Source organism: Talpa europaea, assembly GCF_964194135.1.
Source record: "Talpa europaea genome assembly, chromosome: 9".
Lineage (NCBI taxonomy): Eukaryota > Metazoa > Chordata > Mammalia > Eulipotyphla > Talpidae > Talpa > Talpa europaea.
In genome coordinates this window covers 18,392,897-18,464,245 of record NC_140076.1, presented here as the reverse complement: position 1 = coordinate 18,464,245, position 71,349 = coordinate 18,392,897, and the positions used below count along the sequence as shown (strand labels likewise).

At 50.5% G+C, this 71,349-nt stretch overlaps 1 protein-coding gene across 1 annotated transcript; it reads left to right on the top strand.

Moving 5' to 3' along the window:
* Positions 1-32,535: 32,535 nt before the first annotated feature.
* SPOCD1 (SPOC domain containing 1) lies at positions 32,536-68,468 on the top strand (the record flags this gene model as incomplete). The annotated part of the gene is made up of 13 exons (XM_084242255.1): positions 32,536-32,631; positions 33,186-33,237; positions 33,542-33,632; positions 34,339-34,498; positions 34,588-34,704; positions 36,394-36,519; positions 38,669-38,783; positions 39,011-39,161; positions 39,480-39,615; positions 40,163-40,252; positions 40,510-40,696; positions 41,592-42,191; positions 67,918-68,468. Exons 1-13 carry the CDS (start codon positions 32,548-32,550, stop codon positions 68,466-68,468), a joined length of 2,460 nt encoding a protein of 819 aa, XP_084098381.1. The 5' UTR covers positions 32,536-32,547.
* Positions 68,469-71,349: the final 2,881 nt, after the last annotated feature.

Here is a 71,349-nt window from a genome sequence, read left to right as displayed (position 1 = left end):
TGATATATTTACCTGTTTAATTATTGTCTGTCTTCCATTGCACTGTAACTCCACGTGGGCATATGGGCTTAATTCATTAGTGTGCCAGGCTGCTGCCAGCCCAGAGTGCTTTTGAAGGAATGAGAAGAAGGCCTCCTTTTGAGCAGACAGCCCTGTGAGCCCACAGCTGAGTGATTGATCTGGGAGCTAAATCTGGGCCCCCACTGGCCCTTCAGCTGGGTGCCCTTGTGCCGGGGTGACCTGTTCTGAAGTGTATACCTGGACCTCAACACAGGCCTGGTACATGGGATGTGCTCAGGAAATTTATTGAATAAATAGATGATTAGATGTGGGGGAGGGTTAGAGAGAAGATAAAGGAGCCCTTAGGGATTCTCATTTGTGCTGAAAAAGAAGTCTTCTGCAGAATAACATGGAATTTTTAAAATGCTTCATATCCTGTATTTCTGCAGAGGCTAGAGGAGTGTCCAGCTTGCACCCAGGCTAGGACCTCCCTTCAGAAGTGGGTCAGTCTGGGAACCTGGTGAGATGAACCCCAGAACTTTTTCACATGGACTCAAGGGAGCCTCCAAGAAGCATCCTTCCCAGAAGAGGTGGGAGTCTGACTCACTAAGAAAGCCTTGAGCCATCCCAGGGAAGTGGAGATGAAGAATAACTGGGGAGGCCCTCTGAGGAGGGAGCAGAAGAGGTGCTCTGAAGCATGGGGAGGAGCTAGACATGGACGAGCAGAGCTTTCTAGGCAACGGGATAGAATGTGCAAACATCCCCAGGCTGGAGAGAGGTTGCGTGGCTCCTTCAGGTTGTGGGATATTAGACAAAATCACTGGCCTTCTATGTATCATTTCATAGACTCTTCACTAATTAGGTATCCTTTGCAGTAACTACTGCAACTGTCTTCCTCCTTGTGATCTTTGTGAAATCCAGAAAACAGAGCCTCACTACACCACCATCTCCCAGCATATACTTCATCTCTTTGTTTAGGGCCAGTCTAGGTTGACAGACATCTATCCCATGCAGATAGATAAGAATCCCAGCTCCACTGTATATTGGCTGTAGACTTTGTCACCCACTACGGCCCTCATAGCCTCTTTCTCTATCTGTAAGAGGGGGATAAGAATGCCTATCTTACCAAGCTGTTGAGGAGATTCTCCTTCAATAATAAAGACAGTATAAGAACAAAGGAAAGATAATTAAAAAACTCCAGGAAAAAACATAAAGACAAAAGGAAGTAACTATAAAAGTATACTCCTTGACTCAGCAATGAATAATTCTAGATGGGTACAGTAATCCCTAAGTTTTCAATTTCTTTTTCTTGTCATTCTATGCTGGCTGAAATTTCCAATACAATGTTGAGTAAAAATAGGAATAATGAGTAATCCTGTCTTATTACTGACTTTAAAAGGAATGGTTCAAACATGTACCATTAAGGATGAATGCTAATTTAAGCAACTGTGGGAATGGTGAAGTCTGAAATCTACACAGAACTCCTGATCCTTTTTTCTTGCAACTTAGCAGTTGTTTTCATGCTTTAGCCATTCCAGGATGCCACATTGCCTATGGAATAAAGTGCATGCCTTTTAAAAGCCCAGTGTTCAAGGCCTCTCATTTTTTTCTAATCCCAAGTCTTCAGGATTCATCCATTTATCCCATTCCAAATGTCCGGCCATTTTAGAACATACCCTGATGCTATCGTGAATTCTATCTTGGAATATTGGTTCCATACCCTCAAGCCTACCTGCCTTTGCATAGGTTCTTCTCTTTGACTGGAATATGCTTCGTCTCATGAACTCCTACTCATTTTTCAAAGGCCAACTCATATCCTCATTCCTGCCACCCTGTCTAGCACTTGATATAAGACTCATTTACAGTCCGGCACCTACTGGGGTCTGAAGTGTCTGTTAAGTGTGCCTCTCACCATGAATGTTTGGAAATAAGTTCTGTTCTTCTGACATATTCAGACTGTGTGTTGCCTCTGCCTCTAAACTCCCATGTGTTGGAGCGTTGTCTGTTGCCTTTATACTTTGACCAAAAATCAAGTCAACTCACACTTTCTTTCTCTTGTTGACTTTTAGGTGGTACTCTGTTGAATTCTAACTCTGGGTACTGCCATCAAGAAGTCAGAGGTCAGGGCCTCCCTGGTGGCGCAGGCGGTTGAGCGCCGCACTGAGAAGCTGGCTGAGGAGAAACCCACATGGCACAGCAGACCTCTCCTGTCTCTCCCGCTGCTCCCCTCAGCAGTGTATTTCTGTCAATTTGCCTGTTCTGTTCCACGCTCTGTCTCTGGTGAATCCTCTCACCCTCCCGCACATCTGGCCTGTACCCTGGTTCTTGTATAAAAAAACAAATCTTTAAAAAAAAAAAAAAAGAGAAGTCAGAGGTCAGACCTCCCTGGTGGCACAAGGGGTTAAGTCTCAGTACTATGACTATGAAGCTATTGCCAGCCACTGCAGCACAAGTTCTATCCTGGCCAGGGAGTTGACCCACATGGCGCAGCAGACCTGTCCTGACTCACCCACTGCTCCCCTCGGCAGTGTATTTCCGTCAGTCTGCCTTTTCTTCTCCCCACTGTGTTTATGTTGAATCCTCTCACACACCCCCCCCAACCGCCAATCTCTGGCCTACACCCCAGCCCTTGTATGCATAAATAAATAAGATAAATCTTAAAAAAAAAAAAAAAAGGCAGAGGTCAGCGTGGCAGACCTCACCCCTTCTGAGCCACTAGTTCCCTTTTGTTGAGTTGTCAGAAGGATTCTTTCTTAATTTTGAAATTGAATAACTTGATTGAAATGTATTTGGTATTGATCATTCTAGGTCAAATTTCCTGAACCTCATTAAATTTTCAAAGTCTTATTTTTTTCTAAAACATTTTCTAGAATTGTATCTCAAACCATTTGTTTGGTATCTTTATTTTGGTTACTTCTGTTATTTAAATGGTGGGTTCTCTGGGTCATTTCTCCTCATCATTTACGCTTAAAAAAAAAAACTCTCCATTTGGTTTTTTTATTTTCAGCCCTCTCTGACCCCTGCTATGTTTCCACAGAGTCTGTTCCATTTTGTGCTACTTTCACTTTTACTTTTATTTATGTGGTTTTCTAGTTTTCCTTCTGCTCTTTCCTGAACCCTGACAGTTCATTTTATTTCCTTTCATCATCTTGCTATTATTTCCGCGAGCTCTTACATCTCTTCTCTGTACTCTTGTTTTGTTGGAATAAATGTTTTATTGAAGATTTTTATTCTTGTTAATGTTCTTTGAATTTTGTTCATTTGCTTTTATTTTTTGGGGAACAGAACAAGGCGGATTTATTGAACCACACTGCTAAGAGAAGCAGCAGGCGAGACAGGAGGGTCTGCTGTGTTTATTTGCTTCTTCTTTTTATTTTTAAATTCTTATCTTTTTTGTTTGTTTCTTGTGTCTGTGTGCAGCTCTTGAGACCATTCACTGTTGATGCAAATTTCCCTGGATCCACTGTAAGAAGTTCATGTTGGGGAGGGGCCAGTGCAGTGTCCAAAGTTATTCCTTTTTTTCTTTATTGTTTTAGAGGCATGTATTTTTATTTATTTGTTTGTTTGTTTGTTTATACAAGCACTGGGTACAGTCAGAAGCATGGGAGGGTGAGAGAATTCATCAGAGCCAGAGCGGGGAGCAGAACAGGCAGAAGGACCGAAGTACACTGCTGAGGGGAGCAGCGGGTGGCAGGAGAGGTCTGCGCACCATGTGGAACCCTCCTCTGGTGGCCGGGGAGTAGCTGGCGATCGAACCGGCGCTGCAGAGGCCGCGGGCAGCCTCGCAATCCAGCGCTCAACCGCCGCGCCACCAGGGAGGCCCCAAAGTTATTTCTTATGAATAGGATGTACATGAATTCTTTGAGCCTTTACTTTCCTATAGCTAATGTGATAGGGCTTTTCACAGGTCAGTCCCCCAACATCATTTGCCTATGTGTGATTATTGATTTAGCTTCAACTTTTTTTCCCCTAAATATTTATTTATTTATGCATACAAGAGCTGGGGTACAGGCCAGAGGTGCAGGGGTGAGAGGATTCACCAGAGACAGAGTGGGGAACAGAACAGGCAGAGTGAATGAAATACACTGCTGAGGGACACAGCGGGAGAGTCAGGAGAGGTCTGCTGCGCCATGTGGGCTGCTCCCTGGCCAGCCAGGGATCAAACTCGTGCTGCGGAGGCTGTGGATAGCTTCACAGTGCTGTGCTTAGCCCCTTGCACCACCAGGGAGGCCTTAACTTCAACTTCTTTGTTTTATGAAATTGAAAAATGCCCAGGGAAGTTCCTGCCACTGGCCTCTTCCCCATGTCTTCTATTTCCCTCGTGGGGTGCTCCTTAGCATTTCATTATAAGATAGGAATTTTCTACTTCCTTCTAAACTCCTCTTGGAAATTCTCTGCCTTTATTTGTCCTCCCATCCCTTTCAGATTTCTCCTGGACTCCTGTAAGATGGACTTTATATCTAATCTTCCCTCACACCTTCTTGTTGCTTTCTGAGAAGTGAGAAAGAAGTTCTGCTATGTCCATTATTCTCAAACAGGAAGTTCTACCTCTGTCATGAATGCATCTACTTCTCTCTTCTTCTGTGACTTCCCATTGGACATAAATTAAAGAACAAGAGCTTTAATGTTTGCGCAATAGCTCTGTGTGATCTGCCTCTGGCAACCTCTCTACCCTCAATTTCAATGCATTCCGCTCTGGCCACAGTGACCTCTTCCATTCCTTTTCTTTGAAAACTCCAGTTCTGTCCTGCCTCAGGGCTTGTACTCCTGCCTCTCCCTTAGCCTTCTGCTCTGTGCCTAACTTATACTTACTCCAGATTGCAGCTGAAAAAGTCACCTCCCCAAGAAGACCTCCCTGATTGCCCTGACAAATGCTCCAGGATTCTGCATCTTTCCTCTTGTTGGGACACCTTGTGATCTTTGCACCCTTGTTGCACTAAGTCCATCCAGGGAATGGCACTGGGGTCTTCATCAGCCCACGGAGCCTGATTCAGGGTGAAAGCACACTTTCCATTTGGCTTTTCGACAACAGTATCAGGATTCCCATTGCAGAGGTACCCAGAGTTTCTGGGGTACCCTGAAATGCCCCGAGGGGCTTAGTGAGGAGGTTGGAAGAAATATCAGGTGCCTCCCCAGGCATTTTTTAATGCAAGGAAAGGGACAGAAGATTCAGCAGGGTTGTTTCCTGGTATTGTTTGGATAAAGCCATGGGTGTGGGTCAATAGCAGGGTGGCGCTCTGGTCCATGAAGCTCTCTGGAGAGACAGCTTTGGTTGTTCTTTTAATTGTGTTTTGATTGCACAAATGACATTTAAACAGCACTAAAAGCAATATTTTAAAAGAAAGAAAAGCCACTGGACCCCATCCATCTTCCACAGCTGATGTGTTGGAAAGCAGACTAGACGTGGAGTCCAGGGTTGGCATCTGTCTCTGCCAATTACTGACTGTGCCACCTCGAGCAGTTTATTGCCCCTCTGTATGCTTCAGTTGCCTTACCTGTAAAGGGGGACAACTTCTACGTCTAGGGGATTGGGGATAATTGAGGAGTTAAGTGAGATGTGTATGCGCAAGCACTTGGTGGGTCTGGTGGACGGTGGGCACTCTGTAAAGTTTTTCTGTTTGGTTTTTTTTTTTTTTAATCAAGGCAACTGTTTTCATTTTCTTATATTTTCTGCCAAGTTTTTATCAGGTCCAGATGAACATTTTGCACACTGTGATCATGCTTTAAATTTAATTTTGCAGCCCTCTTTTAAACTTACGTATCATAAGTGCTTGTTTCAACATTTTCATAATTATTTAATGGTGGAAAAGCACCCCATTTAATCAGTGTATCATTATTTATGTAGCCTTTCTTCTGCTACTGGACATTTTTTAGTGTTATAAATAATTCTGTATTGAGTTCTGTAGTCTATATTATTGTTGCTTTCCTTTTTATATCATTTTTACTTCTATTGCAGGTTGAATATTATTCTGTGTTTACTTATCACTCTTGTTTCCTCATGTGAATTACCTGCTCATAACCTCCATCCAGATATCTCTTAGCAACTTAGATATATTTATTGGTGGGTATGAAATATTTATATAATATAGACATTAATCATTTGTGACTTTCCCACTCCCTGCAGTGGGGAGATTAATTTAATTTTCATTATTTTTATAATGTACAAACTTTAAAGTTGCATTTGTGATTTCTTTGATTGAGGTAATCATTTATCCAACAGAGTACGATGCACCTGGTCTGTATGACAGGTGTGTGGGGAGGTTTGGGGGGACATAATGGTCAACCCAGTTTCTAATTTCCAAAAAGTCTCAGTTACATTGGGGACACAGACATGAAAACAACCACAAGGTCATCCCATTAGTACTAAACCATGGGGATTGCAACTGCAGCCAGGGCAGGCAGACCAAGCAGTCTGCCTACATGCCAGACCCTGCTCTAAGACCTTATAAACAGTACCTCATTTAAATATCACAACAATTTTGAGTCAGATATTATTATCATCCCCATTTTATAAACAAGAATGGTCCTCAGAATGATTATATGATTTACCCAAACTCCAGCAGCTAGTAAGAGCTAAATTCAGCATTTGAAGACACTTAGACCTTAGAACCTGCTTCTAAACATCATACTAAGCCAGTGATAATGGTGGTGGTAGCAATGGAGTTGTACATCATGGAAGGCCTCCGGGAGGAGGAGAGTCAAAGCTGAGAACAGAAGGATAAAGGCCTCAATCCCAAGGCTGTTGCCCCACTCCTAAGATCTTGACCTCTTGGAGGGATCACCGTACTAGCTTTCTTCGTTGAGAACCATGCTGTGATGGGATTGTGTATTTAAAAAATTTTTTTAAAACATACTTTTTTTAAAAAAGATTTATTTTTTTATTTATGCATACAAGAGCTGGGGTATAGGCCAGGGTGTGGGGGGTGAGAGGATTCACCAGAGACAGAGTGGGGAGCAGAACAGGCAGACTGACTGAAATACACTGCTAAGGGGAGCAGTGGGCGAGACTGGAGAGGTCTGCTGCGCCATGTGGGTCAGCTCCCTGGCTGGAGATCGAACTTAGGCCATCGTGGTGATAGCGCTGAGACTTAACCCCTAGGCCACCAGGGAGGCCCGGACTGTATATTTTTATTAATGGTATTGTGCGTGCAAATCTTTATTTATCTCATGGTCAGAAATAACCAAGGGGCTGGAGTCTGACTGGATCTAGCCCAGGAGGTGAGGATGGGGAGGAGCAATCCAGGTGTGTGGCCTTGAGGTTGTGACCATCTGGAACTTGCCTGTCTATGTGAAGGAGGCTGGCTCGCTACCCCAGAAGCTGCGTTTATGCCCTTTGACTTCTCTGTTAACACTAGTTGCAGAAGTGAAAAAGGGGTCTCCTGACCATTCAGGATCTGCTTTAATTAAATCAGTGTCTTGTCCTGGGAGACAAAACAACTTGCCACGAGCGCTGAACTGATGGCAGGGGAAGTTGATCGCACAGAAGCGGCTTATCCACCGGCAGGATCAGCCTGTTACCAACTCAAGAGAAAAGGTGTTTTTCTATTTGATGCATTTCTTTGCATTTTCCAAGGTTGGTGGATCAATAGCTACAAACAACTAAAATAAATTTCTGTCTTTGCTCCCCACACTTTCAGGTTTCCACCAGGTGTTACTATTGTCCATGACTGCTGTCCGTGACCTCTCTAGATCCTTGCAACAGTCTTGTAAGGTCAGGGCTACTGTGCCTGTTTCAGAGATCTGGAAACTGAGGCATAGAGAGAGGATGTCATTACCCAGAGACCCAGAACTTGTTATTGGCTTCAATTTCCCATGCATGTATGCTGTTTGTTATGGCAAATCATGTGATTACAGTGTCAGTATCCCTGGGCTGGAGAGGAATAATGATCCTCAGAGAGGGAAAGTTGCTTGCCCAAGGTCACATAACCGGGAATGGCAGGGCTGGAGTTAGAAAGCAGCTTGTCTGCAGAGCTTGTTGCTAATCCCCCTGGGCCAGTTGGCCTCTGCAGTCCTGCCCTGGAAATCGATTGGAGAAAGGCCAGAGGCACCAAGATTTGTGTTTCTCTGAGAGGCCCCTGGAGGGAGAGGCAGGCTCCTTCCCCATCCACAGTACCAAGGGCATCAATTCCCAGCCCTGGAAGGACCTACTCCCCAAGGCTGCAGCTCTATTTTTAGCCTTGAATCCATCAATAAATGGAGCCTGGCAGAGCAGGCAACTTCTGGCTGCCTGATATTAATAAGAAGAGAGAAAGAAACCATTTATTAAGCACTTTCTGTGTGCTGGGCATTATGCAAAGTGCTTCACATGGATTATCTACTTAAATCTTTACAACATTCCTATGAAATGACTACTATTATGATCATCATTTTATAAATAAGGAAAATGAGACTAAAAGAGGTTAGGGAACTTGCTAGAGGCCACACAGTTGATAAGTTGCAGAGCCAGGATTCAAATACAAGTCACGCCCAGGTTGTGGGACTCTGAGTCCATGCCCTTTCCTCATTAGTGCTCTGTCTAATAAAACATGACCCTGACTATTGGGCAGCCAGGTCAGTGAAGAGGGTGGGGACCAGGCTAACACGTCAGCAGGAAGAAAAAAGCCAGTGCTAGGGAGGTGCCGTGAGGTGGGAAGGAGTTGCATGCTTGGCTGGCTGGTCAGTCTCTATCATGAGAACAGAAACTTGGACCTGAGAGTTGCCAGATGGAGAAAGGCTGGAAGAGCACCGCGGGTAGAGGAACAGCACAATCAAAGGCAAAGAGGTGTAGTGTACGAGGTCTGTCTGGGGAACAGTGGATAGTCTGGGATTTGGATTGAGAAGGAAGGTGAGGCCCAGGGCATAGAGTAAAGGAAGATTCCAAAGGATCTTGAATTCCAGGGGGTTTTCTGAATTCTGGATTCTGGAAGGATTGTGTAGGAGAGTGAAGTTTTCATGTCTGAGCTTTAGTGTAGAAGATGGGTTTGAGCCCGAGACAAGGTAGAGGAGGACAAATGTTTATTTCTGCAGTAAATAATGGGAATTACTTCCAATTTTTGAGCACCTACTATGTGCGTTGGGGAAAATGTTAGGTGCTTTTCCTAAGTTACCATTGAGTACATGTAGCAGGTGCTCAATCAGTGGCAGCTAATTGGAGGCTATCATTATTCCTCTCTCACTGACGAGGAAATTGGACTTTGAGGGATCAGGTGGTTGCCCAGAGCCACTAGGATGAGAACCCAAGTCCTACTGTCTCCAGTTACCTTGGCGCTACGCTGGCTAGGTGGGAAGACATGTAATAATTCTCAGGCAAGAGGACATTTATCTGAAGTCTAGGAATGGAAGAGGTCACATAGGTTTCAGAGACAATAGAAAGGCAGCGTTTTTGTCCTGGTTTTTTTTTTTTTCTTTAAAATATGTTTATGCTCAAATGGACAGTAGTGGTTATGTCACTATGGCTTACAAAGCCTTTCTGGGGCTGGAACTGGCAGACAGACTCAGTCAGCGGCAAGGGCATCATTTCCGCAGGGCAAGGGGACAGGCAGGAGGAGGAGAGGGCAGGGTTTAAAGTTCAGCCTGTCCAGCAGCTCTGAGATTCTCCCATGATTAGAGGCGCGGGGTTCAGAGGCCTAGTAGTAATGGTAGGGTTGAGGAAGAGGGACTGTATCTGACATATGACAGCAGTCAGGTCAAAAGTCTCCCAGGCATTAGGAAATACAACCCCTGCACACACACACACACACACACATACATACAGTGAGAGTATGTCAAAATGTCAAACAGATACAGGAGTCAACTAAAAGAGCTCATTTTAATGGCCTGAGATGGAACAGTGTGAGCAACAAAATAAAGTGGCATTCGATTACAACCCAAAGTTGTAATGAAATAAATATCCATGAGCTCTTACAGATATGAATAAATGATACAAATAAATGATTGAGACAAATCTCCAATGTGGAATTCTGAATAATTTATGTAGATATCTATGCTGCCTTCAAGGAAGCAGTGCCTAACTATGACTCCCCACTGCTTAAGCGGGGGCTGCTCATAGTGACCACTTTCTAAGAGTGGTGTGTGTGTGTGTTTGTGTGTGTAGGGGGAAGAGTGAACTTTTCTGTGGAGAAACCTGATAATACTGCCTGAGTTAGAGAGCCGGGTCAACCCCGACAGTGCTACGTGGTGTTGACCCGATGCCTGTCCATCAGCAGCCTCCGGCAGAGCACATCAGCCCCTGGTGGGTTTGGAGAATCTTCTCTATATCATGAGTGTGAGCAGATCCACCTGTGGCAGCCAAAGCTCTGGTTTGCCCCTGGAGGTGTCTGGCCCTGCATCTTGGGATGGGATTCAGGAGCTCTGGAGTTCCTGGCTGTCACCACAGTTGCTAGGAGCTCAGAGGCACTCTGGTCACTTCAGCTGCAGCCCACGGTGTAGAGGCACAGGCCCAGTGCGTCTGGAGGGCTCTGACAGAGGACCCGCAGTTCCCAGCAAATTTGACTGGGTTTGCCGTTACAGGCTTCACATGTCCAGAATAGCAGGTATGAATGTGGGCTCAGACAGTCAACAGGCCCTCAAGGAGGATTCAGGGCCTGGGGCAGGTGGGAGGGTGGCGCTGGCAGCCTCAGCACGGATGGCGGTGGCGCTGTGATGCAGCAGCGTCCATCGTTTACAGGGGCCAGGCCTATATCTGTGTTCTGGAACCTCCCGTTTGGGAGGGTCTGCTCCTGGCTTTCCAGTTCATGGGGAGATGGCAGATCTCCAGTGACCTTGGTTCTATGCTGGCTGGGCGGGAAGGCTGATAACCTGGAACATGCCCTTTAGCAAATCAGGGGGCCTGGGAGACAGAGTGACGCTGAACAGGGGCACGTCCAGGAGGGGCCTGAGCAGTGGTGGTGACCTCTGGCCTGGCAGCCTGTTGCCTTCTGCAGAAGGGCGCATGGTTTGGGTGCACAGTGTGTGGCTGGGATGCCTACTGCTGACTGGCAGAGGCTGAGCTGGGCATGGGGCTGGCAGCATAGGGGTGCCTCTGGGGCAGTGTGGTTCCCATGACTTTCTGTTCTCCCTCCTGTGCTTGCCTCCTGCTGCTCAGTGTGGTCCCTATCAGCCCCCTCTTTCCCTTGATTCCATGGCAAGTAAAACTAGGTTGAAGACTGTACACAAAACCCTCCATGGAGAACAAACTTTTGTCCTCCCTATCCCTCCCCAGCAGCTGGGGAAACCAGCTAACAAAAATCAATCCAAGACCGAGAGCTTCCCCCTCACTGAATTCTTTTTTTTTCTTCAAGATTTATTTCTTTATGCATACAAGAACTGGGGTACAGTCTAGAGATGTGGGGGGTGAGAGGATTCACCAGAGACAGAGCAGGGAACAGAACAGGCAGACTGATTGAAATACACTGCTGAGGGGAGCAGCGGGCGAGTCAGGAGAGGTCTGCTTCGCCATGTGGTTTCTCCCTGGCCAGCCAGGGATTGAACTCTTGCTGCAGAGGCTGCTGATTGTTTCATAGTGCGGTGCTTAACCCCTTGCACCACCAGGGAGGCCCTCGCTGAATTCTTGATGGAATCCAGTGTGGTAGCCAGAGGACTAGCACACTAAGGCCCAGTCTCCTGGGTAAGGACTGAAAGGATTCCTGAAGATGACAGATGCCTGGTGCCCCACACAGACCCCCAGCCCCAGGGACCACACAGACAGGGGTGGCACCCACAGACTTGAAGTTCTTTGAGAGAGGAGGTAGGCTGGCTCCCAGGTTTCTGGATGTGAGGATTCAGTGTATGAACCAGGGGGCAGGGGGTGCACATTGGGGTAGGCGTGCAGGTGGAGCAGGCCCTGGGCATGAGAATGCAGTTGACTCCTCTGGGGCATGGCAGCCAGGGGCTCTACACCTACTCACTGGGCTGGCCCCCAGCCAGGAAGGCCCGGCCCCAACCCCCTAGTCAGTAGCAGTTTCCCTGCCATGCGCGCAGGCACTGGGTCTCCTACTTCAATACCCTGGTCTCTCCCTGAGCCTCAGGATGCCCTTTGGTTCTCTCCATCTGGATCCCAACTCCGCTTCCCCTTCCACAGACTCACAGAATTTTGGGGGTACCACAGCCCACTCATCCTCGTATCATTCCCAGTCACCGAAGGCCTTGGTGCTCAGACTGGGGGAGGGAGGGAAGGAGAGAATGACAATGTTGACCACCTGCTGGCCCAGGTGCTCCTTGGCCCTCATGCCATCTGAAGAGACGTGTAGAAGGCAAAGATAGAAATCAGACCAAAAGCGTCAGTAGTTACCACATACGAATAGGTTAAACACACTGAGAGAGACGGAAATGCTGATTGGATTTCTAAAATCGAACTATATGCCATTTACAAGAAGCCTAGTGAAAAGCAAAACTACACAAAAAGGTTGAAAAGAAAAGGACATAAAAATTATTCCAGGTAAATACTGACCAAAAGGAAGCGGTGTGCTAATATTAACACCAGAAAAGTGGAATTAAAGCTGAAGGACAGGGCTTCCCTGGTGGCGCAGGGGTTGAAGTCTCAGCACTATCGAGCTGTCTCCAGCCCTGCAGCACGAGTTCAGTCCTGGGCCAGGGAGCAACCCACATGGCGCAGCAGACCTCTCCTGCCTCGCCCGCTGCTCCCCTCAGCAGTGTATTTCGGTCAGTTCACCTGTTCTGCTCCCTACTCTGTCTCTGGTGAATCCTCTCATCCCCATACCTTTGTCCTACACCCCTGTTCTTGTCTGCATAAATAAATAAAAATAAATCTTTTTTTTTTTTAAAAAGCTGACGGATACTAACAGGAAGAGAGGACCATCTGGCTCCCATGACGCAGAAATCTATGCATTTGTATGTACTTTAAAAAATACTTGGGGTGTATTAAGCAAGAACTTACTGAAATAAAGGAAAACTTTGACAACTCCACAATAATAGTGTGAGATTTTAAAGCACACCTCTCAGACATTGATAGATCAAGTGGGTGAAACATAAGTAAAAATATCCCAGAGGATAATGAACTGACTCACTCAGCATCTGTTCCCACCTCCTATACCGCAGAGGATGGAAAGCTAAAAGCGCTTTCTGGATTCCCTATGATGGTGCACCAGATGTGGGTTAGGTGCCACGTGGGGCTATATGTGTAAGGTCTGGAAGGTGGATGAGCCGGGGTCCCAATGGTCCTTTCCCTGGGGCATTACAAGCACATCTGTGGAGTGATGGAGCTTCCCAGCCTGGCCTCCATTTTTGGATGTAGTGGCAGTGATGGGGTGCTTGTGTCTGGGTTTCTGCCTTGTTAACGCAGTGGTGCATTTGTAAACTGGGTTCTAGTGCGGCATCTCAGAGACTTAGCTGGAGAGCACCCCCACAACCCTCCCCAGGACTTTGTAAATAAGGCCTCATTCTGCTTAAAAGACCCGGAGTGGCATCTGCTTTTGCTCTGGACACTGCTTTCTGTAGAGTCAAGTTACTTTAGGTTACTGTGGACTTGAACCACCTGATTAAAAAGCTTGCATTTTAGAAGAAAAATCTTACACCATTAAACTGAGAATTTCCATTATTTTAAGCACACAAGAAACTTTAACAATGACTGACAAATTACCAGATTACAAAGGGAGCCTTAAAGATCTTTCAAAAAAAAAAAATCAACATTATATTGACCATTTTATCTCAGCACAAGAAGCAAAATTCTATTTATTTTTAATAATAAGTAGCTTTAAATTTCTTCATTTATTTGAAAGCAAAGTGTGCAATACACCTCTAAATTATCCATGAATTAGAGTGTAAATTATAAAGGGAATTGCAGTATATTTATAGTTGATGGCAACAAAAACATCACCATAACCTATCAGGGCTTGTAGATCACAGCTAAAGAGGTACTTGGAGAAAAATGTATAACACTCAATGAATTAATTATCAGTGAAAAAGATTTTTTATAAATTAGCTGAGGGTTCAGGTTATAAGGAATTAGAAAAACAAGTGTAAACCAAAGAATGTTGAAGAAATTAGATAATTAAAGAGCAGAAGATAGAAAATAGGACAACCTCATAAGTAGAGCTAACAAAAAATTAAAAAATCTAATTCTTGAAAAAAACTAGAAAGGTTGATGGATTGAGAGTGAGAGCAGGCACAAATAAATAGCAGTAGGAATGAAGAAAATGAAATTAATAGGAATGAAATGGGGAGTATAACTTTGATACAGTAGGGATAGTTTGAATTATGAGAAAACTATGAACAACTTTATGCTATCAAATTTTAAAAACTTAGATGAAATGAACACATTCTAGAAAAATAAAATTATTAAAAATTGCTTTAAAAATAGAACAGAACAGAAATCTCTTGTTATTGTTGATTGTTTATTTCATGACCATAGACTTAACTCTGCAATCCAGTTAGACTTGGAAGAAGATGAGGTAAACATGGAACCCAAAGAACTGTAGGGAGAGCATAGTAATTATGGGAGATTTCGAGTAGCAGATGGCCTGGTGGTTAAGACAAAACACAAGTCGAATTGATTACATTTGTCCACACTCAGCAATGGTGATCTTCTTGCTGGTCTTGCCATTCCGGGACCAAAGTGCCCCATGGCTTCCACAGTATCCATGCTCTTCTCTTCCTGGCCAGTGGCCACACGCTTGCCATCTAACCATCATGGCTCAGCATTTGCCATGGACAAGATTCTAGGCCCTGTACGCTTCAGGATGAAAGTCTCATCATCAAAATCTCCCCATGGATGGACGTGTCACTGATGTCATCATGGTGTGTGAAGTCACCTCTCTGGCACGTAAATCCTGGAATAAGTGAGAAGTGAGAACAAGAAGCTCTATAACCACATCCTTTCTCCCCAGTGCTCAGGGCATGAAGGTCTTCTGCTGTTTTGGGAGTTTTGTCTATCAACAGCTGGAAGGAGATGCCACCCAAGGGCTCCCCACTGGTTGCATTGTCGAAGAACATGGTAGGGTTGACCACGACTGTACCAGGAGGGATGTCGGGCGGTGGTGGCCTCTGCAAGGTGGGACAATAGACTTTTAATGAGGTAGTAGTAAGAAAAGTCACTCATCAAAAAGCACCTGAGAGTTTTCCAAAGAATTTCATCAAACATTCAAGCAATAGAAAACACACATATACTATTCCAGAGAACAGAAACAGATGATATCTATCTAATTCATAGTATAAGAATAGCATAACCTTGACGTTAAAACTAGAAAAGGCCTAAATAATAAAATTACTAGCCGATCTTTCTACAGACATTGATGCTAAATTCTGACTAAAATACATCAGATCAGATATAGCAGTGTTTTAATAAAATACATCACAACTAAGCAGGGATTGTATTAAAAATGCAAAAAAAGACTCAATATTAGACAATTCTATCAATGTATTTCATCACGTTAACTGTTTTAAGTAGGAAACTATCAAAAGATATGGGGAAAGCATATTATAAAATTCAAGACCCATTAATGAAAAAAATTTAGTAACTTAGTAACAGGGAGCTCCCTTAATTTAATGTATACTAGCAAAAATTGTGAAATTTTAGAAATTTTTGCTTAGATAAAAAGCAAAACAGGATTCCTATGCATCTATTCAATGTTGTTATAGAAGTCCCAAACAATGCACTAAGATAAGAAAAAGAAATATGACATATAAGTAGTGGTATAATCTATCAATGGTTCAACCTATGAGAAAGACGTAAACGAGAGAAATAGAACTATGATACAAGGTGGAATTGCCTTTATTTTCAAGCCATATCATCATAAACTTATGCATACTTACAAAGTAATCAATATAAAAGTTATTAGAAAGTTCAGCAAAATGTCTAAATACACAGTATTCTTTTTCATTAGCAAAAAACAAGTGGAAAGATAATAAGTAAAAAAGCAACAAAATTATAAATTACAGAATCATTTAATTAAAATGTACATCAAAATGTGATTTTTTAAAAAGATTTATTTATTTATTTATTTATTTATTTATTTATTTATACAAGCACTGGGTACAGTCAGAAGTGGGAGGGTGAGAGAATTCACCAGAGCCAGAGCGGGGAGCAGAACAGGCAGAAGGACCAAAGTACACTGCTGAGGGGAGCAGCGGGCGGCAGGAGAGGTCTGCGCGGCCATGTGGGACCCTCCTCCGGTGGCCTGGGAGCAGCCGGGGATCAAACCAGTGCCGCAGAGGCTGAAGGCAGCTTCGCAACCCAGCGCTCAACCGCTGCGCCACCAGGGAGGCCCAAAATGTGATTTTGATGGGGGAAAAAAAATCACAAAAATGAAGACCTGGAAAAAATCACAAAAATGAAGACCTGAAAGAACGAGAGAAATATATCACATTTATGGATAAGAAAACTATTACTATAAATATTTAATAACTCTAATCTGTAAGTTCAATGAGATTTTTAAACCCCAACAGAATTCTTCAGGGGACTTGAAAAAAATAATTCTACAGTTCATATGGAAAACTGAAAGCAGATAGCTAAGACAACCATAAAGATGGGAACCAAGTTGGGTGAGTCAGGCTTCCTTACCCGATATCAAGATGTTATCACAAAAACATAGAATTGAAGCAATGATATTTTGGCCAGGAATAGACAAATTGATTAGTGGAACAGAATAGAGAGCGCAGAAGCTGATCCAGGTATTAAGGAGAAGCAGGTGTGCATCAGAGGTGTTGTTAATGAATCCCTGGAGGAAACTGAATTCAGTTTGGGCACTGGACCAAAACCCGAGAAAACCTTACTTCAATTATTTTTCTGTGACAATGAGACAGTTTAGAATATCAAGAGATAGAGACTGTTTGGGACCCTAAACCAACTCTACCCAATTACTGGCTTTGATTATGTTATTTAACCTCTCTGTGCCTATTTCATCTGTAAAATAATAGTGCTTACTCATAGTCTTGGTGTAAGGATTAGTATAGGAAAAGGAGAGCAGATAAATATAGAATGAACATAGGTAAAGTATTTAGACCAGTTGCTGGCTCAAAGTAACAGTATAGAAATGTTAATTTATAATGTCAGTTTATCCCTGATGCTATGTGGTACTGCTAGCATCTCTGCTCCCACTTTCTCTGCCCAAGGGTGGGAAACTTCCATTACCCAAAATGAACCAGAACAACAGCCCACTTGGTCTTAGGGGACGTGGTCAAGTCTCTGCCATCATGATCAGAGCATTCCCTAGTGGGAGGTATTCTTCTTCTTTTAAAATATTATTTCCAGGCCTCCCCGGCGGCTCAGCGGTTGAGTGCTGGGTTGGGAAGCTGCCAGCAGCCTCTGCAGAGCCGGTTCGATCCCTGGCCCCCAGCGAGGGTCCCACATTGCACGCAGACCTCTCCTGCCCCCCGCTGCTCCCCTCAGCAGTGTACTTCGTCACTCTGCCTGTTCTGCTCTCCACTCTGGCTCTGGTGAATTCTCACACCTTCCTGCACCTCTGGCAGTACCCAGTGCTTGTATAAATAAATAAATAAATAAATAAATAAATAAATCTTAATTTAAAAAAATCTTAAAAAAAAAATAAAATATTATTTCCTTAGAGGAGTAATTGTGGTCCTTGGTGACATCCAATATCAACTCGTACCTCCTTTTTGACCCTAACAGCCAGACCATGACAGCTTCAGTGTGGGTCACATGTAGATTCTTTTATTGTTTGTTGTTTTTTAATGGTAAAGTTTATCTTTGAGAAAAACTTTATAGAAAAAATAGAGAAGATTGGGAGAGAGGGTTCTCATATGCCCTGTACTGGGTCCAATTTTATTAACATTATCTTGCTTTTTTTTTTTTTTTAAAGATTTATTTATTTATTTATACAAGCACTGGGTACAGTCAGAAGCGCAGGAGGGTGAGAGAATTCACCAGAGCCAGAACAGGGAGCAGAACAGGCAGAAGGACAGAAATACACTGCTGAGGGGTAGCACCGGGGGATCTAACCGGCGCTGCAGAGGCTGCGGGCAGCTTTGCAACCCAGTGCTCAACCGCTGCGCCACTGGGGAGGCCCATTATCTTGCTTTTTAAATTCAACATGGTGTGGGCCTCCCTGGCGGTGCAAGGAGTTAAGCACAGCACTGTGAAGTGATCCACAGCCTCTGTATCACGAGTTCGATCCCCCGCCAGGGAGCTACCCATATGGCGCAGCAGACCTCTCCTTACTCGCCTGCTACTCCCCTCAGCAGTGTATTTCAGTACATCTGCCTGTTCTGTTCCCCAATCTATCTCTGGTGAATCCTCTCACCCCCTGCACCTCTGGCCTGCACCCAGTTCTTGTATGAATAAATAACTAATTAAAAAAAAAATAAACTCAACATGGTATCTTTAGGGTACACATCCATGCTGAGATGTAGATCCACTTTAACTATAATATTCCACTGGCCCGGAAGCTCCCTATGGCCTCACCGGGCCCAGGCTCAGTGGCAAGGAATTCCCTCTCCTCCCAGTGTGTTCTACAAATCCCTGGTTCTGCAGTGCAAGTATTTACATAGTGGTAATGTTGTAAATGTCATCCAGATTTCAGTGCTAAGAATCAATCTACAAGCAAAGGATGGCAAACTGAATTATCTTTACAGAAAAGATTGTACATGCCACAAACCTTGACAAAGCAAAAGCAAAAGTTTAGCTGATGCAGGAAGGCAACAGTGGGAGGGGAGATCAAGGGAAACTATTTGTTTCACACAGAGAAGAGTCAAACATTTCAATTCAAAGAAAAAACAGACAGTTAAGACTAACATTCAAAGTGCTACAGTAAGGAATAGAAAAACAACAAATATAAATATAAAAAAGAAAAATTGGGAGGAGGGGGGACAGGTAGTTAATGAAATTAAGATAACATAAAATTAAGAAATCAAGTAATAGAGTATGAGTGTGTTAGTCACCCTTATGAATGTAACATAAATACAGGCCTCTTGGTGGCACAAGGGGTTAAGTCACAGCACGATGGAGCTATCCACAGTCACTGCAGCACGAGTTCCAGCCCCAGCCAGGGAGCTACCCACACGGCGCAGCAGACCTCTCCTGTCTCGCCAGCTGCTCGCCTCAGCAGTGTATTTCAGTAGATCTGCCTGCTCTGCTCCCCACTCTGTCTCTGGTGAATCCTCTTACTCCCCACACCTCTGGTCTGCACCCCAGCTCTTGTATATATATATATATATATATATATATATATATATATATATATATATATAATAAATCTTAAAAAAAAAAAGTAGCAAACCACAAAGACATGGTTAAAAAAAGAAAAGTTTGCTTTTAAGAGTTGGAAAGTAACAGATGTTTTAAACTTCATTTAAAACCTTTCTTTTGGACTTGGATGTGTATTTTGATCTAGATGAGTTACAATTTTATATTTGCGATAATAAATAATAAGTAATTAGGCAAAAATCTAGACCTAATGCTGAGAATGAGAATCCCTTTTGGTTTTCGGGCGCTTTTAGTAACTCTTCATTACACTCCAATCAAAAGTTTGAATTCTCAGGTAGGCATTCAAAGTGCTTGGATAATTGGCCCCAGGCACCCACCAACTCCTGCTTAGGAGCAGGAGCTACAGGCACCTCCTCCAGGAAGCCCTCGGGAGCGAGAGGGCGCCCTCTGCCAGGGGCTGCGCGCCAGGACACCTGCGGTCCTTTGCACGCCGTCAAGACTCCGCCCACCTCCGCCCACCTCCGCCCACCCCTCTCAGGCGGCTAAGCGTGAAGCGGGACCCCAGGGGCGGCCTGTGGACCGGCGGGCGGCAGAGGCCGAGCTGCCTGAGCAGTGAGGTACTCTCTTGTCTGGTCTGGGAATATGATTGGGGTGTCTGTTAGAATGGGACCTATGTGAGGGGGCGCGTAGGGTGTGGGAATTACCCCCTTCGGTGTTTGGTCGGCGTGTGGCGTGTTCCAGAGCGCGGCTTTAGTTTGGGGAGAGCATCCCGGCTCTTCCGCGCATGTGTGGTGTCCTAGGCGAGTCTCTCACACCTCTGACTCTCAGGTTCTTCACCTGCGGCTGCCAGGATGAAATGAAATAACACACACAAGTCATGGTCATTGTTATTATACCCCATCCAAGGAAAGTGTGAATTCTCCGACATGGCATGACCTTAAGAGTAGTTGTAGCTCAGTCTTGTTTGTAGCTCCTTTACCTGGCCAGGAGGTGCCAGGGCCTGCTGGGGTGCTTACATCACTGGTTGCTGCCTCTCTGGGGCCCCTAGTCTGAGGAATGGGCAGGGCCTAAGGGTGCTACCTGGGACGGATGCTGCCGTCCAGGTCCTCACCAGCCTGGTTTGTGGCGTGGACTGGCCCGTGGGACACCCTGTGGTGACATTGCCTCTCTGCTTACTCACAGGCCCCGGTAGGTGGACAGGCATGTCTCAGGAGGGGACTGCAGAGGACGCCAGCACAGAGGACCCTGTTCTCATGTCCCGACAGAGCTGTGAACTTTTCCAGGGTGACGTGGGGAAAATCAGCTTGGTGTCAGGCCTGGCTCTTCCGGGCACAGGGTCTGGGGTCCCAGTTTGGGCTGGCAACAGGAAGAGGGTCCTTAGGGAAGAGGTCCATCAAGGCACGGCTGCAGCCAAACTGGAGCCCAAGCCCCAGGCCCACTTGGTATTGCAGGAGGTGCAAACTCTGGGACAGAGCCAGGATTCAGCACCTGACCCCAAGGGCCACATCCAGCTGCCCAAAGAGGTCACCCAGGGGAGGGCTCCAGCTTTCAGAAGGCTCCACATTGCCATGCACGACATTCTAGCTGAAGGTTGGCCCACGAATGAGTGTGGCATGCCTGTGAGTCTCCCAGAGAGAGCTTCGATGGGCAGGGAGGGTCTGGAAAGGGACAGGAAGGTGTACTGCCTGAGGCCCAGACAGGCCAGAGAAGGTGGGAGGAGTTCTCCAGGGTGTGATGGAAGAAGCCTCAGCAAAGAGGTCTCACAAAGGGGCCTGCCATCCTCACGGAGCCCAGCCCCTGTGGGGACAATAAAGAAAAAAAGGAAGTGTGTGGCCTGTTCAGAGAGTGAGGAGGGGGCTGGCAGCCTCTTGTGGCTTGGTCAGAACCCTGGGGGGGACAGCCCCTTGTTTGCAGGCCCCCCACTGGGGCCTGACCTGGAGTTCTTGGGAGGCCTGTGCAGGCCCCCCTCCCCTAAGGGCTCTGGGTTTGGGCCTGGAGAGCCAAGCGGAAGTTGTGTGGGATGTGCCTCTGAGGCTGAGAAGTTGGAATATTTGCCCAGTGCAGGCAACAGGGCTCAACCAGGCAGCCCCTGTGAGCCTGTTGAGCTCCCATTGCTTGAAGGAGGAGAGTTCATCATGCCAGCTGCCCAGGCTTCTCCTCACAGCCAGACACTGTGCCTTGAAGTGTCTGGAGAGGCTTCCACAGAGCAGCAAGAAGCTGGGCGCAGCATAGGGGCTGGCATTGACGACGGCCCTGTCCCCTCACAAAACCAGGACAAGCTGAAGGTGAAGGCTCAGCCAGTGTCCTCAGGGAGTCTGGGGCAAGGGCTTGTTGCTCCCATCAGCTCCCTGGAACCTGTAGCCAGCAAGGCTCCCTCAGCCCCAAGCAGGGGGCAGAGAAAATCCCCAGGTGCTAAGAAGTTGAGAAGGGGCCTGGTATCCCACCCCCGGGACCAGGGCACAGACAGAAGCCAGGACGACAAATCCCAGGGCCAGCCAGAGGAATTGGGCCCAGGCGTCTACCCCAAACTGGTAAGTTGAGTCTGAAGGTCGGGATAGGGAAGGGCCAGGCTGCGCTCTCAACACCATACTTGGTGGAGGAATTTAATACAGCTCAGTTTGACGGGCTCTTCGCAAACATCATCCCTCAACCCATTTTATGTATGAGTAAACTGAGGCCCACCAAGTCAGGAAGAAGAAAATACATTACAATTACTGACTTCTTGTGAGTGTCTCTACCTTTTCAAGTCGATGGGTTCTGGGTTCAAATCTTACCTGTGCCCACTCCTGACTGAGCGACCTGGGGACATTTTTTAACTTTATTTCTCCATCTGGAAAAAGGAATGAATGTTAATTCCAATTTATTGAGATCATTTTGAAGATTAAATGAGAAGATGTAAATACTGTGCCTCACACAGTGTAAGCACAGGAACATTGCTTATGTTATGTTAAATTTGAGTGTTAACAATAGCCCTATATGATACAGACTTTAGCCTTATAGATCTAGATGGGGAAACCGAGGCTCAGGAAAGCTCTCCAAGCTCACACAGCAAGAGAAGCAGTGCTCAGCCACGCTTTCTTTTCCATTGTTCTTTTACTTACAGTAATAGCAATTATCATTTTATTAAGAATCATAGCTACTGCGTTTATATACAAAGGCAGAAGAAGTCATATTTATGGGTGTACATTTCTTACAGAGTTGAATTTTGGTCACATTTATTGACTATGTATTATGTGCTAGCTGCTTTTGATTTCACTTTCACATGAAGCCTGGAGAGGTCAGGTATAGGCCCAAGATCCACACAGCCAGTAAATGTCAGACCTAGGACTCTGGCCCCGCAACCTGTCTTTGCTGCATTGCGTGCTCAGGGGTCTTCCCGTCTGGCATGTAACCTGCCTTCTGTGTGCTGGGACAGAGCTTGGGTCTCCCTAACCACCCTGTCAGCTGGACACTGTTGGTTCAGACCCATTTTACTGATGGGCACACGGAGGCTCGGAGAGCTAAAATACCAAACAGTAAGGGGCCACACAGCTCAAGACCAAACAGCAAACCAGTGGAACTGAGATGTTGAGCTGCCTGTGTAATTTCTTTTTTTTTTCTTAAAGATTTTTTTTTAATGCATAAAAAGAACTGAGGTGCAGGCCAGAGGTGTGGGGGGTGGGGTTGAGAGGATTCACCAGAGACAGAGTGGGGAACAGAACTGGCAGACTGTCTGAAACACATTGCTGAGGGGAGCAGCGGGCAAGACAGGAGAGGTCTGCTGCACCATGTGGGTACCTTCTGGCCCTCCGGGGATCGAACTCATGTTGCAGAGGCTGCTGATAGCTTTACAGTGCTGTGCTCAACCCCTTGCGCCACCAGGGAGGCCCTGCCTCTGTAATTTCATCACTGTTTGGCACCATAGCTACCTTTGAATGCCACTGCATTGTTTTTATAAACATCACTCCAAGACATTCATTTTTATTAATGTTTATCAAGGTAATGTCAGTTTATAACACTGTATTTGTTTTAGGGTTGTAGGTAGCTTCACACCTCCACAAATGTTTGTTCCCACACCATGCTCACCCCCAAAGTCACACTAATCCCCCCCCATAGCCTGCTGGGCTCTCTTTCGCTTTCCTTCCTACCCCCTCGCCTCCCCGCTGGCACCCACAATATCCATAGTCAGATTTCAAGGGTTTGTTTTGGTTTGAAAAATATTATTTTAACAAAAAAAATGGATATGTGTCTATCATAGGAAATAAAGACAAAATCTCCATAATGCCAACATTCAGAGCTATTTCCTGCTGACATTTTGGTATATATTCTTTCTTCCATTTTTGTCCTACGCATATATATATATCTTTTCTTTGCCTAGAGATGGGATCAATCATGTGTCAACTTTTATAACTTGATGTTTTTGACATTTTAAAAAATATACAAATAATTTGTTAAGACAAAATAAGGAAATCCCTTGTGATGTCTGCTCGTCCCATAGACCTTTATCTGGGGATAACCGCTGTTAACAGTAAGCGTCCGCTGTTCTTTTTATGGTTCTTTCTACAAGAATCTTTATGATTCTTTATAGAAGCCCATTCTTATATGCTATATGGATTTCTACGCATTGAACCTTTTTATTTATATTATATCATCATATGATACTATGCATCATTGTCTGGGATGTATACTTTGTTTATTTTTTTAACACTGTAATATTTGAAGCTCTTTCCAAGTTGGTACATACTGTTCTGCCCATCTGCGCTTCCCCCAACCCTGCAACCCAGCTGTCTACAGCCGTATTTGTATTTGTCGCAGCCATCAGCTCTGCCAGCAGGAGAGGATGGGCTGGGACTTCCTTTTCTCATTTCCGACCATGTGTAGTTAAGAGCACCAGGTCTGGAGGCCAACAGGCCGGCAATCAGTCCAGGCTTTATCACTATCTAAATGATCTGGGCAAGCGTTTTCACCTTTTGAGCGTAATTTCCTCATCTGCAAAATGGGAGTATTAAAAGTACTTACCTCATAGGGTGGTGACCAGGCATGAAGGAGATGACGCATGTTACGCATTTAGCATAGTACTGGGAACAGGACACGCATTCAAAAATGCTACCTGTTATTGACATACATAGTTTTGTCCTGCTCTAAATCATGCTGGGGGTGAACAGCTCCACGCACTCGGCTTCTCCCCATTTCAGATTATGTATTCGGGCCTGATGCCCAGCATTGGGGTCCCCCAGTCTGCTGCATATTGAGGGGCTTGTTTGAGCTCTGTAGCTGAGCCAAGCGCCTGCTTGCCTGGACTGAAAGCAGCCCATGGCTGCTCTGTCCCCCAGGTCCCCTCCTTGACTCTGCGGCACAGCCCATCACCCCTCAACTTCCCAAACAACCTGTTGCCATGGCAACTTGTGCCAGCTGCAGGAGAAGAATTGAGGCTGGGTTATGACAGGGACCGGTGGGTGGTTGAGGCCAGGGCTGAGCGGGGTGTGGGGAAGCTTAGGTACCCAACTGGTCTAGAGCCCTTTCAGGGCCCTCCTTCTCTAGGGAGCCTGGGTTGGGCCAGGGATGGATAGACGGGTTCAAGGTCAGGCTCTGCATTTTGCTGCAGAGCGACTTTAAATGAGAGACATCTCTTCTTTGAATATTAGTTGCCTACTCTGTGAAATGGTGAAATTAGCTGGGCCCCAGAATCTGAGAGGAGAGATTGGTTGTGTTGGATTCTTCAGATGTGAAATAGACTGTTGGAAGGGAAAGGTATGGGAAGGTGGGTTGGAAACCATTTTCTTTTCTGTCCTAAGTCCCATGGTGAGCAGTGGATGGGATAGCAGTGATGTAAGGAGGCAGTTAGGCCAGTGCCCTCCGATCTGCCCATCACAAATGGGGAGGTACACAGCTCCTCTGGCCCCACCCAGGCTCAAGTGCCCATTTGCAGCTGCAAAGTATGTGAGGGAGGAGGAGGTCTTTCCGACAGAATGGCAGTCTAAGCGTAGCTCTTGTTTTTTTATTTTTTAAAGATTTATTTATTTATTTATTTATACAAGCACTGGGTACAGTCAGTAGTGCGGAAGGGTGAGAGAATTCACCAGAGCCAGAGCAGGGAGCAGAGCAGGCAGAAGGACCGAAGTACGCTGCTGAGGGGAGCAGCGGGCGGCAGGAGAGGTCTGCGCGCCATGTGGGACCCTCCTCCGGTGGCCGGGGAGCCACCGGGGATCGAAACGACACTGCAGAGGCTGCGGGCAGCTTCGCAACCCAACCCAGCGCTCAACCGCTGCACCACCGGGGAGGCCCTAAGCGTAGCTTTTTTTATTGAGTGCTTTCTGTATACCAGGAACTTCACATGTGTCATCATCTCATATTTAATTCCTACAGTAATGTTAAAAGTCAGTGTTAATTTGCCCTTATACTGAACTGGGATACAGAGAAATTAAGTGATTCACTCAAGGTCACACAGCAAAGAAATGGTGGAAACAGAATTTGAAATCCAGACCTAGATTGCAGAGTCCATGTTCTGAGCCAGCTGAAAGTGAAGCCAGTTCACTTTCATTGAACTTTATTATTATTATAATTTGTTCAATAAGCAGGGTAGCTCCCCTGGGGGTCTTATAGTTCATGTTATTATTCCTCAAAAGTTTGATAATAATTCCTTAAGATCATCAAACATTCAATCATCAAACATTTATTCAATATCTAAATTTCCAGTAGTCTCATAAAGATGATGGTTTATTTTTATGGCTTGTTTTTTAAAGTTAGTATCTAAACACACTGAAATTGGTTGACATGCCTTTTAAATCTCTTTTAGTCTATAGATTCCTCTCCATAAATTGTTTTTTCTTGTAACCTGTTTGTCCTGTAGCTTACTGCATCCCATGATATGGTTAAACATGTTCCCCTGTCTTCTGTAGTTCTTGTGAACTGGTAGTTGAATCTAGAGCTATGATTAGATTCAAAATTAAGGATTTTGACCCAAACTACTTGATGGGTGGTGGTGTGTTCTTTCTATCTAAAGGCATCTAATATCGGGTTGTACTGCTTTATATTTTTTGATGCCATTATAAAATGGGAGCTTAAAAAATTGCAGTTTCTAACTGTTGCTGATATATAATCATATTGCCTGCAAATAATGACAGTTTTGTTATTTCCTTTCCAGTTCTTACATCCCCTCCGCCCCCTTTCCTTATTGAGCTAGTTAAGACCCTTAGCATAATGTTGAAAGAAATGGTGATAGCAGGGACCCTTGTCTTGTTCTGGATTTTAAAGGAAATGTGGTCATCATTTCACCTTGAGTATGATTTTTGCTGTGTCTATATATAGATGCTCTTTGTCGTGTTAAGGAAGCTCCCTTCCATTCCTGTTTTGCTCATTATCCTAAATGGACAGTGCATTTTATCAAATACATTTATTGCATTGTTTCAGATAATAATATGATTTTTAATCTTCTTATGCATTAATGTAGTAAATTTAATGAGTTGGGTATTTTTAAATATTAAGTCAGTCTTGCATTGCTGGAATAAACCCAACTTTATGATAATATCTTTTTATTTTTATTATTATTATTTTTTAATGTCTTTTTTTTAATTTTTTTTTTTTAATTTTCTAGAGGCATGTCTTATTTATTTATTTATTTATTTATTATTTGTTTGTTTGTTTGGTCTATACATGCACTGGGTACAGTCAGAAGCACGGGAGGGTGAGAGAACTCACCAGAGCCAGAGCGGGGAGCAGAGCAGGCAGAAGGACCGAAGTACACTGCTGAGGGGAGCAGCGGGCAGCAGGAGAGGTCTGCGCGCCATGTGGGACCCTCCCCAGGCGGTCGGGGAGCAGCCGGGGATCGAACCGGCGCCGCAGAGGCCGCAGGTAGCTTCGCAACCCAGCGCTCAACCACTGCGCCACCGGGGAGGCCCCTATTATTATTATTTTTTAAAGATTTATTTATTTATACAAGCACTGGGTACAGTCAGAAGCACGGGAGGGTGAGAGAATTCATCAGAGCCAGAGCAGGGAACAGAACAGGTGGACTGATGAAATACACTGCTGAGGGGAGCAGTGGGCGCGGCAGGAGAGGTGTGTTGTGCCATGTGGGACCCTTGCTGGCAGCTGGGGATCGAACCAGCGCTGCAGAAGCTGCGGGCAGCTTCGCTGCAGCCCAGCGCTCAACTGCTGCGCCACCGGGGAGGCCCAATAATATCTTTTTATACATAATTTAGATATAGTTAATTTTACCTGTTTCTTTTTACCTTTTTGAATGTGGCTATTTGAAACCTTAAAAGTGTACTTATGACTCACATTTATATTTCTGTTAGGCAATGCTGGTCTAAAAAATACTAAAAAATGTCTCTTGAGATTTGTTTTGGTTTGTTTGTGACCCAGGCTATGCTTAATTTTCATATTTGTTTTATGAGTACAGTTCCCCCTGCCCCATCTGAAAGTAGCAGGTTTCTTTGAAACCTTTCATCAGTCACAATGGTATAAAGAAACAATTACTACTAATTTATATGGAAAAATTTTGAACTGTTTGTGATCCAAAAGAATAGCCTACCAAATCATGTCAAATAAATAACACTTAAACCCTAAACTGTGCTAAAAGCAGGAATTATGTGATAAATGAACTGCCGGTATAAAGGGTTCCCCTGGAAGGAGCTTGGGGGAGCACTCTTGCTGCTGGGGGTCCAAGCCGCCTCTCGAACAGCTGCTGCAAAACAAACACAGAGGCTATTTTTACATTTTTGCCTTCAGTGGTAAAGCAAAAATCCTCTTCTGATTCTTTCAGTCAGTAAAAACAGGTGCTAATGTAGGCCTTTCTTAAAAAATGAAGTGGTGTAATGGGAACTTTGTAAAAACGGGATACCTGTGCTTGAAAGAGATATGTATTCTCCATTTGTTAGGAATAGTGGTCTCTCCATGTATGTAGATGAAGCTTGTTGTTATCATCAGATTTTTAAAAATTATTTTGTCAGCTAGATTTATCAATAGATACATTAAAATTACTTGTAATGGTGGATTTGTCTTTTTTTGTAGCTTTGTCAGTTGATGCTTGATATTTTTTTGAGATTCTTGTTAAATACTTATACATTTAGTTGCTATAGCTTCCTGTTAAAACTGTTTATCATTATGTTGTAAAGTGGTTGTCTGTTTTTTGCCTTAAAGTTTGTTTTATCTGATGTTAATATAATGCAAAGCTTTATTTGGTTAATATTTGCCCTTCACATATTATTCCATTGTTTTATCTTAACCTAGTTGTAGTCTTGTATTTTAGAAATGGGTCTCATAAATAGCTTATAAACTGGATTTTTTTAAGACCAGATAATTTTTGTATTTACCTGAAGAATTAACCCATTTATGTTTGTTGTACTTACTGATTTATTTGAATCTGTTCCTGCTGTCTAATTTTGTGTTTTGTATATATTCTGCATTTTCTATGCTTGTCTCCCTTTTATTACTTTCTTTTAGATTGATTCTTTTTTCTTTTTCCTCTTTATTCCTCTGTAGTTTGGAAGTTTTCTGTGCCCTGTGTATATTCTTTTGGTGACTACCTTGTAAATTGTAACATGAATATCTAACATGTCAAAGTATAAAGGTAGTTACTATTTTAATCTTTCTCTGAAATGATATAAGGATCTTGGAATACTTTAATCCCAGGCATGTACCTTCTCGACTTATGTGTCATTATTATCCAGCAAATCAGTCCTTTTTTTTTTTTTTTAGAGATTTATTTATTTATGCATACAAGAGCTGGGGTACAGACCAAAGATGTGTGTGTGTGTGTGGGGTTGACAGGATTCACCAGAGACAGAATGGGAAACAGAACAGGCAGACTGACTGAAATGCACTGCTGAGGGGAGCAGCAGGCAAGACAGGAGAGTTCTGCTGCACCATGTGGGTTGCTTCCTGGCAGGCCGCGGATGGAACTCGTGCTGCAGAGGCTGCAGACTGCTTCATAGTGCGGTGCTTAACCCCTTGTGCCACCAAGGAGGCCTGGTCCTCTTATTTTTTAATTCCACAAATTTTACACTGTTATTATAGTTTCATACCATCAGTACATTTTTAGTTTTGTCAACATACTTATCATTTTCTTTGCTTAAAATTCCCCCTTGCTTCTCAACTTTTTGTCTGAGGTATTTTTTCCTTTCTTCCTCATGATGATCCTTTAATATTTTGTTTATGGAGAAAAATTAAGTGACCAGGAAGAGTAATAACTCTTTTGGCATTCTCTATATCTTTATTTTATTCTTATTCTCAAAAATTATTTTTGTCTGGGTCTAGTTATTTTCTCTAAACACACTGAAAATATTATTCTACTCTGTTTTGCTTTCCACTGTTACTATTGTGAATTAGCTGTTAGTCTAATTGCCATTCCTTTGTGGGTAAAGTGCCTTTTGGTGAGAGGCAGTAGAGGGTGGTGATTAAAGGTGTGTCCTCTGGAATTAGGCCACCTGGATTTAAATCCCAGATTTTTGGTGTATTGTTTGTATGACACTGGATAAGATGATTCACTTCTCTGTGTTTGTGTGACTCCATTTCCTCTCTTGTAAAATGGGGGCAGTAATAATAGCAGTACCTAGCTCATAGGGCTCAAAAGAATTTTTAAATTTGTATTTGCTTGAATTGGCATAAAATATCTTTGGATTAAATGAACTAACATGTAAAGCATTCAGAACAGTGGATGCACAGTTTCAGTGCTCAAGCTTTAACTTATTTTTTCTCTTGATGCTTTTAGAGTCTCCTTATCATAGGTGTTGAACAGTTTCACTATGAAGTATCAGGGTGTTATTCATCCTGCTTGAAATTCACTGAGCATTTTGAATCTGTGAATTGTTGTCTTTTATCAATTCTGGAAAATTCTCAACCATATATCCTCAATATATCTTCAAATACTGCCATGCCCCAATCCCTTTCCTCTCCTTCTGGAACTTCAGTTAGATGGATGAGTTCTCTTCACTCTATCTGTTCTGTCTCTTTGTATTCTAGTCTGTGCTCTGAACATTCTAGATAATTTCTTTAACTCTGTCTTTCAGGTCATTAACTTATTTCAGCTGTGTCTAATATGTTATTAAACCAATACATTAAGTTACTAATTTTTTATATTTTTCATTTCCATAAGTTGTATTTGATTCCCATCCACCTGCTGTGTGTGTGTGTGTGGGGGGGGTTTCACATGTTAGGCTTTTTAAATTTCTTAAAACACATTATATGCACATATCCTGTATTCTGGTCTGAGGAGTCCAGTGTCTGTCTTTGCTTGTCTGATTCTGCTGCTTGTTGTCTTACAACCTCATGATGCTGGTGTATGGACCCCTGAGGCAGGGCCCAGCCCAGAGGTTTTAAACTGCAAAGTGTTATTCTTAATACCTCCTCTCTCTCCTTCCCCGATGTTCCCTGTGCTCCCCACCTTCTTTTTCAGTTTACTTTTCCAAAAGGCCAATTCATTCCCATGGTTTAAAAAAATAAAAAGAGTGAACACACTCCAGTCCAGCTCCCAGTCTCTTTCCTGCTGGCAATTTTAGCTTTAGATTCTTGTGGATATTTCCAGAGATATTTTATGCAGATTCAAGCAAATACAAATTTAAAAATTCTTTTTTTAATGCAAACAGTAGCAGACTACATTGTCTTGAACTTGTTTTTTAATTTAAAAAATCATTTCTGATTATGAAAGAAATACACTCTTTTTGAATAACATAAATATCTGTGTCTACAAGTAGAAAGTGAAAGTCCCCCTGGAATTTTATTCCCTAGAGAGAATCTCTGTTTCAAGTCTATAAATATGTATTTACATGAACAAGCTTATGCAACAGAGATGCCGTGTGTAGCCTGTTTTTTTCTTTTTCTCCAAATAGTATGCCTTGACATCTCTCCGTGGATCTTTTCACATCAGTCAGTGCTCTCCACGTGGCCCAGCAGTTAAATGCCTGCATGTTTAGGTTCTAATCCTAACTCTGATGTTTAGTATGAGCCTCTCTGAGCCTCAGTTTCTCCATCTGACAAGTGGGGATAGAAATAGTATGTACCTCATGGTGTTGTCCATAGTGAATCACGTGTGATGTGTCTCCTCCAGGGCCAGCTACTTTATAAGCCCCTGATGAGAGGCAGTTTCTATTGTGACTCTCCCTTTTTAATGACCATATACCAGTGCCAGTGCTTATTAACCCTCCCCCTTTGATGGACACGGGATTGTTCTCTTGTTTGTAGTTATAAATGCCAACCTTGGGATCACTGAACATGCGTCTTTCACCTTTGTGTGAGTGTCTCCCTGTGAAGTCCCTGCAGTGGGCTTCCTGGGCCCTCTAGATTCTAATCTCTAATCCTCTTTCTTTCCAAGGAGAAAATGAAAATGCCCGTTGGGGTGAAGCATGTGTGTTATGTAGGTTTTTCTTTTTATTTCTTCATTCTTCTTCCCTTCCTTCAGGTCTGGTGGGGTGAGAGGGGTCCACAGCAGAGGCCATCCCACCCCAACCCCAATGGCCCTCCTTCGGAGCAACCTGGTACTCCCTCCTCTATGAGAGGGAACCTCTGGCTCCCAATTTCCTTAAAACCTTAGTACCTGACCATTTCATGATAATTTGTTCCAGAATTACTTTTCATATCCACCTTCTTCAAAACCATTCCTCATGGTTTACAGTTAATTAAAAGAATCAAAATATGCTTAATAGGAGATAAAAGCCTAAGGAAAATGAGCAAAAGAGAAGGAGAAAGGGAAGTCTTATAATACCCCCTCACCCTTTTGCCAGTCCTGGAAAGATAAGACTGCTAAGCTCTAAGTTAACATTGAGCTTCCTAGCAGCCATAGCAATAAGGGGAGGATAGATCTGTACTATATCTCATTAGAAAATCAAAAACCACAGGAAGGGCTTTCTTTCAGGGGCAATATAGAGGGTTTCAGGGGCAATATAGTTGGCAATATAGAGGGTTGGTGGGCAGCCTTTAAGAAGGCATAATAGACATGTTGTCCATGTAGCTACTTCAGCAGAGGGGTAAAGGGCCCAGAAAAGGGGCATGGCAGGGTGGAAGAAGTAAATTCAGAACAGGATATGTTAGCTCTGTTGATAGATAGATAGATAGATAGATAGATAGATAGATAGATAGATAGTGAAGAGGATGAAGGAGAAAGTTCTCAATACAAGGTCCAGTAAATTCTGAACATGACTGGGAATGAAATGGATAGATGCGAGGATGCAGATGAATATAGGCGCCTCTCCTGGGACATAGCCCAGGCAGTCAGCAAACATTCATTGACCCCTACTATGTGCAGGCCTTTTCTAGGTAATGGGGAACTAGTGGGCACCAAAACATACTTGTTCCCTGTCTTCATGGCACTTACAGTCCAGTGGGGAAAAACACATTAAGCAGTGAGGTGAGCACTCTGGAGGCCCCACCCCGCTTGGTTCTGAAGTGTTTTTCTCTCCCTGCAGCTTGGTTCTGGGCCAGTGATCCACCTCCTGGGGGCTCTCCTGCACGGCCAGGCCAACGGGCCCCAGCCTCCAAAACTGGAAGCTCTGGAGGACATGATGGAGGTTAGCTCAACCTCACCTGCCAAGAGGCCCAGAAGGAAGAAAAGGTCCAGGGCTCAGGGCCCCACTGGGTGCCAGGTGCGGAACACAGATGGTTTTGCCTAATCCTGCAGAGAGAGGTGCCTTCACACCCCGTTCAGAGATGTCATTGCACCCAGAGAGGTGGAGTGATATAAAAGTCACAGCCCTGCCTGGGTGGCTGGCCAGGTTCTGTGTGTGCTCTTTCTCCCAGCTCCTGAGTTTTGGAGCTGGGCTGAAGGAGGGTGCAGCTGGGCCCCCAGGGGATCTGGAGAAAAAGCAGCCTCAGCCTTTGTTCTTAAAGGGGCAGGACACCTGCCCCAGGTCCTCTAGGGGCTCCCTTCTGAAGGGCTAACATGGGGCCCTGGGGGCCACTCGACCCTTTCTACCATCTGAATTGTTCCTTGCCCTGGAGGACCCCATCTTCTCCACATCCTCTTTCTCTTCCAGGAGGGGGTGTCTGTTCAGGAGGCCGGCGCTGAGTGTCCAGGGGTGAGAGCCTTGGCCTTCTTGGCTGGAGCCCGGTGAAGGGGAATGTGGAGGTAGGGAGGTGAGGGGCAGGCAGTGTCCTGAACCCAGATGCACCGCTTCAGTTCTCCCCCCAACCCCCACAGTGCAACCCAGAGGAGGTTGAAGATGAGGCTGGTGAACAAGACCAGGATACAGGTGAGGGCCATGGAGGGGACCTCTCAGCAGCTGCGTGCTCCAGGGACTGCTGGAGACTAGAGGGGTTCATGCTCAGCTCCTGGCCCACTGCCTACTAGGACTCTTCTCCCCCACCCCAATTTCCTATAACCCCTCCCCAAAGGGGTGGGGCTGCTGACTGTGCCTCAGCTCAAAGACCAACGTCCAGACAGCCTAGGCCCTGAGGGCGGGACCCCTCCCTGTCTGCCTAAGCCCATCAGCATCGATTTGCCCCCTCCCCTTGCCTCTGGGCATCCCTGGAAACCCGGACTCTCTTTCCCCACAGCTCAGCTTTGGCCCCAGCATGAGAAGCTACCCTGGGATGTCGTGGTACGGGGCACTGTGGTCCGTGCCATGCAGGAGGTGCTGTGGAGTCGGTAAGGCCTTTCTCCCCTAACTTCTCCAACACCTTGATGGGCTGTCCTCCCCGATCGCCACCTCCAGGGCCCTGCCGGTACTGAGGGCCTCTGGGTGTATGACTGACTCCTTAGCGAGGCGGCCACGCACCCACACAGGAGAGAGTGGAGCGCTGAAGCGTGAACTCAGGTCTCCGGCTCCAAGGCTGTGCTTGCCCACTGAGCTGCTGCAGCCCTCGGCCTCTGCTCAGGTTCTCCCACAGCAAATGCTTCCGGACACAGTGAGACTGCTGGACCCATCTCAGATCTGAGCCCAGAGAGGGCAGGACTTGGCAGAGGCCGCACAGCACAAGGCAGTGACAGATTCAGGGTTACCACTAGGGCGAGGGCCCATCCCCTACTCTGAGGCCAGGCTTTCTCCACTCCACACGTCCCCTGTCCACTGGCTACGGGCAGCACATGGGCTGGACAGTTAGTCACCAGTCGTGTGGCCTTGGGCAAGCCCCATATCTCCTCTGAACCCTAGCCTCTCCGTCTGCAGATGGAGAGCAGTAACATTTCTTCCTCACAGAGCTGGGGTGAGAAGAAATAGGCCCATGTAGAAAAATAACCCAAAGAGACACTGGAGTTGGCCTGGATTCTGCTCCCCATTCATATCTCTCCCGCTCAGGCTGACTGCCTGGATGACCTCACAGGCTGGGTCCTGGCTCTGCCTCTGTGCCCGCAGCCTCCGGGAGCTCCCAGACGTGGTGCTGAGCCAGGAGGCAGTGGAGGGCATCGCTGCTGGCATCGAGGCAGCCCTCTTCGACCTGACACAGACTACCAACGGCCGCTACAAAACCAAGTACCGCAGCCTGCTGTTCAACCTGCGTGACCCCAGAAACCCAGTGAGTAGAGCTCTGGGCTGGGCCAGACACCCCCCCACTTGTTGGGGTGGGGGGCTCTGGTTGTGCAGAGCCCTGCTCTGTCCCTGCAGGACCTGTTTCTCAAAGTGGTTCATGGAGCTGTCACCCCCTACTGCCTGGTGCGGATGAACTCCATCCAGCTAGCCCCCCAGGAGCTGGCCCGCTGGCGGGACCAGGAGGAGAAAAGGGTGAGCTTTCCTCAGCAAAATCAGGAGAGGGGACAGGCTGTGCAGGAGAGGGAGTGTGGAGGGGGTGGCCCATGGAGGGAGCAGGGACGCACACAGGCAGAGAGCAGAGTGTGGGGAAGGTATACTGGAGCAGATGAAACCAAGACAGAAAGAGCAGGCAAATAGGGAGCGCCAGAGAGAACTAGGAAAAGAGGCAGAATGAAAGGTGATGGGAGGAGGCTGGGCAGAGAGGAGGCAGCCCTGAGGGGTTCTGGTCTTCCACTTGCTTTTCTTTTTTTTTAAAACATTCATTTTATGTATTTATGCATGTAAGAACTGGGGTCTAGGCCAGAGATGCAGGGAGGGGGCAGTGAGTGCGGAGCAGAACAGGTGGATCTACTGAAATACACTCTGAGCGGAGCAGCGGGCGAGACAGGAGAGGTCTGCTGCACCTGTGGGCTAGCTGCCTGGCCAAGGATGGAACTCGAGAACTCAGGCCATAGCAGTGATAGCGCTGAGACTTAATTAACCCCTAGGCCACCAGGGAGGGCCCCACCTGCTTTTTTTCCTATGGAACTGGGCTGTGTAGGGGGAGTGGGCAGGGAGGCTGGGCCAGAGTCCAGAGTCCAGGAGTGCCATCCACCACCCAAGGGGGATAGACCCCTGAGGTGCCTCTCTTCCCATCGCAACTTCAGAAGCCCAGGAAAAGACTGAGAGAGGAATCCCTGTGCCTGTGGGCCTCTCCCTGGGAATTGCTTTCTGGCAACTGCTCAGGGGCAGGGGAGGTGGGCACTGAGCGGGCTTTGGGGGTATTTTCCTAGTAGTTGGTGATGACCCAGAGAGGGAGGGAGTAGGGCCCATGGGAGGGGGTGGGGCACCAAGGCCCTTGTTCTGGAAGACACTGGGCTGATTAGAAGAACAGCTGGTGTTAATAACTTAATTCACAGTTCCTTAGGTGGCTCCATCCACTACTGGCCAAGTACTTGTGCGGGCCAGGAAGCAGGACCAGCTACATCATTTGTGGGGCCAGTGCAGCATGAAAATTTTCAGCAACTATTAAGAATTTCAAGATAAGACAGCAGTGAGCAGGGCCTTCCAAGCCCTCCTCTGCAGCACACAGAGCCCCGCCCATGCAGCTGGGCCTGCAGGAAGGATAGGAGTGCGGTCTCGGGTCCGTTAGAAAGGGAGAGGTGGGTTTTCAGGAAACATTTAGGATAGGATGATATTGATCGACATAAGAGTCACAAATAGCATTTGCCATGAGCCAGGCTGCAGGCAGACTGTTTGATGGAGGCTCTTAATTCTGAGAGGAGAGACAAACCGAGCCTCCATGCAGGGTCGTGCTGCTCCAGACCACACTGCTTTGTGGGTCTTTAGGAACAGCCAGCCCAGCGCTCCAGAGCCTTCCCTCTTCCCACTACACCTTGCTCTTTCCAGGACAGAGGCTGGGGTGCAGTCAGAGGCAAGTTTGACTTGTGAATGAAGTTCAGGGCAGCTTCCTGGAGGAGGCAGAGCTTGCGTTGGAGGAATGAGTGGAATGTGAGGAGGTAGGGCTGGGGGTTGAGGGTTTTCCAGGTGAGAGGAATGACAAAAGCAGAAGTGTGGAGGCCTGTGGGCATGGGGCAGCCTCACGAGAGGAAAGAGCTCTTGGGGTCATGGTGTCCAGGGCGCCCCAGACCTGGCTGAATTGGGGCTGCTCCACCCTGCCAGGGCCTGGAGATAATTGAGCAGCAACAGAAGGAGGCATGCAAGCTCCCGGCTTCCAAACTGACCCACAAGGGTGAAGTGGAGATCCTGCGGGACACGGACCAGACGCTGACGCTGGAGAACCTGGTGGTAAGTGGGCGCCTGACCCCGAGCCGACGGGGCCCCTGCCAGGGTCCTGCTCCTCCCCTCACTGGCTGTGTGGCTGTGGGCGAGTTGCATGATGATGCTGAGTCCCATGCTCTTCACTGTAAAGCGGGTCATGATCGTTACCACACGGGGTTGGGGTGGGCACAGGGCATGGTTGACGACTGGGACGACAGCACCTCTGTAGGCCCATCTCCATGCTGCTCCCCTGCTCTTAGCCTGCCCTAAGTTGTCCCGTGCAAGTGGCAGTGAGTCCTGCCACCTCAGTTTCCCCCAACCTCGGACTTTCTGACCAGGTCTCTGGCTGGGAAGTCACCTCGTTGCAGGTGGTGACTTTTTTGGATATGAGAAGCAGAGATCTGTTCTATTCCCTGGAAAGGCTTGGGGGAGCCCAGAGCAGCATGCAGAGGCCTTCTGGAAATTGTCTGGGACCTGGAAGGACTGACCAGAGTCTAGGTCTCCTCTTTTCACTAGGGGATCTGCCAAGAGGCCGGGGGTATCACGTCCTTCTGGCCTTTTCCTCCCAGTTGGTTTCTCCACTGTGCATGTGGCTCACATGGGGCAGGTTGGCTGTCTCCTGCACCCCTCGGAACCCCCTCAGCTACGCTCACATTGGGTATCAGCTGTATGTCCAGGAGAGCAGGGGCGGGCCCTGGAGCCATGTTCCCTGAGAAAATCCTTGCTGCCCCCACAACCAATGTCCAGGCCAACAAACAGGAGAATGGCTGTTCTTAGGCCTCCCTGGTGGCGCAAAGGGTTAAGTACCACACTATGAAGCAATCTGCATGAGTTTTTTCAGCATGAGTTCGATCCCCAGGCAGCCAGGGAGCAACCCACATGGCGCAGCAGACCTCTCCTGTCTCACCCGCTGCTCCCCTCAGCAGTGTATTTCAGTAGATCTGCCTATTCTGCTCCCCACTCTAGTGAATCCTCTCATCCCGCACACCTCTGTATTCCCTGGAAGAGTTGAATGTGAGTGCAGGAGGTAGAACTGTAAAGACCTAGAGGAAGCCCTGGCCCAAAAGAGGACGAGAGAGAGGGTGGCAGGCAGAGTAGGAGGGGGTTTAGCACACGGCAACCTTCACTCTGTGCTGATCACCTACTGTGTGCCCCTGTGCCAACCCTGCCTCCTTCAGACCCCACAACATGAGGCCCATTTCCTGGCAGGAATCTGAGGCCACAGTGGCTCAGTTGGCCGAGGGGGGCTGGGATTTGAACCAGCTGTCTGATGGAAGCTGTGCCTTGCCACTGCCCTGGTCGGGCTTCGGAGGCAAGAAAGGAGTGCCCAAATCTTAAATCTTCCTGAGGCAATGTTTGTTTTGTGTCTGAAGCTATTTCTATTTTAAGGGGGGGAAGGTGATTCGACAGTGGACCTCAGGAATCTTAAAGATGTTCATTCTCCATGATTCTGCTTCTGAGAACTTGTCAGAGGGAAATAACTGAAAGCTTAGGAGAATGGTTGAGCACCAGGAGGATGCCCTTGGTCCTGGTTACTAGTGGAAGCCCAGGACAGTTGGCCTCTCGCTGCAGAGGGGATAGGCCTGCTGCTTCCGTGCAGTCACGCGCCGTAGCGACAGCTGGGCCAGGGGGGCGGCCCGCCCGCGGCGGTCCTCATGTGCAGCCTGGGTGTGGGTAGGCCCTCCCATCCACGTTTGTGTGATTTCATTCTGTGACGCACTCACAACAACAAAATTGCCTGATGCCATATTCCTCGGAGGGTATCCCCACGATGAGGGGACACGTGACTGGAATGTCTGCAGGGACCGTGTTAGAAACATGGCAGATGCCTCTGCTGCGTATGCTTCGTGTGTGAAATGAGGCTAGAAGGGTGGCCTTTCGGTCCCAGCTGTTTTAGTAAAGAACCCCCCCTCCCCAAGCCCTGTGTGCAGAAAAACTACCTCAAAGAACACCCAGAAGATCAGCAGTGGTGGGGCGAGGGGTGGTATGTTTTAATTTCCAAATTTTCTATATTTTACAAATTTTCTTTAATGAGTTCATTGTAGTTTTGTAATAAAAGAATAGATTATTTGGGCAAATATAACCACGTCCCTGCATCCCTGAGGCTTCCTTCTCATGGAAGGCTGCTGACGTTCCCAGCTGCCCTCCTACCGCACCCCTCTCTCCTGTGCCTCAGGGACTCATGGTGTCCATGGACTGCAGCCCGCCGGCCCTGCCTGCCCCATCAAAGCCCACCACGGAGCACGAGGAAACCACGGAGCAGCATGACCCCAACTGTCGCATCTGCATGGGTGGGAGGGAGACACGGGAGGGGGCTGGTGGTGGGCAGGCTGGGGCTGAGCATGGGGGTTCAGCTGTAATGGAGATTCATGGCCTGGGAAGAAGGTGGTAGGGTGGGGGTTCCTGTGCCCCAGGTCACCTTGAAAAGAACCAGGTTCAAACTGTGGCTCCAAAGCCCCAGGCTGGCCCCAGCCTACCCGCCCGCACCTGTTTCAGCTCCTGTTCCTGCTCTTTGCAGACTGGAAGCCGGTGCGTAAACAGTCAGGCGCCTTCAAAGCCACCAGCAGGATGGGGGACGACATCTTCCAGAGAGTCCCAAGCCCAACCCCTGTGTCAACTCCAGAAGGGCCCCAAATCAGTGAGAAACCTCCCACAGAGCCCCCAGACAGGTGTGGGGGATGTGGGCCAGGGAGGTGGGCAGCCCAGCAGGGTGGTGGGGGAGGTTACCCACTGGGGCAGTGAATGTGATTTAGACTTTTTAAATGTGGCTTTGCACAAATTCTGCCACTTCTTTGTGCCTCTGTTTCCCCATATGTGCAGTGGATCTAATGATCCCAGCCTGCTGGTCACCTCTGCTGCACAAGACCATGCTTGGGCCAGGGGTCCAGCCACCAAAGTGGGGTCACAGAACCTTCTCTGAGGAGTGAGAAGATGCTGCGGGCCACCCTAATGACCCGATCTACCTGTTTCCCTGCCCCTCCCTCTAGGCTCCAGATGCTCACTGGACCCACCAAGGCCCTCCCTAGCCAGCCACCCTGGGAAGGGGCTGTGGACATGTTCTCCATCAAGAGGTTCCGGGCCAAGGCCCAGCTGGTCTCAGGACACAGCTGTCAGCTCATAAGGGTATCCCTGGTCTGTTGCAGGGGCTCCCTCACACACTGACCAGTCCAGGCAGCTACTCAACCCTCATTCATTCTTTTACTCGTTCTAAAACAAGTCATTGGCACCCCCTGTGTGCCTGGCCCTGTGGGGGCATATGGGCAAATGAAATGCCAACCCCACTCCTGCAGAGACACACATGGGTGAAGGACTCTTATAATCCAAGACATAAAACAGGAAGGACCTAAGAGAGGAGCCTGTGCCTACCTAGCCCAGAGGAGGGGTTTAGGAGTGATTGTTGAGTGACTGAATGATCAGCTAAAGTGTTGGATATAGGTGGAAGGTTAGAGGAGGGGGCATGGGCTTCTGAGGAGTTATAGGAGATTGGGTGGGAGATACTATAGGCCTCCAGGGGCAGTGTGGGCTCCTGAGAAGCCACTGACCTTTCTGAGGTCCTGTCTGCTCATCCTCTTGGCTGTAGCCTATCCCGGGGCTTCCAGGGGTCTGGTGCTGAGTCTCCCCTAGGTGGGTGGACAGCTCTGGGGCTGACTGGTATCCTCCCTGCCCACAGGCCCTGCCGGAGGTGATCCGCTCAGCAGGCTGCATCCCCTCCAACACTGTCTGGGAGCTTCTGGCCAGCATCTGCCCAGCCCAGGCCAAGGTAACCAGCTGTGTTTGGGCTCCACCTTTTCTCCCAGCACTGACTCTCAGTTCTTTGCTCCCCCTCGCTCCACCTTTGGAGCAGAGGCCTGGTGTGGGATATCAGGGTCTGGTTCCCACTGTGAAGTCACTGTTTCCTCCTTTGAAAATGGGGAGATACTTCCTCACATGATTCTCTGCAATTTAGATGTGACCAGCAAGTGTTGGCAGGAGCAAAGCATGGCAGCTTCTAAAGCTTCCCCCTTCTTGTACCTGCAGGATGTGTGTGTGCTCAGGCTGTGCCCACAGGGACCTCGGGATACCCAGAACTGCCGCCTGCTCTACTCCTACCTCAACAACAAGCAGTGCCATGGCCTGGCAGCTGTGCAGCAGGTCGGGGTGGTGCTGCTGCCCCTGCCTGCCTTTCAGCCCCTGCCCAGCAGACTGCGCCCTCTTGGAGGTCCAGGTGAGTGTCCAGTGCCCACCCCTGACCCTGCCTCCCCTCGGTCAGTGACCAGACTGGGCATTGTTGACACAGTTGACCTGTGTCTCAGTGGAGGCAGGCTGTCTCAGAAGCGAACACTTGAGGTGGGCAAATGTGACAGTCATAGCTCATACTCATACATTACTTTGTGATGTCCATTCATGTAGTCCTTGAAATAACCCTGCAGAATGGTACTATAAGTTTTTTCCTTTCATCGATAAGGAAACTGAGGCAGGAAGAAGGTAGTGGCTTGTCCAAAGTCACAAAGCCAGACAGTTGCAGAGCCAGGTTTCATACCCAGGCCACAAGGCCCCAGACACTGGGCTCCTCACCATCACACTGTGCTCGCTCTCCAATTAGGCACATTGAGGGAAACTCTAGGGACAGCCATATTTGACCCAGACGTAGCAGGAGAGAAGGACCCACAAACACTTGACTGGCAGCATCTCTGAGGAGAGGAAGGAGTGTTTCCAGCACAGTTCTGCCGGGCCAGGCTTGGCCTTTGCATATGGTCACGCCCTTGGTGCATGGCTCCAGGAAAGCACCTGGGAGTGGGCTGGGTTTGGGGGGATTCTGGTGGTGGTCGGTACCCATTCTCAAGCAGAGCTCTGGACCTTCCATGCCTCTATGTTCTGGGGACTAGACTCTGAATCTGTAGTCCTGAGGTTAAGCCATCTATGCCTGTGAACTCTCCTGCACTGAGAGCAACTATTTCAAGCAGGTTCAGCTTCCCTTGCCTTTCCCAGCATCACATGGGCCCCCATATTACTGCTAGAAAGCTCTTGCAGTCTAATCTCCTGTGCAGGCAGAATGTGGCTTCTGGGGGGCTCTCTGTTCTCTCCTGCCAGGCCTTTGGTCTCTCCCCCCTTTTCCCCAGGTCTGGATGTCACTCACTCGAGCTTGTTGCTGGCTGTGCTGCTCCCCAAGGCGGGGCTTCCAGGCACAGCAGAGTTCAGCTCCTTGCAGGGGAAGGTTCGCAAGACGGTTTCCTTCAACAAGAAAGTGGAGATGAGATGCTACCAGCCTGAGGCCAGGAGGCCAGCTGTGACCCTGAAGGGTGCCCTTCCCCCAGGGGATGCCCTGCAGCAGGGTCAGGACAAAGGCAGCCTGGCTCCAAGGGGAATTTGTACATGGCAGAGGCCTCCCAGAGGCAGGGGGAGTCTGTGGGGAGAGCCTCAGACCTGGCAGGGTCCTGGGAGAGGGCAGTGGCCCCACAAACCAGGCGGGTGTCAGTCCTGGCATCCCTATTCAGGAGCATCACCTGGCCATCCCCAAAGCCATGGCCAGCACCTCCACAGGGCTTTCTGTCCCCACCAAGCCCTCCTCCAGCATCTTGAGTCCCTGGTGGCCCTGAGTCACCAGCTCCAAGCCTCACTGAGGTCCCCAGGCCAAGAGCTCATTCCTCCACCATCTGCAGCATCTGTTCAACCCCAGACCCCTATAGACCCTGGAATTCTTGGCTTCCTCTCCCAGCCCCGTACAGCTCCAGAGCCCTCCAGCCAAGACCTTTACTCTTTCTTGGGCCCTACAGATGGAGCTGGCTCCAACTGTCCTCTTCCTAGAGATACCTGACTCTCTTTACCCAACAAGAGAGGGTTTCAGTGCCCTCACAAGTCCTGAACCCTGAGCTGTTCCAGGGACAGAGACAGGGGCAGAGGAAGAGAAAGATTACCTCACCCCACCTGTTGAGTGCTGTTTGTGCTGTTTGAGTTTCCTGTTCTGTGGTCTGCTTGGTGTTGATTTTGGTTTAATAAAGAATTTGGTGAAGCTGGAGACTGCTTCTGGCTAGTCTGGAGAGACCCTGAACCTGTCAGGTGTGGGTTGGGGTGGGTGTGTCTGAGTTTCTGGGCACAGATGTGGCAGAGCTAAAGAGATGGAGGGAGCAACCTTGTCAGTTGCTTGCCTGAGGTCCTGAGCCATCACTGTGCCCAGGGCCATTGCCATGATGGCTTCTGGGAGCGTTTTGCAAGTATTCTAAACTAAGAGGAGGGGGTGATGGGAGAGAAGGCAGTACTGGGCTTGCGGCGAAGTGGGGAGAGATTTATTTATAGACACCTAGAGATTGTTGGGGAGAAAGAGGAGAACAAGTTGCAATACATTTTTCAATTACCAAGATTTATTCCTTTGGACAGTGGGGTATACTTCAAATTCTCTCTGTGTGTGTGCGCGTGTGCACACATCTGTGAAGGTCTCTATGTCATGTATCTATGAGCATGTGTGTGTCTGATTGCATGTCTGTGTGTGCAACACTTGAGGAAGTTGGGCGTGTCATATAATAGAACTTTTTTTTTTTAAAGATTTATTGATTTTATTTATACGAGAGCTGGGGTATAGGCCAGATGCATGGGAGGGTGAGAGGATTCACCAGAGACAGAGTGGGGAACAGAACAGGCAGACTGACGAAATACACTGCTGAGGAGAGCAGCGGGCGAAATAGTAGAGGTCTGTCGTGCCATGTGGGACCCTAGCTGGCCGGCCGGCTGGGATCGAACCGGTGCTGCAGAGGCTATGGACAGCTTCACAGCGCTACGCTCAACCACCTGCGCCACCAGGGGAGGGGCCCATAGAACTTCTTTATGTGCCTCTTGCCAGCATTCAGAGACTGGAGCTGGAGAAAGCCAAGGATCCTCACCTTGGGGGTGAGCATTCAGGGTGGGGTTGGAGGCTGGTGTTAGGGCAGATGGTGCAGCTTTTCCTGACGTCAGGATGAGCTCCTAAGTGCATCTCAGCTTAGGGTGTACTTCAGGAGAACTGAGTAGGGGACTGACCCAGGAATTAGCTGCTCTGTGGCAATAACCCAGCACAGGGAAGCAGGGCCTGGCTTGGAGGAGGGAACTTCTAGCCAGGTCCCCTCCTTTGCGTGTATCCTCTGTCCCCCTTCTCAAAGTCTACTTTGACCGGAGGCACCCTGGATTCTACTGCACTGGGAAGGGTGGGCCGCTGGTGGTTTGGGGGAGTCCGTCTTCTCCCACAAGCGCTGCTGCTGCTGCCCTACCCGCTGCCGACAGCAGAGGGGGCCCTCGGCCTTGGGATGGAGGTCGGGGCTGGAGGCTGAGCTGCGAGCCGGACGAGGTGTGGGAATTTAGCCGAGCAGAGGTGGACAGAGGACTGGACAGATGAACCAGGGGAGGGGAGACTCCTTTTGGGAATGTTTCTGGCCGCAAGGGGCTTGTGAGTGCCACGGGCTCCTTGCTATATGTAAATAACTCAAATTACCCTGCAAGCCTACAGCTGCATTCTTGACCCGGCGACTTCGCTGGTTTTCCTAACGCAGTTGGGGTGGATGTGGGGGCATGGCTGAGCACCCCTGCCTCCAGGCCCAAGCTCCCTCCCAGGGAAACCAGAGCGCGCTTGCTGCCTCCCGGGGAACGCAGGCAAGAGCAGGCGCTCTGCTCTGGGCTGTGACTTCCTTTCAGAGCTCCACTTTTCTCCTCGGTAAACCTCCCCTCTGTGTGCGGCCTTCGGTCATCTTGTCTCTGAGGGTAGGGAGGGACCCCGAAATCATGCAGCCTGCTTTCAGGTTCGAGGCTGGACACTACCTCCACCCACCTCTGGCGGTTCCCCACCGCCCCTTTTTGCCTCTTTGGCAGAGGCGGCGAGCGGCGTGGATTAGTCGAGCTGTTGCTAGGGGGCGTGACTGGCGGTTGCTAGTCTGGAGGGACGTTGCTAAGCAACGCTGGGCGGGGCTCGCGTCGCCGGAGGCGGAGTCTCCAGGAACCCGAAGGCTTCGGAGCTCCCCTCGCTTTTAGTGGATTGCGCCCCATGACGTTGGTCTCCCCGCGACTTTCTCCGGGTCTCAGCTCCCCCCGGGCTGGACACAGTCTCGGGGGGCCTCTAGGTTCGCAGCCTGGGCGACCCGGAGATCCTGTGGGTTCAGGAGCCAGGAACCCTGGGCCTTTGTACACGTGTCTGTGAGCTTCCGCGGTGGGAGGGGAGGGGGTCGCCCTGGGGTTTCCATGGCAACCGTCCCGTGTCACCCCTTTGCTCCCAAAGGTTTGAGTGGTTGCTTGTAGAAATTTACATATATCTACATGTCATTAACATAGAGGCTGGGCCGGAACTTGTTTGGGCAACTGTCCCTGGACAGTTCCCTGAGCTGCTCCTCCCGCTGCTGGGCACGTGGGCTGCGCATGCGTGAGGTTCTGCTGATCGATAGTCCCAGCTCGGGGGTGGGTGAGCTGTAATAGGGACCATTGGTTCCCTAGTGGGCTTATTGGATCAGAGCATGACTCCTCCAGGTATCCCTGACCAAAGACACCTTCCCTTGGCTGTGTGGCATTTAGTTCCCCTCTCTATGGCTCGGTTACCTTCTCTGTGAATAGGGATAGTCACCCCTAATTCATCAGGTTATGGGAGGGTTCAGTGAGATGCCACTTTACATATATTTATTGCTGCTTCTGGCTCACAGTTCACACTCAATGGTAGCAGCCCTCCCCACTCCCCAGATCAGTTTCTCTCAAGAATTAACCAAAGCAAATTCACTTATTTTGCAGCATGACATGACAACTAAACACCAGCTATAACTTCAGGTCTTGGGGCACATGGATGGGAGGCACAGAGTCAGAACTGTGCCTGTTTTTCTTTGTTGGAGCTTGGAGGCCAGGTTGGTGAAGCATGGACCCTACCCCCAGGACACCCCCACTTCAGCCCCGGAGCACATCCTTTTATCCAGGTTTTTCTCAGGTCTTTTGAGAAACCTTGCATTTCTGTCTCAGAGGCACTGGAACTTGAGGTGGCTGCAGCACCACTGGCTGAGGCTGGGACACCTAAAGACCAGAACTTAGAAGGAGGTGACCAAGAAATTACCCTCCAGGACTGAGATGCGTAGATGGAGCAGGGTCCAGCAGGAGGCTGAGGGCAGGAACTTCCTAGACAGCACATTTCTGAACCTTTGCCAGAGAGGACTGGGAGACCCTGGTTGTACCCCCTTGTAGGCTTCAGTGTCTCCATCGTGTACAATTAGGGTTCCTCTGCTGTGACTTGGGGAGGGGGAGGCAAAATCAGCTCAGTATGTTCCCACTGCCGTGTAGCAGTGCCCGGGGGACTTGGGTGCCCTGTTGTCAGGGCTGTGTAATTAGAGGCTGACAGTGAGACCCCTTGGAGGTGGGATGGAGCACCAGGACTCCTCCTGAGAGTTCTTGCTCTTGTCCAGTTCCAAATAGCCTCTTCAAAAGCTGGAAAGCCCTTCCTGGCCTCACTTCATCTTCCTGCTCTGGCAGAAGCACCTTCTCCTTGCCCTTCTCTCTCTAGGTGAGTCTGCAACTTTAACAATCTTCAGAGCATGGGCTGGAGGGGAGGCAGAGCAGGTACCCAAGGAAGAGAAGCAGTTCTACTCTGTGTTGGTATCTTAGTCTCAATTAGCTCCAGAGAATTAAAATAAATGAGGTTGGATTCTGTCTTGGGTAAAGGAAGGTTGTTGGTGACGGAGAAGGAGTGTGGGAGCTAGATTCTGATTGGTTGGTTGACTTTCTGGAGAGGTAGGATTATGTGGGGGCCATACCCTGCAGTTGTCACTCTGACCGCTGTATGCAGGACTGCTGTCTTCCCGGGATGGCGGCTGGCCAACTCCTTCCTGCTAGCCACCTGTGCTCCACAGGTAAGGGTTCCGGGGACAGGCTGAGAGTCTGGCAGCGCCCGGCTGGCCTGCCTATGTCCTACTCTGGGGGCCAATTAAGTCTCCAGTCCTAGCCGTGCCGATTAACAGTTAATAAGGCAGCAAACACCTGCAGCTATGGAGGCGAATTAAGAGCAACAGTCGGCATAATACACAACCCGATAAGTGAGCAATTAACAACCGGAGAAAGATTAATAGAAGCAATTACATCCTACTTGGAGCTCTGTAAATACGACTGTCAGTGGCTGGAGATTTAGTCCAGTCCCGCCTGGCCCCACCCAGGGCCACAGCCTCTGCCAGGAGGGAAGCCAGCCCAGTCAGGCTGTGGATTCAGGACCACCAAGCCATAGACACACCACTGATGCAAATATGTGTAAATATACACATAGACATATACAGACATTCTCAGAGCAACGGTCTACAGAAGGGAGTCACACAGATACACAAATCCCCCACTATCATCCAATCTCACATTCACACAAATGGCTATACACAGCTACACATAGGTCTTGCCAGAAATACACAAACACATGGAAAAATATACACAATATTAAAGGCTCTCTTCCCTGTTTTATGTCACAGACTGCCAGGGCCACGTCGACACTCACACTGGACACATTTGGACATGTAGACACACAGCTACATCATCACAGCATCCCTTATACTTATGGCATCGGCCTCATTTGGTGCCTACCTTGCAAAGGGTGGTCCATCGTGGGCGAGAGTCAGTGCAGCGTGTTGGATTGGAACTGGAGTGAGGGTGGAAAGGCACAGAATGTATGAACACATACGCTGCAAACTGCATGCATGTGCATCTAAGCATGTGTGTCCTTGCAAGAATGTATTTTACCAATTTGTGAGCATGTCCCTGTGTACAAACACATGTTTACATGCATCTGTGTGCCTTCTCACATGTCAGGCATGTACGCATTCACACATCATTATGTCTGCTGGGTATGTGTCCATGTACTTGTGTCCAGAGGACCTGTGATGCCACATGTGGGTTTCTGGTTCATGTGGGGTGCTGTGCCAGTGTTGGGGTTGTGTGACTGTACTTCAGAGTGGCTTTATGTGTGTGCTCTCTCTGGTCCACTGCAGATGAAGGGAGTCTGTCTGGGATGCTTCTTGGAGAGCCTGGAAGTTCTGATGATGCCTGAAACTAGGGAACAGGGCTCCAGGACAGTGGCGAGCCCTCTAGGACTGACTTGGCGTCCCCCAAAGGGTCTTCCCTCTAATAGAACTCAGCCTTGCCCAGGCCTCACCCAGGTAGGAGAGAAACAGCAGTTTCTTAAGAAATGGACCTGGAGGTTAATTTCTCCTGATGGAAAGCTAGCCAGGAATTTGCTGAGAAAGGGCACCTTCCTCTCAAGACTGCAACTCCAGTTTCCCCTGGACCTGAGCCCTCCTGCTTCTGCCTCCAACGCTGAAATTCCCATGGAAACACCCAGACTCAAGACCTACGCATGTAGCCACAGTCTGAGGAATTCCCGTCTTGCAGAGAAACCCCAGGCCACAAGGATACAATCACGCAGACACACAAACATAGACGGTTATGAATATAGACATTATAATCCTACTCATAGTCACACCCAGACCTAGCTGCCCACATATGGCCCCACCACACACACAGAGAATCATGTATATACCATTTCTTGTGCACATCCCTGCACTCCACAGGCCCACACACCCATCACCAAGAAGTGCCAAGCCTGAGGGTCCAGAGTGGAGCCTTGCGACGGGTCCCCTCACCTCCCCCAACACTAGTTGGACCAGATGGCGGAGGCCTTCAGGCCCCAGGAGAGCTCTCCATCACCGCTAACCCGCCAGCTGACAAGCGGGAGCAGTGAGGCCTGGCTTTGTCAGAGGGCACAAGGGTGTAAATAAGGAGGCAATGAGACTCACCAATGTCCCCCCACCCTGGACTGACATGAAACCTGCCCCAGGCCCTCCCTTTGTCAGGCAGAGAGGAGGTTCTGAGCAGACATACACAGACAGATTCACAGGGTACACCCATAGACACTCAGACTTCTGAAGGACCGAGACACGGGTGGGCCCAGGTGCCCTCTCCACAGGCATGACCCACTCACCCAAGCCAGGACTCGCCTTGCAGAGAGGGCCTGGTCAGACCCCCCACCCACCTCCACCTCCCACCATCTCATGAAAACAGACAGACAACAGCCATGAGGTTCAGGGAAACAGATCTGAGGGACCCACAAAACCAACGCATCTGGCTGTCAGTCTGTCCCTCTATCAATCAGTCAATCCAGGCTCTGTTTGACTTCTCTTCATTCCATCTTTGTTTTTCATTCATTTGTTTGTTTCCTCATTCATATAACCAATGAGGACATTAACCAAAGCAGTATATTCAGGCTAGTGACCTGGCTGCCCTCCTGGCATCTGGGCATTCTGACCTGGGAGTATAGTAGCTGGAGAGGGAGAAAAGAGAGTCTGGCCTCTGAGGAAGCTGGGAGGGGGTGAAGGGGTTTTCCCATCCCTTCCTTCTTCCTCTATCTTTCAAAGTGAAAGAAAAGGTGCTTCTGCAGCTGGAAGGAAAAAAGCCAAATCCCAGGATAATAGATAATAATAGCTAACACTTACATGCGCTTACTCTGTGCCAGGCACTGTTCTAAGTGCTTTACATGAATTAACTCAGTTCATCCTTGTAACAACTCTGTGAGGCAGGTACTATTATTAACCCCACTTAGGAGCTCAGGGAGGTTAAGTGACTTGCCCAGGGTCAAACAGCTTGTCAGAGCCACCCCAATGTTTAAAGAGCCTCGGGCAAGAATATAAAAGGAGGTCCCTAGCTTTCCACCCATCTCCCTTCTACTAGATCCCTGGGCTCCATCTGGCAGCATGAGGGGCCTTGTCTGCAAGCCCGTAGATGCCTCAACACTTGAGGCCCTGCTTGGTCCACACTCCTGGCAAATGGCCACCCTTCTGCCACCCTTTGGGCTAGAGGAGAAAGGATGTGGGGAAGAGGCCACTCAGGCCCTGGCAGCTGGTTTAGGGCTGTTGGGACAGGGAATTCTGGGCCCCGGAGTTCGGATATGATCTAGAAGGAGATTGGAAATCTAGGTGGGCACAACCCTGTGGGTCCATGAACCTTCAAATTCTTCATTCCTTGCAGAAGAGGGTCAAAGTGGGGTTATTTCAAGTGGGGACCCAGGGCAGGGGACATCCAGGAGAGGACCAGTGGGGGCTACAGGAGTCACGTGGCTGACAGGAGGGACTGAGTTTTACTTCATCCCTGTCCCGCTCACTCCCCCACTCTGCTCTTACTTGATTTAGGCCATCCCTATTAATGGAAGTGCTCTATGTCCAGGTCATTTTGAGTGTGGGGATAGGGGGAGGAGGGGCTCTCAAGATGACTTGATTCTCAATCTTGTCACCCCTCCCACCCCATTCCTATTACATTCCCACCCCTTCTGCACCAGGGATTAAGGAAAGTGGAGGTTCCTGGTATTGGATGGGGACTGGCAATGTCAATACATGCGGTCCCCTGACTCTGTTTTCCCAGGCTTCAGGATTCCTGCTTTGTCTCCAGAGGCTTTTTCACACAATTACCCAGGCCGGGAATTTCATCTCTGGTGCCAGCCAGGCCCTTGTTATGCAAATATAGGCAAATGAGATGCAAACGAACAGTCCCAGATTAACAGAGAAATCCCCAGCAGCTGGAGGAGTCACCATAAAGTCAGCTCACTCAAGCTTCCCCTCAGCCCCCCTCTGCCAGTCTGTCCACCTGGGTCTGTCTAATCCCTCCCTGTCCTGCCACCAGTTTTCTGCCTCCCTCAGGAGTTATCTGCTCAGCTAAGGGAGGGTCTGGACAAGTGGGGGTGACATCGAGACCCTCTAACATCCTTTCAGCTTGAGATCTCTGCCCTGCCTCACTTTTAAGAGATTCAGGCAAGTGTGGGGTGATGAGTGGATCTGGGAGAAGGGGAACCTCTGTTTTACCCCTGTAGAAGAGGAATTTCACACACAGGCACAGAACTGAGGGTGAGATTAGCCCCCTGAGATGTGTACCCACATATGCTCATTAAGACACAAACCTCGCACACAGAACCATACAAATCTGCCCAAGTCCCCCACCCCTTCTTCCCCTGATGCACCATAAATTAAACCATACACACCACAGGCTTCAGAGGGAGGGCAGGCCGTGTCCTTGTTCCTGGGGCCTGGAGTGGAGGGTGGAGGATACTGTGGTAGAAGGACTCTGTGTGCACACACAGGGAGTGGAAGATCCTGCCCAGGACAGGACCCTGGGGAAGGAGGCTGAGCGCAAAGAAGCCTTGGCATGGGCAGTGCCCCTGGAATGCCCCCCCGCCCCACCCAGGGAGACTGAGGCTGGTGTCTATGCCCTCAGACATGGGGGGAGGGGTGGTAAGGGGGGTCAGTGAATGGGGGTGGGGGAGCCTGGCCCACTGGCTGGCCCATGCAGCCTGGGTCCAACTTCTAAAAATAAGAGTCGAGAATCTCAGCCCCTGGTTGGTTCTGCGGGAGCCTGTTGCCTTGGCAACCCCTTCTCAGAGGCCTCCCTCCTGGCTGCCCCATTTGGCTGCCGGTCCCAGTGCCAGTCCCCTCTGCTGGCCCCTCTGTCCTGTCTGCCTGGGGAGGGGGAGGGGGTATGGGACTGGGGGTGGAGCCATCAGAGCACCTTGGGGCCTCTGCTGAGCACAATGGCCTGAGTGTGAGACCTGCCTAGGGCTGACGGTGTCAGGGACTGTCTGATTGTGGGTGTGTGACTGTGTGTGCAACAGGCCTGTGTCTGACAGCCTGCATCAGGCTGTTCTGTGTACGTCTCTGCTGTGACTCGACTCAATCCCATGGGTGCTGTGCTCCTCTCTGTGGGTCCAGGCCCGTGTCATGACAGTGTGTCTGTGTCATCAAAGATGACTTAATTGCGGTCTTTCTGTCTCCTCCCTCCCAACGGCCTACCCAGGCTATAATCTGGGAGTACAGAGGCAGGGGGCTGCCCAGTAGCCAGAAGTCAGCTGTGGTGATGGCGCCAGGATCAGCTTCTTCCTGGGTCTGCAACCAAATATTCGATAGGCTCCAAATCTGCCCCTTTGGAGGAAATGGGTTTGAAAACCGCTCCCCAAACTGAGCAGACTAAACCTGAGTGGTGTACGTGCACATGTGTGTGTGCCCACGTGTGCTCTAGTCACCGTGAGAGCAGAGCTCCCTGCCCCGCCCGGCCTCCCCCTCCACTTAATCACCAAGTCCTGTCAAATCTCCTGGTAATCACTTCTCTAGCCAGCCCCTCCTCTTTCCCTCTCAGCCTCACTGCCCAGCCCAAGCCAACTCTCTCTCTCACCCTCAGGATGCAAGGGCCTCCTACTGGCTCTGCTGGTCTCTGGGTTCCACATCTTGCCTCTCTGTGTCTCCCACATCCCATCCCTGCTCCATTTGAGGCCTCCGTTGTCCTCCTGAAACACAGCCTGGATCCTGTTGCACCCCCTGCCTAGCGCCAACCACACTTACTTTGTCCTCAGGGCAAAGTGCCAGCCTGGTCTTCCAAGTCCCTTCTGGACTTTGTTCACTGGCCTGGGTTTACCTGCTGCCCCAGCCACACCAACTGCTAAGAGTTTCCAGAAGAGATTAGGACCCCTCTTGTCTTTGTGCCTTCACACATATTGTTTCCTAGGCTAGAACCAATCCTCCGTCCGTTGGATTAAATTTACTGGATTCAGCACAACCATCAATTCCACCAGGAAGCCTTCCCAGCCTGGGTTGGGAACCTGTGTTCTCACGACACCCTCAGCTGCCCCCACCCACACACATATTGGGTATATATATTTTTAAAGATTGATTTATTTATGTATAAGAACTGGGGTATAGGCCAGAGGTGCAGGGGGTGAAAGGATTCACCAGAACAGAGTAGGGAACAGAACAGGCAGACTGACCAAAATACACTGCTGAGGGGAGCAGCAGGCGAGGCAGGAGAGGTCTGCTGTGCCACCTGGTAATCTTCCTGGCCAGGGATCAAACTCATGCTGCAGAGGCTGCAGACAGCTTCGTAGGCTGCCACCAGGGAGACCCCATATTGGGTATACTTTTAATGACATTTTCCCCCAAAACCTGTGGACTATTTAGAAAAAAACTGGAAAATAGTAATTGAAAAAAAAAATCACCTAATCCCCTGTTTATTTCCTTTCTGACTTTTTTTTAACTTTATTTTTTATTTACTTATGCATACAAGAACTGGGGTGTAGGCCAGTGGTGTGGGGGAGGTGTGAGAGGATTCACCAGAGACAGAGTAGGGAGCAGAACGGGCAGATATACTCAAATACACTGCTGAGGGGAGCAGCAGGTGAAACAGGAGAGGTCCGCCATATGGGTTATCTCCCTGGCCAGGGATTGAACTCAGACCATTGCGGTGACTGCCTGATAGCGCTGAGTCTTAACCCCACCAGGGAGTCCCCTTTCTGACTTTTATTTATTTATTTTTTAAAAAATATTTATTTATTTATTTATACAAGAACTGGGGTATAGGCCAGATGCAAGGGAGGGTGAGAGAATTCACCAGAGACAGAGCAGGGAACAGAGCAGGCAGACTGATGAAATACACTGCTGAGGGGAGCAGCCGGCAAGACAGGAGAGGTCTGCCACGCCATGTGGGACCCTCGCTGGCTGACCGGGATCGAACCTGTGCTGCAGAGGCTGCGGACAGCTTCACGGCATGGCGCTCAACCGCCTGCGCTACCAGGGGAGGCCCCTGACTTTTCTTTAAATGAATTGATTATTTTCTTTATAAAATTAAGACTATCCAGTATATATAATTTTGTTTCCCTGGTCATTAGGTAATGAGTATTAGCCCAGGTTATTAAACATTCTTCAAGAACATGACTTTCAATGGTTATATAATATTCTTATGTGTGGGTATATCATTTTTTATTTAACCAACCCTCTATTGCCAGACATTTGTGTTGGTCGTGATTTTTCACAGTTAAACAGCAGCAATAAAGCATCCCATGCTTGGTTCTTTTTCAACATCTTTGTTTATTTCTTTAAGTGAGTTTCTCAAAGTATAGGTTAATAGGACCAACATATCTGTCGACTTTTAAAGTTCTTGGCATGTGACCGATGGCCTTCCATAAAAATTGTTCAAATTTACTCTTCCATCAGTGGAATCTGAGAGCACTCCCAGATTTCAATTCTCACCAACACTGGTGCTGTTTTAAAAAAGAAGAAAAAACCTGTATTAATTTCAGTAGGTAAAACTGCATTGTATTGTTGTTTTAATTTGCATGTCTTTGATTACTGGTGAGGATAAACCTTTGTGTCTCCTCTTTTGTGTTATACACAGATCACACTGAGCTATAATTATATTTTTACATCCCTCGCCAACCTCAGCTCTTGAGGACAGAGCCTGTTGGGATCCAATTCTCTATATCAAGAGCAGGGACAGAGCATGTGCTCCGAGTGTGGCTGGATGGAGCTGACATTCTGTCTTCCATCCCAGCTTTTACCTTGGGCAGCCCCAGAGTCAGGCTTAGCTCAGAGACTTGAACTGAAGCAAATCGCTTTGCCCTTCCGGGCCTCAGTTTCCTCGTGTGTTAAGCGCGCCTGAGTGGGGATTAAATGTGAAGAGTCATGTGAAGAGCTGTGGGCAGTAGCTGTTGTTTGAGGGCGGATCGGATCACCCTTCAGGAAGTTGGTTTGATGAGGGAGGAAGAAATGTTCAGGAAGAGTCAACGCCACCCCAAACCCCACCACGTTCCTGAGATAAAAAGGTACCTGGGCACCTCCTTGGTAGAGAGGAGGAACAGGGAGCTGGAGCTCAGAGCCAGGGATCTGAGTAAGACTGGGAAGGACCATGGCAGTGCAGAGGGCTGAGCTCAAGTCTAGCTGAGATGGGGTGTTGTGTCCTTGTTTAGATCTGAGGGGGAAGTGCTGACTCTTCACACCTGTCAGGGTTGTGTATTGGGTGCTGTTACCCAGATCGCTGAACAGAGAGGGAGAACACCCGGCTCTGGCAGCGCAGCATTTCTTCCCAAGAGTGGCTCGCGGCACAGGAAGCATGTTGGAGACAAACCCTGGCGGGCCCCTTACCCACTCTGGCTCAGGACATGTTCCAAGACAGATATCCACAATTTCTCTGCACATTACCAGCCTAATGATACTGTCATTTGGAGTCTGGAAATGAGGAGAAATTGGCTTTTTCTTGGTAATTAACGTGAGTGATGGGCCTTGAGGATGGAGTGGCAGCCCCCCAATTGAGAACCAAACTCCCAGGAAAGTCAGCTAGGTCATCCCCCAGCCTCCAGGAAGGTCTGTGTTCCATCCTTGGCTTCTGCTTGGTGTCTCTTTGATGGGCCAAGTGTCCCGCCCACCCTTCCCCATTGGCCATCCCTTTAAGGATCACTTAAGGGGCTGAGCTCTGATGCTCAGGGCGTTCCTTCTTGAGTCTGCCCACAGTCCTTCATGCTGCAGTGCAGGTTACTGTGCCGTTGCTCTCATGAAAGCTGCCTTTCGTTTTTGAGTATCTTGAGCTTAGTAGGGGCTTTCTTCATTTCTCTTGTTGAAAGCAGAAGTGATAACACCTGGGGCGCACGGCTTCACGTGAAGGACTCCTAACTTCGTGAGGGTGTTCTGGAAGCAATCTGGAAGAATGGGGGCAGGGCTTGACTCCAGTGCACAGAGGGCTGATAGCTGGCCCAGTTTTCCTTTCTAGGTGGGGCATCTGGCCTCAGTTTCCCCAGTATCCTCAGCGGACACTTTTTTTCATCCCGTCTCTGTATCTTCTAGCCCATTCCACTACTCACTCAGCGATGGAAGAAGGGCACTCAGGTGCCTTCCTCCAGGGCTTGCCATGAGCGGCTCTGAGTCCAGCAGGACAGACAGACACTGATACCAACAACTTCCTGCACAGTGAACAATCTCACAAGTGGAGGCTCCCAAGGAACCCAGAGGCAAGACTTTGGAGTAATCTGAAATGCATTTTGGTAACTAAGGGGGCGCATTGGGAGAGCAATCCCGGCAGAGGGACCAGCATAGGCAAAGGCTGGGAGGCAAGAAAGAGCCCACTGGCACCACAGGAAATGGGTCTAATTCCCCAGGCACAAAGAAGCTATGGAAGCAGGAGAGGGGGAAAGTTGGCAGGTATGGAGGGGTCAGGTGGTAAAAGACAATGAATGGAAAGGCAGGGAGTTTGAACTTTATCCTGAGAGCACTGGGGAGTCATTGAAGGTCTGACAAAAGGAGGAATGGGGCTGGATTTGCTCCTTAGGATGATGATTTAGGGGAAATATGGACCAGGGATGGGAGGCAGGGCTGACAGCTATGGTTTCTGAGGGAGGTGGGTTCCAGAGATGCTAAGATGGGAGACCAGATGGGGCCCCAAGGCTGCTGTAGTGGGATGGGTGTTTGCTGGTGAGCAAGGTCAGGAGTCCATCTCTTCCTCCCAGCCAGAGCCCTAGAGGTTCCTGGGTCTCCGGGAGGATGTTTATAATCCCTGGAATTCCCAGCCTGGCCCTACCTACCTCTGAGGCCTCAGCTCCCCCTACAGTCCAGGTCCCATGCTCTTAACTGGTTTCTCCATTAGTCCTGCACACACATGACCCAGAATGGGTCATGACTTTGTTCACATTAATGACTGTACCCCTCCATGGCTCTCCTCCTCCCTGGCTCCTCCCAGCCCTCCCCGCCTCTTCCTTGAGACCAGCCCTGCCTGCCTCTGCTCCCCTCTGTCCTGGATTTCCTCCTTCCTTCCCTTTCCTCTCTACCTTTCACTTAGCAAAGGTCCAGGCTGACCTTGTCATTAGCATAAACAGTTGCTTAAAGATCCTTAAAGGAAAAATGCAGACTTGGGGGCCCTGGGTCAAGGCACAGAGCTGGCTCCAGTCCTCAGGGGCTCTGAGAGAGCCGGGCAGGGTGAGCAGTCTCATCTGTAGCTATCTTGCCTCCTCGGCCAATGGAGATGTCGTTATTGCTCCAAATTAGGCACCAATTTGCCCGTGTAATTGTTTGCTAATTGGCATGAAATCCTAATGTAATTAGTTGGGCCCCTTATCGGGGAGCCTGGGGAGCCAGAGGCGGTGGGGGGCCAATGGAGCAGGGAGGGTCTAGGAGACTGGGGAAATGTGTCTGAAAGAGGAGGCCTTGAGCTGCCATCAGGGCTGAGACAAGGAGTTGTGGAAATCTCAGAAGCTCACATTTGAAAGGGCTTTTGGAGAGGCTAGCACTTGCCTGCTCTCCTACAGATGGGGAAACTGAGGACATACAGGGACAGCACCTCCTGCTGCTGAGGACATACCGGGACAGGTGGTGGCAGCTGAGGCCAGATATCCAGGTCACCTGTCTACACTGACCAGAGCTGCTGTCTGACTGTGGGTCAGGATGGCACACTCATGGCTGCCTGGCCTCTGTCTCCAAATCAAGGCAACCCTCTGGGGCAGTCAGGCAAGCGGGTGAGGCTGTGGGTACCAGATCAACTTTTGAGTAGGAAATGCAGTTGGTAAAGGGTCTAGGAAGGATGTCAAGTGGTTAAAGTTGAAGGAGCCACAGGGATGGACAAGAGGCTTTCAACCTCTCCCTGGGAATGACTTGGGCATTGAGAAGGAAGATGCGGAGACTAGAACAAGGGGCTTTCCTTACCTACAGCAGATTTCCCGACGCCCACCCCAGGCTTTTTTGCCTCTCCCACATCTCTGACAAGGCTCTAGCTAAGATGCTGGAACCAGCTTATACTAACCTGGGAGAGTCGATGGTTAAATTTTTAGGAATTTTGCCAGCCAGCTGACTTCACATTGCTAGTTTAAACCAGCCATCATGGGAGGGTTTACACATGGAAATTGGCAAATGCTGCAAATCAAGCTATGCCTCCCTGCTCCCTGCCCAGAGCCTGTTGTTGAAGGTTCCCAGCACACCACTTACACCACCTGAAATGTGACGAAAGAGCCCCAGACATTCTGATCACATTTGGCTGGAAAGTTCTGCTTAGATGTTGTCCCTCCAAATCCCAACACAAGGGGAAACTGAGGCCCAGAGTCATCTAGGAAGTCTGTGGTCCTCTAGACTCAGTTCCAGGAGTGATAACAGCTGAAGGCTGCAGGGTTACTTGAGGATTCAGCCTCAGGCTCGAGGAAGGAAGCACGGTGGACACATTGGCTCTGATGACCAGGAGGGAGTAGAGCAGACCTAGGGCACCATAGGAGGTCGTGTGTAAAGGGGCTCCTGTCAACAGCCTAGCAGTTTCCGGTCTGCCCAGGCAGCAGGATAATTTGGCAGGTGAGGGGAGGCTGTGTGCAGGCAGGATGGGGAGGAGGAGGAGCACTACCAGGACCATTCTGGGGGTGTCATTTTAGTCACAAAGTCCCCACTCTCCTTCTGCAGCAGCTAGTCTCCCTGAAATTGACTTTCACAACTCAAGTTGCTCCCCATTCTGCTCCCTGCAGTCTACCCCTAATCTCTCCTACTGCATCAGTTCCCAGAGTTCTATTCTCTCTAATCCCTATCTTTACCCAGATCTATCCTGTTTCCTGGTCACTGTCCCTGGATGTCCCGAAGGCACCTCAATGCAGCACGTCCAAAATAGAAATCATCGACTCCTCACACGTCTTTCCCGTCTGAGTAAATGGCATGCTCCCCCTCAGGGCCTTTGCACTACCATTTCCCCCTATTTGGACAGCTCCTCCTCTAAAGATCCCTCTCCTCCTCCGTGTCTCTGCTCAGATGTCACCTTCTGGAAGGTACTTTTCTTGTTCACCTTTCAAAACTAGCTCCCGGGCTCCTCTATCCCTCTTGCCTCCTTACCCAACACAACTATCCTTCTTCGGACATACCAACACTTAACATTCCACGTATTTATGTGTCTGTATCTGCCTGGAAGGATAATTCACACCAGCACAGCAGTTATGTAGTCAGGCTCTACAAGTTCCTTGAAGTCCTGGATTGTATCTATTTCACTCGTTCAGGGCCGGACACTTTTAGTAAGTGCTCAGTGAATATGATGAATGAATAACAAATGAGCCTTTATCCAGCCCCTTCTCTAGCCCTGACTCCTCAGCTCCACCTTCCTGTTGCTCCTTGTTCCTTAAACATGATTGTCAGTCTTTCCTATCCAAAATCCTTCCAACATTTCTGTTGCTTTTAGAAAAAAATCTACCTTTGGTTTAGCTTACAAGCCTCTTAGTGATGTATTTCCAGCCTAACCTCTGGCTTCACATATTCTCCTCCAAACACACACATGCACGGATGCACGCACACACACTCACGCACGCACGTGCACAGACACAGGCACAGGGCATACACGGAGCCTGGACACGCTCTTTCTGCCTCTGTATAATGATGCGCCCTCGGCCCTTAGGTGGTCCTCTGCATTCTCTGACTCATTTCTTTCTTTTCTTCATTCAGTCCGTTAAGTGTTTTGAAAGCAGCCCCTGATGCCAGGCCCCTTGCTGAAGCTTCCTGGGAGGAGTCAGTTCTTGTCCTTTCTTGAAAAATGCACTCAGTTTGGCAGGGAAAGGGGAGTTGAAACCATCATCCTATCCCTGTTCCTCTTGTACTGTCCTTTGACCATCTGATAGCATCTTTCTGTGCCACTCAGGCCGCTGGGAGACCCCCATGAGGAGGCAACCCCTGGCCCAGGCTGGCACCTGACAGAGTAGAGGGGACAGGGAGGGTCTCAAGCCGCCCCTATTTGCTGGGACTTCTGAACTGCAACCCTCTCCACCCCACAGGGGCCCAAACCCTGGGAGGAAAGAAATTGTTCCAGTGAGTATGCCATGTGCATACAAGCTTGCCTGTGTCTCTGGATTCACATGTGTGCACATTCCTGTGTGTGCACAGCGGCCTGCCCTGAGCCTGGTGTCGGGGTTTGTTCCAGGCTCCTGGTGCCGGTGTGCTTGGGAATGGGGGTCTGAATTAGGGCTTGTGTGAGCATGTGCCTGTTATGCTCCCCGGGGGCCCCAGTGGTCCTTCCTCTGCTCCATTTGAAGTCTCAGGTGCAGCCAAAGGACAGCAAAGATCTCAGAGTGGACAGGCCCATTGTCTAAGAGGGATAGGCTGCCCTCATGTCCTCAGTAGAGCAGGAGCGTGAAAGTGGAGCCTCTCCTCTGGCAAAGGGCCCATCCTCTCTGGCCATTGCCTCCCCAGGGCCCATTGAGGGCCCACTGAGGGCCTGTGGGCAGGTCAGGTGAGCGGGGCCTCTGGCTCTGGGGGAGATTCCTGGGGCCTGGCAGCTGACTTGCTTGCCCCGCAAAGCCTACCTGGCCAGAGGCCCTGTGGGACCCAGAGGGGGCCAGGGGCTGCGCCAGTACATCGCGCCATGGAGCAGCTGGGTGCTGGCCTGCTCCTCCAGCCCCCACCCCACCCCAGCGCTTTGTGCCCCCTCCACACGGTTGGGCACACCCATTCTGACAGCTGCACATGGGCACAGACACGCCAACACTCACAGGTGCAAACACTTGAGGAGACACAAGGATAGACCCCCAAGCACACAAACACAAGGACACACTCATAGGTGCATGCGGGCACTGGGGCGCGGACACACAAGACACAGACTCGTTCTTACAAACATCCACCCACACAGACTCGCAGATGCAGATGCTTGCCTACGTGTGCACGCAGACACACAGACACACCCTCTGCTGCCCGGACGGCCACTAGTGACACACAGCGAGCACCCACGTGCACCGACACACTTGCAGACACATGCAGGGCCGTGACATGACACGCAGACACAGACACTCATTCAGACTCGTCCTAAAATCCCACCCTGGCAGATGGAAAGGCTTGCCCGCGGTGCGCAGACATGCCACCCGCTCTCACAGAGGGCCGTCACGCAGTGACAGGGACCCCCGAGCTCAATGCTCGCACCCATGCAGGAGCTTGCACGTGGCCCACTGAGGCGGTCACAAACGCGTTCACCCAGACACGCCACACACGCAGGCGCGCGTTAGCAGACACGCCAGTGCTGCACACAATCACACAACGCAGACGCACTCGAGCCCCAGCTGCCTTTGAAATTCAAATCCGCGCTCCCTTCTACCACAGTGGCCCGGCGGCCTGGTACCCCCGCCACCCGGCTGCTGGCTCTGGACTCATTACGCCAGACCGCCCGAAGCGGAAATTAAAATTCATTTCAGGGCAGACCTGGGTAGGGCACAGGGGGCCACACGTGGGCTGCCTGGGTGGTAGGGCCCGTTGTGAGAAGGGAAGGGTATGTGGTGCCCTTAGGAGAAAGGCACTCCTGCCCCTCCTGCTATGTGACCTTGACCCTGGCAAACTCTGGGTTCCCCCTGGAGGCCTCCACAGAGCTGGCTAAGCTGGTTGAGAGTGCCAAGGTTTCAGCCTAGGAGTAGGGGTGGTGTGGGGCTTGCTTAGGAGCAATAGTTCACAAGGTCCCCAAAGACTAGCAACATAGTGTCACAGGTGCAGATCTGCAGACACACCACACACTGGTCCACACTCTCTCATCCAAGCACGCAGAGACAGCACCAGACTCACAGCCACCCACAGGCACACCAGACAGTATCACACATAGCCCGGCCCCACTCGAAGGTCACCAACACCCCAAAGTACACACAAGGACACACACCAAACACTGGCACACAGGGATGCAGCCACACAGAGACCTGCAGATGCACCCTGACTCACACCCTACCCAAAGATACACACACAATCACACACACATACAAGTCCTGAAAACACTTTGCCCTACACAGACATATACACACAGTTGCTCAAGTACACAGTGAGCCCAAACACCACATTCTGGTTGCACCCCACTTCAACAACACATAAACATAATCCTATTATCACACTTCACTTTCACCCAGACACTGAGTGGGTGTACAAATCCCAGGATCACACACAGGTCTGTATTCTGCACCATACATGTACCCAACAGAAAAATAAATGCATGAAAACACCGTGCACCCTGCATACAAAGACAAGCGCACATGCACACGCAGCAGAGATTCCCAGAGCCAGGCCCAGGCTCCTGACGTACAAGGCAGACACACACAGAACCTGCATGCAGGCACACCATACACACACAGACTCTCCCCACGCATTGACGCACACAACCACCCACACGTGTACCGGAGCTCAGCCCCACGCACTCCTGCTCTGACACGCGGAGCACTGGCTCGGCGTTGCACCGGGGCCTTCCCTTCCAACCACAACATGCAGGTGGCTCTCCCCACCCACCCCCCACCCCATCCACAGCCCTTGCCCCCGGGGTTGGCAGTGACACAGCAAGTCTCTCTCCTCGCCCCCAGCAGTGATGCCTGACTGCCAGCCTGGGGTGGTGCTTGTTCAGGCAAAAGGGACGCAGGTGTCTCCAGTTCTGTGTGATATCTTTCCAACATCCTCAGCAACTCTGGTTGCCTCCCCCCAAAATCTGGAATCCAGTCTCAGCTTCTCCTTGCAGCTGCCAGGTCGTGGGAATCAGACCCTCTCAAATCTTTCCTCCTGAGGGACCTGGTCTTTTCTGGAAGATCAACTCTAATCCTGAAATAAATTGTTTTCCACAGGTGGCGCTTGGCCTGTCCTCTGGGGGAGGGGGTGGAGTGGCAAAGAGGACAGGGACCAGGCAGGACTAGGGTAAGGCCTTTCTGAATGAGGGGAGGCGTGGGGCCTCTCTGCTCCACAGTTTCTGCATCTGCGAAATGAAGGTGACTATACCTATTTAAGGGGTTGTCCTGAGGTCTAATTGTGGCAGTGGATCAAAAGCAACTGACACAGTGTCAGGACCACAGAGTGGGTCGAGGGATGAGCGGGTCCCTGTAGACCTCCAGGCTACCCCTTCTCTGTCTGCTGTGCCCAGTGTGTCCTGCTTGGCACAGCCCATTCCATCAGGATCTGGGTGGCACTGAGCCTGGGTGAGAGAATCCAGGGCATCCCAGGTGTGGGAACACACTGGCCCCCCGCTGCCAGTGCACCCTGTGCCTACTAATTTCCCAGGCCTCCCTCCCTCCACCTGATGCCCCTGCTTCCTCCACCCAGGTGGGAAGTAGCGAACAGCTGTTCTCAGGCTGCATGTCTGCTGCGTGTGGGCTCACCATGCATGTCCGACAGCCTGGGAGTGTGGATACAGGTTGATTGCTGTCATTTCTGGGAGTGGGGAGTGGCTTCCACTCCTGGAAGGCCCTGGAAGGCCGACAGCAGGGGCCTGTGGAATTAGATCCCAGGGAGAATTTACGAAGGGAGTGCCTGGTTGTCTCCTGCAACCTGGAGGGATTTTGTGTCACCTCAGCCCAGAGCAGGAGGTGACAGGGCTGATAGACAGGATGGACAAGTCCTCACAGGACCAGAATAAGAGAGAGGGGCTGGGCCCTGGGGTGGTGTGTGTGTGGTTATTTACATACTGTGTATTTCAGTCAAGTGTCTATGTCTGAGGGCCAGCAACTAGGTCCATTTCTCTGCAGGGATCGCGCATGCACAGCTTCCTGGCCATACCGTGCCGCCTGCTGCCTCCTTCACTGCACTGAGCTCCGCAAAGGAAAGGTCCCACTGGTATGCTGCTCTCTCTGGGGATGGGTGCTGGGTGCTGAGAAAGTCTCAGGGTCCGGGTCCCAATTCCATGACAGAAACACCTGACACAGCCCGCAGGCCTGAGTAAGTTTAAAACCATGCAGATGACAGCTCCTTGGGTCTGGGCCTGTTTGTGGCATTTCGCCTTCACCATCACAGGTGAGTCATACAGGTCTGCTAGGTTGGGATCACTATTCCATTTTACAGAAGAGAGCAGAAGTGAACTCTTTCTGGGTCATCCCATTGGAAAAGAAAACACTGTTTAGTGATCAAGGGTCATGGACTGGAAGCTCCGTGAGGGCAGGGTTTGTGCCTTTACCATTCACCCACTCAACAAATGCTAGGGCCTCCAGCTGTGAATGGACTGACAAGGTCCCCCTTCACATAACTCAGTCCAGCAGGGAAGGAGAGGGTATGTGTATAGAAAGAACACATTTTCAGAGTAATGAGTGCTGGAAAGGAAATATAGCGAGGTCATGGGATGAAGCTACTTTAGACATGCTTTAGTAGAAGTATAATCAGGGAGACCTCCTGGAGGAGGTGATATTGGCATTGAGACCTTCCCTCCATGGGGAGTGAGCCATGGGAAATGCTGGGGGAGGCTTTGGAGTTTTCCAAAAACAGTGAGAAGATCTATGTGACTGGAGCATAGCGTTGGGGTTTGGGTGGGAGGGCTGGAGATGGCTCTGGGGAGGCTGGTAAGGACTAGATCATGCAAGGCTTGGAAGGTCAGTGTTAAGTGAGTGGGAAACTGTCAGGGAATTTAAGAGGCACTTTGATTTACATTTTTAAAAAAGATTTATTTATTTATGCATACAAGAGCTGGGGTACAGGCCAGAGATGCGAGGGGTGAGAGGATTCACCAGAGACAGATTCGGGAACAGAACAGGCAGACTGACTGAAATACATTCCTGAGGGAGCAGCGGGCGAGACAGGAGAGGTCTGCCACGCCATGTGGGTTTCTCCCTGGCTGGCCGGGGATTGAACTCGTGCTGCGGAGGCTGCGGATTGCTTCATAGTGCGGTGTTTAACCCCTTGCACCACAAGGGAGTCCAGTTTACATTTTTTAAAGATTTATTTATTTATGTATACAAGAACTGGGTAATAGACCTGAGGTACAGGGGGTGAGAGGATTCACCAGAGACAGAGGGGGGAGCAGAACAGGCAGATCGACTGAAATACACTGTTGAATGGAGCAGGGGAGGGGCAAGACAGGAGAGGTCTGCTGCACCATAGAGGTCAACTCCTCCCTGGCTGGGGATCCTGGGGATCGAACTCATGCTGCTGTGGCTGGTGGTAGCTTGATAGTGCTGACGCTTAACCCCTTGCACCAACAGGGAGTCTCCCTTGATTTACATTTTAAAGAGGTGGCACAGTGGGCTCCAGGGGAATAGATGGGGGAGGCGGAGTTAGGGGTGGGAACCCAATCCCAACCCAGGCACCAGATAATAGTGGCTTGGACTTGAGCGCTGGCAGTGGGGATTTGAAGAGTGAATAAATTTGGATATTTTGGGAGGTAAAAACAACAGAACATGTTGATGGCCTGGATCCCAATGCTAGACCATAGTAAATACTCAATAAACATTTGTTGAATGAGTTAGAGAAGGCACCTTCCTGGTGCCAGGCTCTTGTGCGCACCCTCTGGTATAAGGTCTATGTGAAGACCATGCAGGACCCTCAAGGTCTTCTCCACCATCAGCCCCAGGGGCCAGGAACCAGAGAATGTAGGCACTGCTCAGGGGGCTACACACAAACCCTGCACAAACGCTGGGGAGACTTGGCTAGGGAGCAACCAGCCCTCCTTTCCTTCCTTAATCTACAGAACCAAGAAAATGACTAACCACCTAACCCATTTGGCCTCTGCAGCAGAAAGGATGGATGCTGGATATGCAGGACTTCCCACAGGCAGAGAGGGCCAGTCCTCTCTTTCTAAGACACCTCTCCAGGATCCGTGCCACCCAGAACAGCGAGGTATTTGTCAAATGAACTCTGGAGCAGATCCTAGTGAGAAGGTTATCACATGGATTTGGGTGTCTTTGAAGACATGCTCTGAGTTCCTGGTAGGTGTCTGGATTTGGGACGGGGTGGAGTACCCGAAGGAGATCTCGGTACCCGGATTTTGGGAGGCCACGGAGATGCCTGGCTTATTGATGAGAGAGGGCAGGGCTGCAAGAGGGGCACTCCTAGGTCCCACTAGCTAGAAAGAAACCTGCCCAGGCTCTGGGCCAAATAAATCATTGGGAAGGGAAGAAGAACATTTTTTCATCTGTTTAAAGGGCAACGAAGCATAGCGGTGGCTGGCCCAGTGGGAGGCAGGGCTGAGGCCAGGAGGCTGAGGCCAGGGCTGCTTCCTCCTCACCCCCATTCCCTCTGGAGCTGCCCCACTGCGGATTGTGCTGCCTCTTGACTGGGTCACCTGTGGTTGTCACTGTTAACAAATATACTCATTAACTGGTAATAAAACAATTATTTTAAAAGACCCCATTTAGGGGCATAGCTCTTGCTAATTCCTATCTTTGATTTTACTGGAGCCCAGGCTGAGATCATTCACACCATTACACAGATTAGAAAACAGAGGCCCAGAAAGCAGAAGGGACTCTCTCGAGGACACCTAGCATGGAGGTGTGAGAGCAGGGAAGAGAGTCTGACTTCTGATTGCCGTTGTGGGATTGGTCCCCTCCATTACATCCATAGGGGCCCCCATGGGGCTAAAGGGCTGGCGCCATTGTCCTGTGCCCAGTCTTTGTGGGGGAATAGGAGCAGAGGCATGTCCCTTCACTCTGCCCAGCCAAGCCCTGGTGCCGCTTTCCTTGCCCCATCTCTGTCCCAGACTCCCTTGAGGTCCTTCTTGGTACTAAGACTTGATCTTGCCACCCCTGTCTGGGCTGTCAAAGAAGTAATTTCTATTCAACCAGCTGGATTTGAATATGGAAACGGTTTGTAATTACTCCAAGTCCTCCAGGGCAGCATTATCACCAGAGTGCGTCTGGAAGGGCAGGGGTTCCTGGGAAAGGAGGTGGGGAAGCCCTGATGCAGGCAGGCACCTCCAGGGAGAGCCTTCCAGACGTTTTGCCTAGCCTAACCTGCTTCTGCACAGTTCCTGCAAGGTAGTGCTCTCTCCACCTTACTCCCACAGCCCTTGCCGCCTTGCTGACCTCTCCCAGCCTGCTCCATGAGCTGCCAGGTATGGAGTGCCATCTCAGTCAGAGAGCTACCCAGAAACTGACGATCCCTGCTGTCTATCTGGAGCCAGCCCCTCCCATTACCCCTGCACCCAGATGGATCCTGGAGAGAGGGGAAGGGCCTTAGGGATCCAGCTGCATCACATCTGCAGGAGACCTGCCTGGGTTTCTGTGGGCTTTGGGTCTCCTGGATGCTGGCGTCATGAATATTCATAAAGAAGGAGGCAGGCTCCCTGTGGAAGAGGAAGGTGCTGGTGCTCTGGAGGATAGGATCTTGGAGGCTTCTTGTATCTGTGTGGGGACCCCATGTCCCACGTACTCTCCCCATCTTTGACCACCTCCTTAAGCCATGAAGCCCAGCAGCAACCCGTTGCCCCTCTCACGGAGGGGGCCCACCGGGCTGACTCTCAATACCTTGTCAAGCTTGCCTGTCTGGACTTTCACAGTAGCCTCAGGGCCCCCCAAACCTAGAGACCTGGGGTGTGTTTGAGGCCCAGCAGGAGCCCAGGAGCCCTGCCCACAAGTACTAGCCCAAAGCACAGGTTTTCTTGGGCTCCTGCAGGGAAAGGAAAGGGGCTAGCCCTGCTTTCCTCCCTGCTTCACACAGCCTCATAAATTCCCTTAAGGTGACAGGTGAGATTCCTTCATTGCCCCTTATTACCGCCTTCCATTAAAGTCGATAATCTCTCACAATCACTCACAACAAATGTCACTGCAACTGCTGGAGGGGGGAGGGGAAGGCAGGGGAGGGGGGAACAGGGGCTTTTCTCTTTGCCTCTTCCTGGTACTGCCCCTGGGGGAGGTGGAGTCTTCTCATCCGGTCCCTGTCTGCAGGGTGACACATCCTGTCCAGGCCTGCAGTGGGAGGAGGGGGTGGAATCCCACTGGGTGGAATGGGGACTTCCTCACTGTCCAAGTTTGGCCCCCTCCTGGTCAGAGAACCTTCAAAATATAGGGTTTGCGAAACCATCCCACCCTCCACCGCAAAGCTGCCCCCTGCTGGCTCCTCCTCTGACCAGAGCCATCTGATTAACCTACTTGTCTTGGGCCGCAGTGGTGTGTCCCTGGTCTGCCCACCTTCCTGGTGGCAACATGCCCAGGCCACAAACCACCCAACCAAGGCTCTGAGCCATAGGCATCTCCTTAAGTACGCCTGAACCATGTGGGCTCAGGCCCCACCCAACTGTCCCTGGGCACAGTGCCAAGATGGGGAGGGGGTGGGACCGTACATTTCTGCTGCTTCTACACAAACAGATGCAACACGGGGGCGCCCCTGGCACAGGGAAAGGCACTTTGTGGGAATAGACAGGCACTCAGAAAACCATGTAATACACTGCACACGTGTAGCATCCCCGTGCATAGGGACATGCAACATTGCAGAGTTTACACGGGAGTATGCACCAAACACTGCAGTGTACATATGTGGCTCCTACATGCAAGTGACCTCAGCACTCAACACACATGTGGCACTTGTAAGCATGCTTGCACACGTATAACATATTTGCCCCCAGGAACAAGCAGCATGCATTCGGGACCTGAGCACATGTGAACACGCTGCGCATATATGTAGCACTTGCATGCAGTCAGGGAACATTGCAATGCACACGTAGGGCACCTGTATGCATAAGCATATGCAAAGTTCAGCGTACACGAGCGGCACCTGCATGCACAGGGATATGCAATATGCCTGGGGTTGGGGGGAGCAAATGCTTTAGCGCCCACAGCCCAGGAGACCCTGGCAGTTCAAGACGACTCGGGCCCGGGGTATAGCTAGAGGGGCGTCGCGGATCCCCGAATCCTGCGGTCCGAGAGGCCGCGGGCGGGGCGGGGGCTTACCCGGGGTTCCTCCCGCGCCGGCGCCCGGGGCCCGGGGTGGGGAGGGGAGCGTGTGCTCGGCTCGGCTGGCGCTGCTCCCCCTTTAACAGGAGGCGGCGCGCGTCGCCCCCGCCCCCCGCCCCTTCTCCCGCGGCTCCTCGCGCCCGGCCCGGCGCGCGCCCCCTCCCGGGCCCGGCCCGCGCAGGCGCCGCGTCCCGCCTCGGCCGTCACTCGGCCCCGCGCGCGCTGCGGGCAGCGGCCGGAGCGGCCGGAGGAGCCGGATTTGACGGCGGCGGAGGCTTCGGCGGCCGCGGCGTTCGGAGACCGGGAGGATGCGGCGCCGGCTCGGGGGGCCCGGGGCTGCGGCCGCCGCCCGCGAATAGGAGCAGCGCGCGCGGGGGTGCGCGGCGCGGGGGAGCGGGAGCCGGGTGGGGGTGGCGCGGCGAGGAGGCGGCGGCAGGAGCCCGCGCCCGGCCCGGCGCCCGCCCGCCCCGCCGGCTCCGCGGCGCCTGTTCTGCACCCGCCGCTCCGCGGAGCGGGAGCCTCGGGCCTCCGCGCGGCCGCCGTGAGCCCCGCGCGCCCGGCCGGCCCCCGCCTAGGGATGGCAAACTTGCGCCCCGCGGCCACCTCCGCCAGCGTCGGCCCCCGCTCCTGCTGCTGACGGCGCCCAGGTGAGTGCCCGGCGCAGACCCCGCGGCCCGCGCCCGCCCCCCGCGGCCCGAGCTCCGCACTGCCCGGGCCGGCGCCCCCGGCCGGGTCTGCTGGGCTCCCCCGCCCGGGCTGAGTGCGCTCCGCGCCCACCGCTCCCGGCTCTCTGGAACTTCCGAGCCCGGGGCCGAGGTCTCCGGGGGTGCCTGGGCCCCTCCCCCGCCCCCTCCCGGCTAAAGCCCCCTCCCCCGGGCGCGCCCCCCCGCCGCGCCCCGCGCCCCAGCCGCGCCTCCCTCCGTCCGAAGTGTCTCCCCCCTCGCCCCCGGATCAGCCTCGTCGGGCGTGCGCCCCCACCTTGCTCAGAGACCCTTCTCCAACCTGAAGCTCGACAGTGTGCCCCCCTTTGAGCCCTTCTCGTGGAGGTGCCGGACCCCGCGCTTCCCCGCACTTCTCTCTGCCGGGCGCCCCCCCCGTGCCCGTCCACGTCTCCCCACAGCTGCTGCCCGTCCTCGCGCTGCGCCTCAGCCTCGCTTCCCCTTCTTCTGTCCGGATCGCCGCCTCCCCCATATCTGCCCCGAGTCCCGTCTCCTTGCCAGTCTCTGCTGCAAGTCCCCTCCCCCGCAGCCTGGACTTGGGGCGCGTCCTCCCGCCGTCCGCGCCGCCCCGCGCCCCCTGCTCCCCGGCCGGGATCGCGCCCGGCCCCGCGCGCCCGGCCCCATCTTTGGCCAGAGTCTCGCGTCCATCCCCCACCCCTTCCCTCCCACCCCCCAGGAATGGAGCCGGCGCCGAGCGCACCCCCCGCGGCCCCGGGCCCGGCTCGCTGGGCGCTTGGGTCACAGGCGGCGAAGTTGGCGGCCGCTCGCGCCGCCGGCGGGGCCGGGGAAGTCTCCGCGCGGCTCCGATGCGGAGCGGGGCCCGAGCCCGGTGCCCGCGGCGGGAGGGGCTCCGAGCGGAGGGAGGCTGCCCGCCTGCCCGCCTCGCCAGCTGCCGGCCGGGCCCCTGGGCGTCCTCTGGCGCCCCCTGCCCGCCGCCGGGACCCGCCGCCCCTTTTCCTTCCCCGGGCAACCCCAGGTTTCCGCAGCCCGAGCAAAGCGGTAGCTGCGGGGCTGGCGTTGGGAAGTCCCAGGGGAGAGAAGGGTGGTGGGCGAGGACGCCGTCCCTCCAGCTAGTCTTGCCGGCGCGGCCCTGGTTGGCAGGCCTCATGCTCTGGGGAGGGACGGGGTGGGTGGTCGGAGGACCCATCCCAGCAGCCGTCCAGGAGCCGGTTCAGCCACCAGCGCAGACCAGCAGGACTGGCCCCTGTATTTGAGATGGTTTCATTGGGCTTGTGTGGGCTTGGGCAGGTGACCCCACAGAGCCGCTGTCTGTCTACCCCTTCCATGGCAGTCTGCACAGGTGGGGGTGCGGGCAGAGGTGGGCTTTGTCAGGCTTGGGCATGGATAGGCATCTGGGAGTCCACCTGGCCCTGGGACAAGGCAGGCACCTGGGAAGTGTGCCCCGGCTGCCACAGAGCGAGGGGCAGTGTGGACTCTGCACAGGGTATGCCAGTTGGTGGCAGGGTTGTCACCAGACAAAGATTGACAGAGATCTCTCCCCTTTTCTTCCCTTCTGGGTCTCCTTCTCCCCCACCCCACCCCTGCCCCCCATGACTCTCAGAAAGGGGTAGGTCTTGCCTGGAGTGGCTGTGTGTCCTCGCCATTTCTTTAACCTAAAGTGAGACCCAGGTGGTCTCTGCCCCCCTCCCTCCCTCCTCTTCCCTTGGTAATGGAGCTGAGTTAGTACTTGGGAACTCAGCTTTTGGTCAGATAATTTCCCTTCAAAAGCTGTGTGACCTGGGCCAGCTACATAGCCTTGCTGAGCCTTGGTTAGTCCTCTGTAAAATGGGTCAGTGATCACTGCTTCGTTAGTTGCTGGGAAAATGAAGTTAGATGGTACAGAGAGCCTGGCATGTAGTCATTCTCAGTAATGATAGGTGTGCTGGGCTGTTTCTCTTCAAAGCCAAGGTCAGGCTCCTCTCCATCCCTAATCCCAGAAGAGGCGTTCAAAACAAGTTCTAGTGCCTTCACCCCAAGCCCAGGATAATAAAGCCAGAAAATACCTGGGTCAGGGTGGGTCTCCACACTGTGCCACGCACCCTTCCACATCCCACTGGGCTGCTCTGGATCAGCTCTGGCGGGTGGGGCCCCAGTGAAAGCCAGGCCAAAGTCTCCTTAGTCCTGGTTTAAGTCTAGAGGCCCGGGGGGTGGGGTAAGTACAGGGGAGAACCCCTAATCGAGGTTCCCCAAGGTAGTCTGGCAGTTAGGGGGTCTGGCAGGGGAGATCAGTCAGAGGAGCACATGGGGCAGAGGAGCCTGTTCTTCCCCAGGAGGCCAGAAGCCATCAGGAACTTTCCTGGACAGTTAGCCCTCCAGGTCAGCGTTGGGATGACCTGACCTGAGAGCCCCGAGACTTTGAAGAAACCTGGCTTTGACGTGAGTGCCTTGGTGAAGGGCGGGCGCTGCGGGGAGGGGTCTCGAACCCGTGACGTCCAGCTGGGCTGGAAGTCCTCCGGCGGTGTGACTGGGCCTGGGTCCCCCCGGGGAGTGGCAGCCTCCAGCCTCCCGCCTGCCTGGGCAGCCCTGACATTGGGGAACAAAAGCTTTCGGTTCCTGTAGCAACCGCGGCTCCAGCTGCTGCAAAGTTCCGGGGAGGCGGGCGGAGGGCGGCTGAGTCACCGCCCCCTCCCGCGCCGCCCGCGCGGCGCCGCCCCCCTGGCTGGGGCCGCCCCTCGACCCTTCTTTAGGACCTTTGGGTGACTCCCGGAGACTTCTTCCCCCGCCGGAGGACCCCGCAGAACCGGCCGGGCGCCCTCTCAGCCGGTCGGGGCGGGAGGGGCCGCACGGGGTGGTCGCCGC